The sequence below is a fragment of the Rhinoderma darwinii genome, chromosome 10 (assembly GCF_050947455.1).
Source record: "Rhinoderma darwinii isolate aRhiDar2 chromosome 10, aRhiDar2.hap1, whole genome shotgun sequence".
NCBI lineage: Eukaryota > Metazoa > Chordata > Amphibia > Anura > Rhinodermatidae > Rhinoderma > Rhinoderma darwinii.
In genome coordinates this window covers 84,284,776-84,356,864 of record NC_134696.1, presented here as the reverse complement: position 1 = coordinate 84,356,864, position 72,089 = coordinate 84,284,776, and the positions used below count along the sequence as shown (strand labels likewise).

Sequence of the window (72,089 nt, the reverse complement as noted above, 5' to 3'; positions counted from 1 at the left end):
GAAAAATGTATTGGTTAATAAACTTCAAATTATTTGTTTTGTCCCACGAGGGAGCTTTAATTTATGACTAACATTTGACAAATAATGCAGTGGAATACCTGCCATACTTAACTGTCACCACCCACGATCAAATTGTGGGGGTTCGGAGAGGGGAGGACAAAGGGAGCCCCTTCCCTTTGTTTTGATCGCTTGAATGCCATGTTGCCTTTAGACCGTGGCATCTATGGGGGTTACCTTCAACTTTGGAAGTTGCCACGGAAGGCCAGCTATCAATTACAGCAGTTTTTGAGCAGGTAGTGTGGGCACAGCTTTTGTGCTAGTGTCATCACTGTGGATACATTTACGATGCTGGTCCTTAAAGTGTAGCTAAACGTTTGACAAACTTCTGACATGACATAGTGACATGTCAGAAGTTTGGATTGGTGGGGGGTCCGAGCACTGAGACCCCCACCAATCCCTAAAATGAAGCAGCTGAAGCGCTCGAGTGATCGCTCTGCTGCTTCGTGTCCGTTCGGCTTTTTCCGGAAATAAATGTATCGGTGTACAGACTCTATAGAACGTCTATGAGCCCGTACTCCGATACATCAACTTTCCGGAAAAACCCGAACAGACACGAAGCGGCTGAGCGCTCACACGAGTGCTCCAGCTGCTTCGTTCTAGCGATTGGTGGGGGTCTCAGTTCTCGGACCCCCACCAATCCAAACTTCTGACATATCACTATGACATGTCAGAAGTTTGTCAAACGTTTAGCTACACTTTAAAGGGTAACTAAACTTTCAGAAAACTTCTGACATGTCATAGTAATATTTCAGAAGTTTTGATCGGTGGGAGTCCGAGCACGGAGACCCCCAACGATCAATAAAACGAAGCAGCAGAAGCACTTGGATGAGCGCTGTGTCGCTTAGTTTGTGAATGCCTATTTTCTGAAAGCCGAGCAGTTTGTGTCTGGGCATATAGACTTTCTATTGAGTCCATACACCAACTGTTTGGCTTTCAGAGAAAAGCCAATCAAAAACCAAGCGGCTTAGCGCTCACTCAAGCGCTTCTACCGCTACGTTTTAGCGATCAGTGGGAGTCTCAGTGCTCGGACTCCCACCGATCAAAACTTCTGACATGTCACTATAATATGTCAGAAGTTTTCTGAAAGTTTAGTAACCCTTTAACTGTAGGCTTCTTGTGCCATAAATGTACAGAGCGTTGGGTAGCCACCTGGCTGATAGACCACCAGTCCAGCTGATGTTTACACATGGCGGTAAAAGTAAAATATTTTTACTGTCAATAGCAAATGCCGGTCATTTTCTGCATAATAGGACAATGACTGCGCAATTAGGTTAGTTCCAATTCGGATTGGACACTACCCCTTTGCCAGGCTTCCTAGCCATAGGAATGTCAGCAGCATTAGCACAAGGTGAGACTGGCGCCAGAGGAAGATTACAACGGGCAAGGAGAAGAGACCCTCTCATTCAACAGCCAGACATGTGCAAACTGCCTGCAGAGCCCCGAGAGTCAAGAGCGGAGGTCGGAGGTTATTCAGAGTTCCAGGAAGTCATTGTCTGTCCGACTCCCAGATCTGTGGAAAATTCTGTGGCGATTTTTGTTGCGGTTTGCAACAGTAGTTTAGAGACAATTATTGTGTCCAGTAGGTGGCAGCATTTACACAGTGATGCTGCCTCATGCTGGATTTAAAGGCTAAGTTCACCTTCACAACCATTATTTTTCTTTTATCGTCCTAATGAAAAATAAAGCAACTTTTCAATAGGTCTAAATAAAAATTTTCTGGGTCTCGAGTTTCTATTCAGACCTATGTGTCCTCCAATGTGTGCGTCCGGTGTCTATGTGTTTAGCATGTGTGGGGAGGTGTACCATACGTGTAAGTGCTGTGTGTGCGGCATGCGCCCTATATGTGTGATTGGCGTTTGCGGCATTAGTCTTGTGTGTAAGTGGGGTGGGCAGGATTAGTCTTGTGTGTGAGTGGGGTGTGCAGCATTAGTCTTAGGTGTGAGTGGGGTGTGCGGCATTAGTCTTGTGTGTGAGTGGGGTGTGCGGCATCAGTCTTGTGTGTGAGTGGGGTGTGCAGGATTAGTATTGTGTGTGAGTGGGGTGTGTGCGGCATTAGTCTTGTGTGTGAGTGGGGTGTGCGGCATTAGTCTTGTGTGTGAGTGGGGTGTGCGGCATTAGTCTTGTGTGTGAGTGGGGTGTGCGGCATTAGTCTTATGTGTGAGTGGGGTGTGCAGGATTAGTATTGTGTGTGAGTGGGGTGTGCAGCATTAGTCTTATGTGTGAGTCGGGTGTGCAGGATTAGTATTGTGTGTGAGTGGGGTGTGCGGCATTAGTCTTATGTGTGAGTGGGGTGTGCGGCACCAGTCTTGTGTGTGAGTGGGGTGTGCAGGATTAGTATTGTGTGTGAGTGGGGTGTGCGGCATTAGTCTTACGTGTGAGTGGGGTGTGCAGGATTAGTATTGTGTGAGTGGGGTGTGCGGCATCAGTCTTGTGTGTGAGTGGGGTGTGCGGCATCAGTCTTGTGTGTGAGTGGAGTGTGCAGGATTAGTATTGTGCGTGAGTGGGGTGTGCGGCATTAGTCTTACGTGTGAGTGGGGTGTGCGGCATCAGTCTTGTGTGTGAGTGGGGTGTGCAGGATTAGTCTTGTGTGTGAGTGGGGTGTGCAGGATTAGTCTTGTGTGTGAGGGGTGTGCAGGATTAGTCTTGTGTGTGAGTGGGGTGTGCGGCATTAGTCTTATGTGTGAGTGGGGTGTGCGGCATTAGTCTTGTGTGTGAGTGGGGTGTGCGGCATCAGTCTTGTGTGTGAGTGGGGTGTGCAGGATTAGTATTGTGCGTGAGTGGGGTGTGCGGCATCAATCTTGTGTGTGAGTGGGGTGTGCAGGATTAGTCTTGTGTGTGAGTGGGGTGTGCGGCATCAATCTTGTGTGTGAGTGGGGTGTGCAGGATTAGTCTTGTGTGTGAGTGGGGTGTGCGGCATCAGTCTTGTGTGTGAGTGGGGTGTGCAGGATTAGTATTGTGCGTGAGTGGGGTGTGCGGCATTAGTCTTATGTGTGAGTGGGGTGTGCGGCATCAGTCTTATGTGTGAGTGGGGTTTGCGCTGCATTTGTCCTATGTGTGAGTGGCAGGTATACAACATGTGTCTGATGTTGGAGTCGCTTGTGTGCAGCATAAGTCCTATGTGTGAATGGTTTGTGTGTGTGGCATGCATCCTATGTGTAAATGTTGTGTACACAGCATCTGCCCTATGTGTGAGTGGCATCTATGTGGCATGAATTCTACGTGAAAGTGGCATGTGTCCTATGTGTGAGCGGCTTGTCTACACTATGTTCCAATGTGTGCGGCTTGTGTGCACATTGTGTGATACATTTGTGTATCTTAGTTTTGCTTTGCTGCCATTGAAGGAATGGGCACAGACACAATTTTTGCACAGTGGCCCTTTGCTGTCAGTGCTTGCCCCTATAGGATCTTTAAGAGTAGACCAAGACTTCTGTACTTACATTGGCTGGTTTGATTATACGTTATAGTGATACAGTATTTTCTTTGTGCGTTATCCATTTATGATCACTAGAATTTTGCTGTTCATGCCGATTGACAGATCTGCATCCCATTAATGGGAGACCAAAACATCAAAAGCAACGATCGATCAGTGATTTGTTGTTTTAACATAGCGCTGTCATCCAAATGACAACCTTCACAGACTAACCATGAACAAGTAAAAAAACAGCGGTCTGAAGTCCCTAATGTATGGCCTTATGTTTGCCCCTATTGAACCAAAGGAAAGCTATAACAACCCATAAGACAAAACTGCTCTAAGGGTATGTTCACACGAGGGCGTCCGTAACGGCTGAAATTACGGGGATGTTTCAGCCTGAAAACATCCCCGTAATTTCAGCCGTAACGGCATGTGCAGGCGCTTGAACGCCGCGTCCATTATGGACGTAATTGGCGCTGCTATTCATTGGAGTCAATGAATAACGGCTCCAATTACAGCCAAAGAAGTGACAGGTCACTTCTTTGACGCGGGCGTCTATTTATGCGCCGTCATTTGACAGCGGTGTGTAAATTACGACTCGTGTGAATAGACAAACGTCTGCCCATTGCTTTCAATGGGCAGATGTTTGTCAGCGCTATTGAGGCGCTATTTTCGGACGTAATTCGGGGCAAAAACGCCCGAATTACGTCCGTAATTAGTGCGTGTGAACATACCCTTAAAGGAAATAATATCCTTCCCTCAAAAACAGTCTTTACTATCTTTACAGATTTACGGTCTTAATTTAGGAGTTTTATAACCGAACCACAAAATAGTTAAGTATTAAAAAAAAAAAAAAGAAAAAAAAAAAGCTAAATGATAAAAAAGAAATATGGAATGTTTTTGCAGGACAAAACAATTATCTCAATTTAAAGTTGCTAAAAGATAAATTATGAAAATTCTAGAAATTATAACAAAATCTATTTTCATCTAAAGTCGTTTTTTAGAGAAATATAAAAGGTAATGACATCTTGCGTGATACAATAGATTTTTTTAATATCATTTTCTTGATGTTTTTGCAAAACATTGTACGCATAGAAGACTTATCCGCACAAAGCTGTGCTGCTATGGCGACAAACATGAGATTTTCCTTTCTATCATTGTGTCACCTACTTACAATGTTGACTTAATCTTGACCAATGTGAAAAACAAAATACAAAAAGACTCAACAACCCCAAACAATACCATTGTACTGAAGGAAGAAAAGTGAATTGACCTTTACAATCCACCATGGGCACCCAGTGAGATGCCAAAGGGAAGCGTAGGAAAAAAAATCTGTTGAGGCGGGGACCTTAAACATAAACAGACAGCCATAAATAACGGGAAAGACGACACCGGAGTCCACAGCCTGAGCCGGGAAGAACGATTGACAGATTGTACAACTAGGGTTATCAACAACTTATTATATATTGGTTATAAACATGCAGGCAGCGACATTGTTATCTAGTTGTATGTTGGGTTTTATATATGGTTTTTTATTACTGCATGCAAAACAATATATTAAACAGTTTTAATAGATTGTCAAGTTGTTCAAAATTCTACTGAAATTACTGAATTTTTAACAATTTGACAGAAGGCGAAAACTCAGCATTGAAGGAAGGGAGATTTTTATTTTATTTAAAGAAGTTGTGCAGGATTAGAAAAGGAAGCTTACATTCAAAAACAGTGCCACACCTGTCCACAGGTTGTTTGTGGTATAGCAACTCAGCTCGATTCACCTGAATGGAGATGAGCTGCAATACCACACACAAACTGTAGACAGGTGTGGCACTGTTTTTTTTTTGTTTTTTTTAAGTAAGCAGCCATGTTTTTTTTAATCCTGCACAACCCCTTTAAGGGCGAACTATCATAGAGTGTTATACATAAAGGCACACTGGGCTTAAAGGAGTTGTCGGGATTCGAAAAACGAGGTCTGAAAATTTTCAGAAAAAGCTCCATTCTAGTCCATGAGCTGTGTCGGGTATTGCAGCTCGGCCCCGTTCCCCATTTTAACCAGAAAAATAGATAGAAACCTGATGGATCCCATTATACTGTAGGTCAGGGGGATTGGTCAGATGATACACACCACATTCAGGAATTACATTGGGCACTACATGCATGCAATACAATACCAAAAATTCTGATTAGTGGATGCATAGGCAAACCTCAACTAACCATGTTAAATACCCTATAGCTCCATGTGGGTACGAGAACCTCACGCGTATCGCCGTGTTAACTGATTTATCAGTGTTTTTTTTCTAACCTAATTGATAGGTCATGAAAGTAAAATGAACAGGGTTGTTCTGGGACAACACCTTTAAATTGGCAGAGGCAGTTCTAGCAGGGAAAAACTTGGGCAGACTGACGTCCTGGAAAGGTGACTTCTTACGAAAGCGCAATATCGAAACTCACTGATCTCTTCAGTATGACCAACTCTACTGCTAATTTGTGTATGGAAATTATATGACTGTATGATTAATTTTATGTACCGTCAGCAACGACTAAACTCAATCATTTGAAGGGGTGTCAGGACTTTTGGAAATGAAATGTATATATTAGAAAGGAACGCTGCAAGAAAACGAATGCACTGTATTATACCTAGTGCAAGACCTAAAGGGTCAGATTGAATCCTGTTACATCAGGAAATCATTGCTCAATGCTTATTTTGGTAAGGGTATGTTCACACGCACTAATTACGGAGGTAATTCGGGTGTTTTTGCCCCTAATTACGTCCGAAAATAGCGCCTCAATAGCGCTGACAAACATCTGCCCATTGAAAGCAATGGGCAGACGTTTGTCTGTTCACACGAGGCGTAATTTACGCGCCGCTGTCAAATGACGGCACGTAAATAGACGCCCGCGTCAAAGAAGTGACCTGTCACTTCTTTGGCCGTAATTGGAGCCGTTATTCATTGACTCCAATGAATAGCAGCGCCAATTACGTCCGTAATGGACGCGGCGTTCAAGCGCCTGCACATGCCGTTACGGCTGAAATTACGGGGATGTTTTCAGGCTGAAACATCCCCGTAATTTCAGCCGTTACGGACGCCCTCGTGTGAACATACCCTAAAAGCTTTCCTAATTCCATAGGATCGGATCTAATACCTTACTCGCTATTAGGCCCCCTGCACAAGGAGCGGATTTGTTGCCGACTTTTCATCCGAATTTGTGGGCAGAAAGTCTGCAGCGGAAGATTGTTGCAGGCACGTGGATGAGAGTAAAAAAATCTCATCCACATGCTGCTGAACACGGAAAACAGAGAATGCTGGGAATTTTCAAATCTGGACCATGCTCATTTTGTTCTGGATGTTTTCCGCGGATTTCACCCCTTCCAATGTAGAACGTGTGAAATCCGCAGCGTATTACAGTAGCAGCAAAGTCTCTCATCTACATGCCGCGGAAAATTTCCGTGCAGAAATTGACCTACAGCTCGCAATCTTAAATCGACAGCATGTCAAGTTAGGGCTTATTCACATGAACGTTGAATACATCCATGTGACGGCCGTTAAAACAACGGCCGTCACACGGACGCATGTATTTCAATGGGGCCGTTATTTCAACGGACCGTGTGAAGGGTCCGTTGAAAAATAGAACATGTCCTATTTTCATCAGTTTTCACGGATCTCTCCATAGACTCAAGTGTATGGGGATCTGTGAAAGCGGGTCCCACACGGGTGAAACTCGGATGCGAAAAACTGACGTGTTTCACGTCCGAGTTTCCTCACGTTCGTGTGAATAAGCCCTTATGCTGTGGAATGGTTGTGCATTTGTTGCAGATGTTCCCCATTTAGTTCAATAGGTATGTGAAAATCTGCAAACGGCAAATGTACTTTTTTTTTTTTATGCTGTGGCACAGCTCCATTTCCACAGCAAAAGTACGGTAGCTACTAGAAAAAAAAATACCATACTTATCTCCCCTGGCACATGTGACCACTGGAGCCAATGACAGGCTGCAGTGTCACATGGGAAATAAACTTCATCCCAGGAGTTCAGCTCTATAGAAACCAGCCAATGGGAGCAGGGACGCGTCGCTACAGCGGCGCCAGGGGAGAAGAGTACGGTGTTGATTTATTTATTCTCCTCTTCTCCGCAGGAGAAAATCTGTCAAAAAATCTGGACAAATTCAAACACGATTTGGTGGGGACTTTGACAGAATGTGATCAAGTCACATGTACTCCAAAATGGTACCAATAAAAACTACAAGACGTCCCATAAAAAAAACCTATATAAATTTAGTATCTCCGCGATCGTAACAACCCGCTGAATAAAGTTATTATGTTGCTTATACCACACTGTAAACTGTGTCAATTTAAGACGCTAAAAATAATGGGGACATTTCAGGCTTTTTTTTCCCACCAAAAAAGTTAATAAAAGTTAATCAATAAATTATATGTCCCTCAAAATGTTGCTAATAAAAAATACAACTTGTCCAGGGGAAAAAAAATCCTTAGGCTGGAGTTACACGAGCATGTTCGGTCCGTAAAGGACGGAACTTATTTCGGCCGCAAGTCCCGGACCGAACACACTGCAGGGAGCCGGGCTCCTAGCATCATAGTTATGTACGACGCAAGGAGACAAGGTTCCATCGTTTTGACGGAATCAATAGCGCAGTCGACTGCGCTATTGATTCCGTCAAGAACAACGGAACTGTCACAACGGTGACAGACGGAAACCAGTAGCTAGGTTTCCGTCACCATTGATATCAATGGTGAGGGAAACGGAAGATTAGGTCTCCATTTGCCTTTCTTTTTGAGGGGCTAACCCGATGGAAACCTCAGACGGAACCCCTCAAGAGAAGGGCACTGGTGATGTCAACAGGGCCTAAGAGATGGTTCACATGCAGCAGATTTTGTTGCAACTGAAAATCAGTTCCATTCAAACTTATAGCATTGATTTTCAGTGGCAGAAATTTTTGCACCAAAACCTGCATCGTTACATGCACTGAGCCATTATATGTTATTCAGTTTTAGGGTATGTTCACACACACTAATTACGGACGTAATTCGGGCGTTTTTGACCCGAATTACGTCAGAAAAATGCGCCTCGATAGCGTTGACAAACATCTGCCCATTGAAAGCAATGGGCAGACGTTTGTCTGTTCACACGAGGCGTATATTTACGCGCCGCTGTCAAATAACGGCGCGTAAATAGACGTCCGCGTCAAAGAAGTGACCTGTCACTTCTTTTGGCGTAATTGGAGCCGTTATTCATTGACTCCAATGAAAAGCAGCGCCAATTACGTCCGTAATGGACGCGGCGTTCAAGCGCCTGCACCTGCCGTTACGGCTGAAATTACAGTAATTTCAGCCGTTACGGACGCTGTCGTGTGAACATACCCTAAGATTTCCAAGAAACAAAAAACACACACAGGCACTTAAATGAGCTTATTACAAGTTAACAAAAAGGAACTCCTGCAATTATAGAAATTAAGGGATTTCTACAGAATTAAGTAATAGCATTCAGCTGATTTAGCATTGAAAGTGGAGACCTTGGCTTCAGTAGTAAGGCTGGGTTCACACGACCAAGTTACGTCCGTAATGTACGGAACGTATTTCGGCCGGAAGACCCGGACCGAACACAGTGCAGGGAGCCGGGCTCCTAGCATCATAGTGATGTACGACGCTAGGAGTCCCTGCCTCGCTGCAGGACAACTGTCCCGTACTGAAATCATGATTACAGTACGGGACAGTAGTTCCACGCAGAGGCAGGGACTCCGAGCGTCGTACATCACTATGATGCTAGGAGCCCGGCTCCCTGCACTGTGTTCGGTCCGGGTCTTCCGGCCGAAATACGTTCCGTACATTACGGACGTAACATGGTCGTGTGAACCCAGCCTTAGGGTATGTTCACACGCAGTGTTTTCAGACGTAATTAGGGCGTTTTATGCCTCGAATTACGCCTGAAAAAACGCCCCTAATATGCCTACAAACATCTGCCCGTTGCTTCAATGGGTTTTACGGTGTTCTGTTCCCACAAGCCTTAATTTTATGCATCGCTGTCAAAATACGGCACGTAAAAAGACACCCGCGAAAAAGAAGTGAATGTCACTTCTTGGGACGTTTTTGGAAGCGTTTTTCATTGACTCCATTGAAAAACAGCTCCAATATCGGCCATAAAATATGCAGTGAAAACCGCGAGTTGCTACAAAAACGTCTGAAAATCAGGAGCTGTTTTCACGCACACGCACCCATTGACTTCAATGGGTGCGTGATGCGCGAAAAACGCCCAAAGAACGGACATGTCGTGACTTTTTTTCAGCGGACTCACGCTGAGTAAAAATCACGCACAGATGTTTGTCAACGCTATCGAGGCGCATTTTTCGGACGTAATTCGGGGCAAAAATGCCCGAATTACGTCCGTAATTAGTGTGTGAACATACCCTAAGGCCTTACTGAGACAAATGGAAACCATGGGTTTCCGTTTGCATCACCATTGATTTCAATGGTGACGGATCCGATGCAAATGATTTCCGTTTGTATCAGTTGTGCAAGGGTTCTGTCATTTTGACAAAATTGACTACGCTTTTCATTCAGTCAAAACGACGGGACCCTTGCACAACTGACACAAACGGAAACCATTTGCACCGGATCCGTCACCATTGAAATCAATGGTGATGCAAACTGAAACCTATGGTTTCCGTTTGTCTCCGTCAGAGCTTCATTCTGACGGGAAGCTCCGACGGAATGTCTGAACGGAACCCTGACGCAGATGTAAACAAAGCCTTATTAGGACGTGTTGTGTTGGCATACATACATATATATATATATATAACAGTCTACTGAAATACTGCGTTCCACTATTCCACAAACTACAGCAACCAAACGGGTCTATTCATGCATCCCCTGACAACAGCGGAATGGTGAAACCAGTCGCCCTGTTCACACCTGCGTTGTCACATTCCGTTGTTCTGCTCCATCAGAGGAGCAGAACAAGGGAATGCCGGCCGCAACAATTCCGTTGCAACACGCACACCGCTGGCAGCCGACGGAACCTTTTCTGTTTCTGGTCATTTCTGCCGGTTCTGCGACGGAGGCCTCTAACAGAACCTAATGTGGAAAGGACACTGAGGAGTGTTTCTTTTCATATGCCATACAAATTTTGTTTTTACTTAAAGGGGTTGTCAAGGATAAGAAAAACATGACTGCGTTATTCTAGAAACAGCTCCACACCTGTACACAGAATGTGTCTGGTATTGCAGCTCAGCTGGCTTGAAGTGAATGGGACAGAGCTGTAATAGCATACACAACCTGTGGACAGGTGTGGCACTGAAAGACAACAGTCATGTTTTTCTAATCCTGAACAACCCCTTTACATTGGAGTTTGTCTTATAACCTAATAATTCTACATTCTAGTGTGTATTGCTTTTCCAGATTTGGAACTGTAGTGAGGGAATAGGCTGTATTTTATTTAAAACCGGGTCTGGAAATGGGAGTGTTATGCCAACTTAATGTAACTACTTAAGTTTGGGTCCATGCAGCTTCCGTAGTTTGTGAAATAGTTATATGGAGCATTTCAGTTGGGATGTCCGGTATGGAGATACTAAAACGTAACTAAAACTAGTCAGGCTGCCTGTGAACGCTTTAGCTTCAGATCCATAAATATTACAAAGAGTTAAATGTCAAATTTAGCGATCTATTTTGCTACATCCGAGATATAAAACTAGAAACGATAGAGATATATACATACACACAAATCATGTCTTATATACAACCTTCACTAGTCGTGTTAGAACATGCTGGCAACTCTGCATGTTTCAGCAAGCTTAATATTACATTTACCTTGCCAGAGCTTCATATGCTTCAAGATTACATAACTAGAAAGTACATATTGATCAGTTTGCCCAAGGTATATACCGTAGTTTCACCAGTTTAAATTTTTATATATACATATATATATATATAGCAACAAAGAAATGATCGCAGCACTCCAGAAGTAGTTGCAAAATGAATTGTGGTTTATTTAACCCATGTAAAAATTGCTACGTTTCAGTCCTCTGAGCAGGACCTTTCTCAAGAAATAGTGATATGTATCAACCAGGGTTTTATACCCTTCACTTGTGGTTACATCATCAGTGATAATTAGTACAAAGTAGAATAAAGTAAAACATCAAAGAAACACATACTATTGTAATTTAAATACAATAAAAATATGTTTATATATATATATATATATATATATATATATATATTATACATACATCAAATAAAGTGCACAGTGAAAATACACCATATAAACAGTTAAAAATAGTCAATTGCGAAAAAACCATGAATATTCATGAGGAGATGTGAGCCACTCCCCAATCCCATAGTTTTGGACACATATCGGGAATAATATCCCTGCTGTAATGTCTGTGGCTGCGGGCTGTCAGCACCAATCCCCTCCTGACAGCCGCGAGTCGGTAAGCGCTGGCCCCAGCCTCCTCCTCAGGAGACCCCAGCGCTCGCTTCTATTCACCTCAGCCGGATCCCGTAGGGTGCGCGCGCGCATGCCCGCCCTTAAAAGGGGCAGCGCGCGTACCGGACTTTTGATGAACTTTGACCCGTGAGTACCCTGGACTATAAGCGGGGTCCAGCCCGCTGCTTCTATGCCTGAGCGTTGTTGATGTTTCCTAGTTTGTCTCTGTGATGGCCTCCTAGGGTGTTTCCTGTTCCTGTACCTGTTCCAGTTCCTGTTCCTTGCATTCCATACCATCCTGGTCGAGCACTGTGCTGTGCCAAAGTCGTGTAATGCTGTATTCCACGTCTACCCGCTGCCTAGTCCTAGCCGAGCATGCCCTGCTGCTGTCTGAGCTGCCACAGGTACCTATACGAACTATAGACATTCACCTGCGCCCTGTTGGCCAGCTGCTTACCGCCAAGGCGGTACGGCCCAGTGGATGCACAGACCCTTCGTGGCTCAGGCCATGGACCCCAGTGGTCGATTCAAGACTATGACGACGTCTCAAGAGACGCGAGTGGATATGCTAGACCTCCGGTCTCGACAGGGCCAACTCATCCAGGCGTTGAACATTCTTAGGGTATGTTCACACGAGGGCGTCCGTTACGGCTGAAATTACGGGGATGTTTCAGCCTGAAAACATCCCCGTAATTTCAGCCGTAACGGCATGTGCAGGCGCTTGAACGCCGCGTCAATAACGGACGTAATTGGCGCTGCTATTCATTGGAGTCAATGAATAACGGCTCCAATTACGGCCAAAGAAGTGACAGGTCACTTCTTTGACGCGGGCGTCTATTTACGCGCCGTCATTTGACAGCGGCGCGTAAATTACGCCTCGTGTGAACAGACAAACGTTCAGAGCTCTTATGGAACAATGAGGCTCTGGTGGCTGCATTCTGGCATGGACTGGCTTCTAGAATTAAGGACAAACTTGCCGCTCGAGATCTGCCCTGGATGACCTCATCCTTCTGTGTGCCCGGATTGATATACGGATCCGAGAACGCCTCCAAGAGGTTAGACGGGAGGGAGTCCTTCCCAGTCTGGCTCCTACTTTGCAGCAACCCCTGCTGTCCTCAGATGTCGATCCTCCTAAGGAGTCGGTAATAATGGACCAGTGTAAGTTATCCACCCAGGAGAGACAACGTAGACGTACGTCTGGACTCTGTCTATATTGTGGCCTTGGTGGCCATCTCGTGTGCCTGTGTCCCCAAAGATCCCAAAACCTAGGGTTGCTAGGAGTGACAATCTTGGGTAAGAAAGAACTTCCGCCTAAATTGTCCATACCTGTGACCATAGTGTCCGGTGAGAGAACGCATCAGGTCTTTTGCGTATCTGGACTCTGGATGCGCTGCTAATTTCATCCGTAGAGACCTGGTGGACCTTCTGCAATTACCCACCACCCCTCTGGAGAACCCGTTGACAGTTGCTTCAGTGAATGGACTACCTCTGCCAGACCCAGTTATAGCTGTGACCAAGCCGCTGAGGCTCAAAGTGGGAGCCCTTCACTCTGAACTTCTGCTTTTCTATGTGCTATCCAAAGCTGTTAACCCTGTGTTGCTGGGCCTGCCTTGGCTCCGACTGCATACCCCAGTCCTGGACTGGAATTCTGGAGAGGTTCTCCAGTGGGGCCCTGAGTGTCAAGGTCATTGCCTGGTGCAGATTCGTTCAGCTCAGCCTTCGCTGCCTCGGTCATTGTCAGGATTGCCGAGTCATTATGCTGCATTTTCGGACGTTTTCAGCAAGAGGGAGGCGGAGACATTGCCTCTACATCGGGCGTATGACTGCCCTATTAAGCGGATTCCTGGTGCATCCTTTCCCCGTGGTAGGGTATATACTCTCTCCTTGCCAGAGACTCTGTTCATGTCCACCTATGTGAAAGAGAACTTGGAGAGGGGCTTCATACGAAAGTCTTCCTCCCGGGCAGGAGCCGGGTTCTTCTTTGTCAAAAAGAAAGACGGCTCTCTTCGTCCTTGTATCGACTACCGAGGTCTCAACCAGATCACGGTGAAGAATAAATATCTGTTGCCACTGATCTCTGAACTGTTTGATCGTATATGTGGTGCCAAGATTTTTTCTAAACTAGACCTGCGTGGGGCTTACAACCTAGTCCGGATTCGCCAGGGTGATGAATGGAAGACTGCATTTAACACCCGTGATGGACACTATGAGTATCTAGTAATGCCCTTCGACCTGTGTAATGCTCCCGTGGTCTTCCAGGAGTTGTGAATGACATTTTCCGTGACCTGCTCTATGTTTGTGTTGTGGTCTACCTTGATGACATCTTGATTTTTTCTCCAGATCCTATGATGCACCATAGACATGTCCGTCAAGTTCTGCTACGGTTAAGAGAGAGAATCGTCTGTACGCCAAGTTGGAGAAGTGCGTGTTTGACAGAGATGCTCTACCCTTCCTGGGCTACATCGTCTCGAATCGAGGTCTCGAGATGGATCCTAAGAAGGTAAGGTCTGTTCTGGAATGGCCACGTCCTCAAGGCTTGAGGGCCATACAGCGCTTCTTGGGATTCGCTAATTTTTACAGGCAGTTTATTAAAAACTTCTCCTTACTGACTTCTCCCATCTCTAACCTCACTAAGAAGGGTATGAACGCCAAGGTGTGGACTCCCGAGGCAGAGTCCGCATTCAATAGCCTGAAGAGTGCCTTCACGTCAGCCTCTATCCTCCATCATCCGGATGTCTCTCTGCAGTTCTCGTTGGAGGTGGACGCATCCTCTGTCGGTGCTGGTGCACTCCTGTTCCAGAGAGGTCCCAAGGGCAAGTCAAGGGTATGTGGTTATTTCTCTAAGCTCTTCTCTTCCGCAGAACGCAACTACTCAATTGGGGATCGGGAGTTACTGGCCATCAAATTGGCTCTGGAAGAGTGGAGACATCTACTAGAGGGCGCAGCTCATCGGTTCCTAATTTTTACAGACCACAAGAATCTGACCTACCTCCAGCCGGCCCAACGGCTGAATCCTCGGGCCAGGTGGTCACTGTTCTTTACAAGGTTCCAGTTTGAGCTCCATTATCGCACGGCCGACAAGAATGTGAGGGTCGATGCCTTGTCCAGGTCTTTCGAGACGGAAGACACCTTGGAGAGTCCACGGAATATTATTCATCCTTCTTGCATTATCTCTGTCAATCCCCTGCAAGTTGGGGACATTCCTCCAGGGAGGACTTTAGTGCGCCTGGCTGATCGTGGAAGAATCCTCCGCTGGGGACACTCCTCTAGACTGGCAGGTCACGCGGGGGTCCGTAAAACCCGAGATCTGATTGCTCGTCATTTCTGGTGGCCCACGCTGCCCAAGGACATTATGGGCTTAGTTTCTTCCTGTTCTGTATGTGCAGCCAACAAGGCTGCTCACTCCAGACCTGCTTGACTGCTCCAGCCATGCCTGTGCCCAATGCTCCCTGGCAGCATATAGCTATGGACTTTATTACGGATCTGCCTCTCTCTGCTGGATGCAGTGCTGTCTGGGTGATGGTGGATCGATTTTCGAAGATGGCCCACTTCGTTCCTCTGACCGGTCTTCCTTCTGCTCCTCAGCTGGCCAAGCTGTTCATCCAACACATCTTTCGCCTGCACGGCTTGCCGCAGCATATTGTGTCTGATCGAGCGGTTCAGTTTACCTCGAAGTTCTGGAGAGCCCTCTTCGGACTCCTCGGTGTGAAGTTGGACTTTTCATCAGCCTACCATCCTCAGTCCAATGGTCAGGTCAAGAGGATCAATCAGATTTTGGAGAACTACCTACGCCACTTTATTTCCAAGCAGCATGATGACTGGGTGCAGTTGCTCCCATGGGCTGAATTCTCCTACAATAATCACACCAGCGAGTCCACAAGGAATAGACCGTTCATTGTCTACGGCCAACACCCACGAATTCCTCTCCTGGTGCACGATACTTCCGAGGTTCTAGCGGCTGACTCCGCTTTTAGACATTTCCTACAGACCTGGCAGCAGACTCGATCCTCCATCCTAATGGCAGTCGACCGCATGAAACGGTAGAGAAGAGAACCTCCTCAGTTTCTTCCCGGCACGAGGGTCTGGATGTCTACCAGGAATATCCGACTAAGGGTGCCATCATGCAAATTTGCTCACAGGTTCCTCAGACCCTTCGAGATCCTACAGCAGATCAACCCTGTCGCCTATAGGCTTCGGCTGCCTCCTAGCCTCAAGATCCCCAACTCCTTCCATGTCTCCCTCCTGAAGCCGGGACGACATATACATTATTAACACATAACCCAAAGTGGGATATAGAAAAGAAGATAGCTAAGTTCTTGGAGGAAAGGTTTAATAATGGGCTGATTGATTTAAAAAAAAAAACAAGGATTTATTGATTTTAGTCTCCTGTCACTCCAATATAGTATTTATTGCCCAAGATACATAAATCGTTAGTGGATCCCCCTGGCCGACCTATCGTATCTAGCAGGGATTCGATTTTCAGCAATATCTCTATAGACAAAGTGCTTAGACAATTCACGATAGGGGCAAGATCATATATTCCGGATACGTCCGATTTTCTGGAGAAAAATTCAGGGGGTAGATTTTCCATCAGGCGCTATATTGGCCTCTTTTGACATCATTCGTTTGTACACCTCAATAGACCACAGTAGAGGCATAGGAGCGGTCAAACAAAATGTCTGAATCTAACTTTACTACTGACAGCAGAGAATTTACTGTAGAATTGCTTACATTGAGATTGACAAATAACTACTTTTGGTTTCTGGACTCATTTTACATACAGAAGGTCGGAACCGCTATGGGATCCAATGTTGCACCTACTTATGCAAATACTTTTTTTGCCAATATGGAGGAGGTGTCAGTCTATGTATCCCACCACTTCAGTCGGGTGCTGAGGTGGTGGAGATACATCGACGACATCTTCCTCATTTGGCTGGGTACAGAAACCCAATTATTGGATTTCCATCGCTTTCTCGATAATATAGATCATGGGAATTAAATTCACTGTAGTTTTTTCTAGGGAAAGTATACAATTATTGGACACTAGGGTCATAGTCCAAGAGAATAGACTGCATATAGAACTTTTTACAAAATCCACTGATCGCAATACGTTGTTTAGAGATCATAGACTCTTTTCCTTTTAGCCAAATGTTACGCATAAGACGAATTGTTGATCAGGATGAGAAGTTAGATCCTGCTTTAAACATCACGATCAACAATTTTTTATCTAGAGGCTATTTACAAAATGTTGTAAATAAACATAGGTTTAGGATCCAAAAATATTCAAGACAAGATGCATTATTTAGCAAACGTGAGAAAAAGAATTTGGATAGAATGCCGTTTGTATCGACATACAAAGATTTAAGTTATAAGATAGGTAATATCATTAGGAAGCATTGGTCGGTAGTCAGGGATAGCCATAGAGGGTTTGGGGTATTTAAAGATTGCCGCACCCTCATGTCATGTAGACGTCCCACTAATGTTAAAGATCGATTGGTAAAAATAGACATTAGATCAACAGCTGCTAGATCGCGACAAACATTTGTAAAGCCCCCTAAGATGGGAAGTTTCCCATGTCTGGGATGCATCAATTGCTCTTTGATGAAGAAGGGCGATGTGTTCATACATACTCATACCAACCAAACTTTTAAGTTAAGGCATTTTCTAATGTGTAATACGGATTGGGTAATATAAGTCATCTGGTGCCCATGCAATTTATTATACGTGGGCGAAACCATGTGTGATATGAAAACACGTCTTAATAACCACAGGTATACAATTCGAAAAGGCAGACAGGATTTGCTGGTTTCAAAGCATTTTTGCGATGAAGGTCACAGCGAGCGAGATTTAAGTTTTACGATTTTGGACCATGTCCCAATGCCCAAACGAGGTGGTCATAGACTTAGTGCTTTGAAAAAGCGCGAGCTACAATGGATCTTTAATTTGGATACATTGAGACCCAAGGGACTCAATGTAGACTTCTAAATTTCTAGACATATGTTCAAATAACACTTTATAGGCTATATACATTCATACTTGGAGAGCTTGCCCCTGTATCCCCCTTACAGTTCTGCCGCTTCCCTTTCTTGTATAAGACGTGATATGATTGATAATCATTTTTATATTTTGTAATTTTCTCGATATGGACTGTGGATATGAAGGAAAAAAAAGAATGAGCCACACACCACTCAAGATATATGGACCACAAATGTATTTTCTAAAAAACTGTTTTGCATGGAACTTTTGGTGTCTACCGTTGACAGCAGTTGTTTGCTTTTGAGTATAATAGTACTAGTACTGCATGTTTGTGCTAACTCCTATATTAACATCCCACTTTGTTTAAAACGGACATAAGCCCTGTATACGATATGTAGTAGACAGTTATGTTTGCTAATGGTTACTTCCATACGGAGGTGGGGATTGTATACCTGAAGTTTCATAGAGCTTGCTTGATATACCACGATATAAGTGGACAACATAGCAATGACCCGGTCTCAAATATATTGTTGGGCATTGATAAGAAATATATGTTCCATACTCTGAAAAACTGTGGGCGCTTGTCTCTATCTGAAGTCTGCACACACTTCATGTATAATATGAGATGTGCCGCTACGAAGTTACAGAGTTGCCTAGATACCGGCCTATGTTAGGCTGTGATTGGCCGATAAGTGCAAGTACCGTGACAACGGATGACGCTTCAGCTGGATTGGCGCTTTGAGATCTATTGTATAATATGTAATTACGCGTGCGCTGCTGACTCTGGTAGACGCCGTCAGATTAGTTTATCAGCAGGGATATTATTCCCAATATGTGTCGAAAGCTATGGGATTGGGGAGTGGCTCGTATTTCCTGCTCCTTATGAATCATACAGATGGCATTGTACAATGCGTACGTGCTACGTCGATGTGCAGGCCAGACGGGAACTTTCCTGAAATTTCAAGAGGTGGTTATCAATAAACTAATTTTTAGGGACCAAGAAGGGGGGGCACCCAGTACTTCTGGAAGCGGGGCCACACGCATCGTACCAGAACGGCAACACTTTCCTGGAGAAGTTCCCCAAACTGGCAAGAAGGGAAAAAGTCAAAAGAGGTACAAAGTCTGCTATAAGAGACAATATATATATCAATGTGACACGTGTCCCAAAAAACTAAGGCTCCCGTATGAATGAGTGCTTCAAAATGTATCATACATCCCTTGATTTTTAATCTATCCCAGTTTTACTTACCCTAATGCACTCCACACATCTTATCCCCCTCATCTTTCCCTTCTGAGCCCTGCCGTGTGCCCAGGCAGCTGATAACAGCCACATTGAGGGTATTGCCGTACCCAGGAGAAACCACATTACAGTTTATGGGGTGTATGTCTCCGGTAAAAATGCTCACTACACCTCTAGATGAATGCCTTAAGGGGTGTAGTTTTTAAAACGGGGTCACTTCTTGGGGGTTTCAACTGTACTGGTACCTCAGGGGCTTCTGCATACATTACTTCACACCAAAAAATCCCCAGCCCAATTCAAATAAGTTATGTGAAAAAACTATGGGGTCAAAATGGTCACAACACCAATAAATGAATTCTTTGAGGTGTGTAGTTTCCAAAATGCGGTCACTTCTGGTGGGTTTCCATTGCTTTGATACCTCTGGGGCTCTGCAAATGCGACATGGCACCCGAAAACCAATCCAGCAAAGTCTGCACTCTAAAGAACAAATAGCGCTCCTTTCCTTCGGAGCCCTTCCATGGGCCCAAATGGCAGTTTATCACCACAAATGGGGTATTGCTGCACTCAGGACAAATTGGGCAACAAAATGGGGTATTTTGTTCCCTGTGAAAATAAGAAATTTTTATCAAAAATAACACCTTATTGGAAAAAAAATGTAATTTTTTTTAATTTCACAGCCCAATTCAAATACGTGCTGTGTAAAAACTGTGGGGTCAAAATGGTAACAACAACCATAAATGAATTCCTTGAGGGGTGTAGTTTCCAAAATGGGGTCACTATTGGGGGATTCCTACTGTTTTGACACCTCAACACCTCTTCAAACCTGGCATGCTGCCTAAAATATATTCTAATAAAAAAAGAGGCCTCAAAATGCACTAGCTGCTTCTTTGCTTCTGGGGCTTGTGTTTTATTCCACAAGCGCACTAGAGCCACATGTGGGACATTTCTAAAAACTGCAGAATCTGGACAATACATATTTAGTAGTGTTTCTCTGGTAAAACCTTCTGTGTTACAGAAAAAAAAAATGAATAAAATTGAAATTCAGCAAGAAAAATTACATTTGCAAATTTCACCTCCACTTTGCTTTAATTCCTGTGAAATGCGTGAAGGGTTAAATAAACTTTCTAAATGCGGTTTTGAATACTTTGAGGGGTCTAGTTTTCAAAATGGGGTGTTTTATGGTGGTTTCTGATAAATAGGCCCCTCAAAGCCACTTCAGAACTCAAGAGGTACCTTAAATAAAAGGCTTTTGAAATTTTCTTAAAACAGCAATTTCTCATATTTTTATGTTCTAAGCCTTGTAACGTCCAAGAAAAATAAAAGAATGTTCAAAAAACAATGCCAATCTAAAGTAGACATATGGGAAATGTGAACTAGTAACTATTTTGGGTGGTATAACCGTCTGTTTTACAAGCAGATGCATTTAAATTCTAAAAAATGCTATTTTTTATAAATTTTCTCTAAATTTTGCAATTTTTCACCAATCAACACTGAATATATCGTCCAAATTTTACCACGAACATGAAGCCCAAAGTGTCACGAGAAAACAATCTCAGAATCGCTTGGATAGGTTTAAGCATTCCGACATTATTACCACATAAAGTGAAATATGTCAGATTTGAAAAATGGGCTCTGAGCCTTTAGGCCCTGTTCACACTGAGTTTTTTGACGAGTTTTTTGGGGCAGAAACCGCGCCAAAAAACTCCTCAAAAACCGCCCGAAAATGCCTCCCATTGATTTCAATGGGAGGCAGACGAGTTTTTTTTTACCACGAGTAAAAAAAACTCGTCGTGGTAAAAAGAAGCAACATGACCCATCTTGAGGCGGTTTCCGCCTCCAAAACCCCATTTCAATGAGTCAGAAAGAGGGAAACCACTGTGCAAAAACCTACTGGAGCAGTTTTTGCAGGAGGAATTTTCCTCCTGCAAAAAACTCCGTGTGAACACAGCAGGCCAAAACTAGGCTGCGTCCTTAAAGGGTTAAGCCAGCACAAGCTGCAACGTTTCCGTCCTGCTATAGGACCTTTATCAAGCATGCTTGATAAAGGTCCTATAGCAGGACGGAAACGTTGCAGCTTGTGCTGGCTTAATAAGCCACCATTTTTTTCACTAACACGGAGTGCTGTGGGACTTTCTTCAATATATATATATATATATATATATATATATATATATATATATAACCTCCAAAATACGAGACAGCACTCCGGTATTTGTGAAAAATAGGATCACTTTAATGCGACGTTTCAGCCCTGCTCCATGGGGCCTTTCTCAAGCATGCTTGAGAAAGGCCCCATGGAGCAGGGCTGAAACGTCGCATTAAAGTGATCCTATTTTTCACAAATACCGGAGTGCTGTCTCGTATTTTGGAGGTTATATATGAGAAAGGCCCCATGGAGCAGGGCTGAAACGTCGCATTAAAGTGATCCTATTTTTCACAAATACCGGAGTGCTGTCTCGTATTTTGGAGGTTATTGATTACTGAGACACTGGTCAAGTGTCCGAACGGGAATCTTTTTTCCACCCCCCACGGAAGGAACGGTGCTGTTTTCTCTCTTTTTTCTATATCTATCTATCTATATATATATATATATATATATATATATATATATATATATATATATATGAATATTGCGATTTAAAGAATGTTATATTTTCTTGCATGAGAAATGTATGTTTTATGTTGTTTTTAACATCAACGTATTGTTTTCACTATTTGTATCGATTGATGTCGCTTCGATACTCTTTCTTTGCTGTATCACGTTATTTTGAGATGTATATATCAACCTCATTATTCTAATGAGATTGATGACACTGATTGTATACACACTATATAAATCACTGAACTTGTATGTATCACTATGCTTGAGAAAGGTCCCAAGGTGGGACGGAAACGTTGCATTGCCATGTTGGCTCAATAAATTTCACCTTTTTTTCACCTTGATCATTGGAGTGCTGCTGAATTTTCTTTTTGGATATACGTATGGTCTTTGGATCGGGACGATCAGCTGGCACCCTTCATTACTGGAACCTATATACTGAATTAGAGTGCTGCCGTTTTTTCTACTGGTGTGTATTGGATCCTATCAGCTGGCACCTATTATTGGAATTTACTAAATTGTTTTCACGATGGAACGAAATGATGTTAATAATGAAATATCGTCTGCCAACACTGCTGTTGTTTTTACGGAGGAGGATATCGCCAGGATTCTGAACGGAGCAGAAGGTGACGTGTCCTTTTTGAGTACACCTTCATTACCGGATGTTAAGCGGAATTTGGAGTTTGAGTCCAAGAAACTGATCAATGTCGATTTACATTTATTAACACTTGGTCAGTATTATAAGAATAAAATGGTTCCACGTGGGATGCGCCCACAGATGAAACCTACTATGCATGTACAACATGAAGAATTTAGATCTAAATACGAGCAACTGTCAAATAATTACGCTCTTGACACGATATTGTTAAACATGGATTTCCTACATCGAGACCAAATTAATTTAAAGAAAAAAGTTCAAGAATTGAGTGACATATTACGCACCCTTATGTCTATTGAGGAATTTGGATTGCACATGGAAAAACTACAGGTCACTCTCTCTAAAACACGAGCCGAAACAGAGGAAGTCAAAAAACGCAAATGGTACAGAGATCAACTTGATTATAAAACAGGTCAAATATTTACATGGGACCGTGCTTATGATCGAGTGATGGATCCATCAAGGAGGGAACAAAGAGGACGTGGACTTAAGAATTATTTCAGTGGAGAAAATCGATATCAGGAACATCGACTAAAGGAAAATGGTAATTACCGATATGAAAATCAGGCCAATGATTTTTTAGGAGGAACAAGTATGGAGCACAGAAATCAAAACCCACCAGGAGGGCAGGACATAAAAGAAACCGAGGAAGGAAGAACCCGCTCACAAAGGCAACAGCGTCAAGTGAATCAGAGGACTGTGTACAACAACCAAAAAAGGAATGTAGTGAAACCGTGGTAAATATCTCTTCCCATATATTGTCTGATGCACAATTGCAATTGTTAGCCAGGGGCTTGTCTTTCTGTCCGAGTCAACGTCTAGATTGGTTTCAATTAGAACTTGATTTATATAATTTTATTAGATCAATTAAACTGAAAGTGTGGTTTGACTCTAAGCCCCACGACAATATAGTGGAGACTGAATCTAAACCAATTTGTCTTAAAGACTTTGGTTTATTTAATAAGAGTGGCTTTCAGCCGCCTGTGATATCGAATTCTATTGAAACATATGTGGAGTTAGTCAAGAAAGATCTGTCTAAATTACGTGTACTGAACAATGATTGTCTTAATCATCCTAATGTCACTACTGCAGAAATGACGGCTATGCATGAGTTGATCCATAACCACGACCTCACCATCAAACCCGCTGACAAAGGGGGTGCGGTCGTGGTTATGGATACCGCAACATATATGTTGGAAGCTCATAGACAGTTGAGTGATACAGATATTTACAAATTATTAAGAACTGACCCTAGGTGTGATATTGAGAAGAAGATAAGCAATTTTCTGACATCAGCAGTTGATGAGGGTATTATCGACTCTGCGTTATATACCTTCTTGCTTATAGATCATCCAAACACTCCTTGTCTTTATTTACTTCCCAAGATTCACAAGGGATTAGTGAATCCGCCAGGTCGCCCGATTGTATCTGGTAGGGGTTCCCTTTTAAACAATATTTCGATTTTTGTAGACAAGGCATTGAGACAATTTGCAACAGACACTAGATCCTATATTAGGGACACCACAGATTTCCTTCAGAAGTTAAAACAGATAAGACCTCCAGCAGGAGCCCTGCTTGTGTCTTTTGATGTTGTCTCCCTCTATACCTCTATAGGACATGATAGAGCTATGGAGGCAGTGAGACGGAGACTAATGGATTCTGACTATGATATCCCGTGTAGGGAATTCATCATGTCTCTCCTAGAACTTATTTTGACTAATAATTACTTCATGTTCAACGACAAATTTTACATTCAATTGAAGGGGACGGCGATGGGGTCCAATATGGCCCCCACCTACGCTAATATTTTCATGGACATGATGGAGGAGACATGCGTCTATGTGTCCCACCACTTCACCCATGTACTGGGGTGGTGGAGATACATAGACGATGTCTTCCTCATCTGGACGGATACTGTAGCAAACTTGGAGTCTTTCCACCAGTTTCTGAATCAGATTGATCAAAATATCCAATTTACTATGACCTATTCTAATGAAATGGTACAGTTTTTGGATGTCAATGTAATACTGAGGGACAATGTCCTAACTACTAGGTTATATACGAAAGATACAGATCGTAATACCCTTTTACAGTTTGAGAGCTGTCACCCTAAGAACATGATACGATCTTTGCCATTGAGTCAGATGATGAGAGCAAAACGGATTGTAGATGATCCGAATGATTTAGATACGTCCCTAGACCTCATGATCGCTAATTTTGCACAAAGGGGATACCCTAAACATTTATTATATACTCACAAAATGAAGATTAAGAGTATTCCGAGGGAAACATTGACTAAACCGTATAAACACATTAAAAGCAAAAGATTACCATTTATATCTACATATAATGTGTTGAGTGGCAGTATATCCAGCATTTTGAATAGACATTGGCCTATTATCAAAAATAGCTATAACCATATTTGTGAACTAAACAATCCACCCTTAATGTCTTACCGTAGATCTAAGAATCTACGGGACAATCTTGTTAGAACCAGAGTTGGTGAACAACAGCTAAAAGGGACACAAGTGTTATTAAAGTCTTTAAGACCAGGTAATTTCCCATGCCATAGATGCATCAATTGCAATCTTATGCAGAGGGGTAATACTTTTGATCATCCTGTGACACATAAGTTATTTAAGATTAAACACCATGTAACTTGTGATACAGACTGGGTTATTTATGTACTTTGGTGCCCCTGCCATTTATTGTATGTAGGGGAAACTACATGTGATTTTAAAACAAGGTTGAATAACCATCGGTACTCAATAAGAAAAAAGAAATGTGACTTACCTGTTGCAAAACATTTTACTGATCATGGCCATACTGAAAAGGATCTAAAATTTATGATCCTTGACCATATCCCTGTATCCTATAAGGGTGGTGATCGACATAGGGCACTACATAAATGTGAACTTCAATGGATTTTCCAATTGAATACCTTGCGACCTAATGGTCTTAACGTTGAATTTAATGTAGCCAGAGTTGCTTCCTGAGACCGTTACCTCCTGTTGTGTCTGGACTTCTGGTGATGTTCTCCTCTTTAAAAAGAAAAAATGTGTGATACATAAATTTTTGACATGTTTTTAATAAAATAATTTTTCTATTATAGATAAACATGGGACTGCAGGACCACTTCAGATCAACTTTATTGATATTACGATAACCAATATTAGCTATATCTGTGATGGAAAGGTGGTTGAAATGTTCTCTTGCTCAATGTGTCTGTTTCTCAGCATATTTGATTTTTTATTAATTTCTTCCTTTCCCATGGCTGGGTGATATTTACGGCACATCTTTTCCCTCTTTTTTATATTTATGTTTATTATTTTAAATATAGTGAGTCTGTTACACGGGTTATAGGTGATATGGTTGGGACCGCGTACACGATGTTGTGTGCGTTTCTTTCCACGAACCTGATTGACGGAGACCGCCGCCCACGGAATGTGGTCGGGATCCCGTCTTCCTCGTGTGGATTCTACTTGTTTATTTATATATTACTATGAATGAGCTTCGGTCACCCTAATTATGATGTGCGGTAAACTGCCTATTCCCATGCAGGTATAATACTTGGGTATATTTACCCTGTTGGTGCTGTGTAAAGACAAGATGAGCAAAAGATCTTTTTAGTTAATTCATATTTTCTATCTGTACTGTATGTAATGGCCTTTTTGGAGGATCGATATGTCTAAATTCTTGAAGCGATGTGTCATTTCCGGGTTATACGGATCGACCACATATAATTGAATATTATGAGGACTTTGTTTACTAACGATCGGTATCCTAGTTACTATAGCGAGACGTCATGTCCGGTCCGGACTGATCCGACGCATGCGCAGTGGAGCTGGACAGATACTGGCTGTGAATGACAAGTGTTATACGTCTAACAACAATACCTGCATTCTGATTGGTTAAGTGGTCGTGCAGTCTCTGAATCTCACCCAGCTGACGAATATTGCGATTTAAAGAATGTTATATTTTCTTGCATGAGAAATGTATGTTTTATGTTGTTTTTAACATCAACGTATTGTTTTCACTATTTGTATCGATTGATGTCGCTTCGATACTCTTTCTTTGCTGTATCACGTTATTTTGAGATGTATATATCAACCTCATTATTCTAATGAGATTGATGACACTGATTGTATACACACTATATAAATCACTGAACTTGTATGTATCACTATGCTTGAGAAAGGTCCCAAGGTGGGACGGAAACGTTGCATTGCCATGTTGGCTCAATAAATTTCACCTTTTTTTCACCTTGATCATTGGAGTGCTGCTGAATTTTCTTTTTGGATATACGTATGGTCTTTGGATCGGGACTATCAGCGGGCACCCTTCATTACTGGAACCTATATACTGAATTAGAGTGCTGCCGTTTTTTCTACTGGTATATATATATATATATATATATATATATATATATATATATATATTTAGATTTATTTAATTGTGAACCCTTGAACAGCGTTGTGATCTAAATAGGTTTAACATTCTTATTAGTTTCTGAATATATCTTTATGTTCGTTGGAGTTTTGTTTTTTTGATTCAGAACTCCAAGTTCTGGCTTCCTGCAACCACCACTAGAGGGAGCTTAGGGTGGTCTCACACGGCCTAACATGTGGGCAGTGTAAACTAGCACGGACTCTTGAGACAGCTCGTTGATCTCGGCTCGTTTGCTTTTTTCACAAGGAGTCAGTATGGGTAGAGTACTCGTTACTCCGATCGCTCGTCCCCATACATTTCTATCATTTCAGCAGCATGTCTCCCCGTTTACATAGGGAGATGTGCTGCAGACAACGATAATATTTTCGGCATTTAAAACTATACAATCAGCCTGTGAACGCTCGTTTGTGCGATAATTGGCCGGTGTAAAAGGTCCTTACTGCAGACTGCTTACACATTGAACTCAACAATACAACAGTATGCAGCAAGCTCCCTCTACTGGTGGCTGCAGGAAGCTAGATTATTATATATTTTATGCCATGCAGGGGATTTGGAGTTTTGATCAGAAAAATTGATAATTGACTGCTCTAAAGATAGAATTAAGAAATTAAAATCAGCTCACAATATTGAATCTAGAAACTAAATGGAATGAAAAGGAGGACATTTACTTTAAAGGTGAAATACCGAATACTCAATTGGTTTGAAATGTGAGGTCAATGCTGTGACGGATTCAAACGCCAATCATATTCTATGTCCAAAATGATGAGAGTTTACAGTTTAAGGAAATTAGTTTATTATAAAAAAAAAAACTTAATCTATGAAGCAATAAAAACGGATTTATAATATATTGCAGAATCTCACTTTATATACATTACAGCAGCAGAAACAAGTTCAATAAAATTATTAATTGGATCAAAACGACACTTTTTGTACAATGTAAATAAAAGGTACAATATAATAGATTAGTGCAACGTAGGCTCTGATCCATATAAAGGGGTTGCCCAGGATTAGAAAAAAGGGTGTTTTTTTTCCAGAAACAGCGACCTTCTTGTCCACAGGCTGTATCTGGTATTGCAGCTCAGTAGCTTGCCCGTGGGGGTAAGCTGCAATACCAAACAAAGCCCATAGATAACAGTGGTTATGTTCCTGGGGGGGGGGGGGGGGGGGGAACGCTTTTTCCCAACCCTGGACAACCCTTTAACGGATAACCTTTCTTCATATGCCACCTAGGGCATGCTGAACAAATACCATCCACAGCTGCCCTGGATTTATTATCTTCAGGAGCTACCCAAGTCACAGATCAAAGGTAGAGACCAATCTGTGCATTGTCTGTGATTTTAAATGTGAAGTATGGAGTCAGGGCAATGGAGACGGCATAAGAATGCAGATCTTGTGTCTTTTGACGCCTCCATAGCTCCATCACAATAGATTAAATGATTTCCCAATATTAGAGCGTCAAGTGACAAAAGACAAAATGGGCCAGCCCAAGAATACTTTCGGTTTCTAACAATGTTTGGGTATTACTATAAGGCCGGATACAGACGACTATAGTATACGTCCGTGTGACAGACGTTAAAACAACGGACGTATGTATCTTAATGGGGCCGTTTATATGGCCGTTGTTTCAATGGACCGTGTGAAGGGTCCGTTGAAAAATAGAACATGTCCTATTTTCTTCCGTTTAAACGGATCCCTCAAGACTCAAGTCTATGGGGATCTGTGAAAACGGGACCCGCACAGGGGCAACTTGAAAAATGTCAGTTTTCCACATCCGAGTTTGCCCTCATTCGTGTGAACCTGGCCTAGACCTGGTAACTTCATGGTACGCCAACATTAAAATACTTTGGAAAATCCTTCCGATCTTGTAAATTATACTTTAAAATTCATTGCATATGAAATAATCCATACTGCACAATCGCATTAAAAGACACTTAAAATTCAGGATAGCACCAAGTCCACATAGCCCAATACATTTCGTAACCTCCTTCATATTACTCAATTTTGGATGTCATCTTTAGGTTTCATCCAGGTGTCCATTCACAGAAGACTCTTCGTGTCTCCTCTGTAATCATCATCATAATCCTGAAAACGAAGTTATACAAGAATAAGTTCAGCAGCAGAAATGTCTGGTGGGGTCTCAGAAAAATAAGTGGAATTGTAAAGAAATAACACGGCTTTATTAAAATACCATGCGGATATTAAAGTAGAGAGACTAAATTCATGTTGTGTCATATGAATCAGGTACTCCTATATTTTTTAATAGGATTATGAGCACTCTGCCTGTTTACTAAAAGTGTTACCCGGACTATTCCTAGAATAGGCCATCAATATTAGGTCAGACTCTGCACCCTGCCGATCAGCCGTTTGAATGGGAGAGCGGTGCGATGCATTACACAGTCGATACCAATGGAACGGCGGGTGCAAGTACGAGCGCCGCAGGGCCATCAAACAGCTGATCAACAGGGGTGCCGAAAGTCAGGGAGTCTTCACATCAGCGTTGGCTTTCCGTTCCGGGGTTCCGTCGAAGGTTTCCGTTGGGTGAACCCCGCAACGGAAAGTCAAACTGAAACCACAGCTTCCGTTTCCGTCACCATTGATATCAATGGTGACTGAAACATTGCTAATGGTTTCCGTTCGTCACCATTCCGGCAGGTTTCCGTTTGCATGACAGAATCAATAGCGCAGTCGACTGCGCTAATGGTGACGGAAATGGAAGCTGTGGTTTGTTGTACTTTCCGTTGCAGGGTTAGAAACGGAGGAGGATGAACGGTTATAGTAACGAGCGCTCGTACCCACACATAGCTCCTTGTGAAAAAAAGCAACCGCGTGCCGATCAACGAGCTGTGTCATTGATTGGCGCTCGTTTACACGCCCCACGTTGGGCCGTGTAATAGGACCATTACCCTCACAGAGGATAAACTGGATTAAATTCTAGCAAATGTTCAGCTGTGAGAAAGTATTAGGACTGAGGGTTTTCAGCCTCTGGATGTAAACCAAGAATGCTTATATATACACTGACAGCAAACAGATAGTGATGCTAAGACCATGAAAGAAAGTTGCAGAACTTTTTATTGTACAATGATTACGTTTTCATACAAATCCCCTTTTAATAAACGCCTACTAAACATAATGAACAAAAACACAAAAAAAAAAATGTACCTACATCTGCACAACGCATGCAGAGTCGCATCAGACAGCCTCGGGGCTTTTCTATAGATGAACTACGATGAAGCGGAGCCGTCACATTTTCATCATACACACAACTAGGAGAGAGACAAGATATCCTTTGTTAACTTAGCATTAATAGAGCAGAATTTAAAGACAAGCAAACATAAAATAAAAAATACTGTACATAGAAACCAGCAGCGTATATATGGACTAAACGCAACTAAGGCCTTATTTACACGAACGTGTTAAACGTCCGTGGGACGGCCGTTGAAACAGTGGCCATCCCATGGACCTATGTAATTCAATGTGGCCGTTCACACAGCCGTTGTTTCCACGGACCGTGTGAAGGATCAGTGCGAAAATAGGACCCGCACGGATGCAACTTGAACATGAAAAATGTCCGTTTTCCACGTCCAGGTTTGCACTCGTTTGTGTAAACCTGGTAACTTCATGGTACGCCAACATTAAAATACTTTGGAAAATCTGTCTGCGTGCGTTGCATTTTTGCATCAGTGTGCTTTGCGTGTGGCATGTGTTTTTCACGCACTCGCAAGCACTTTTTTTTCAATGTATTTGCGGTGTGAAACACGGACTGTAAACGAATGTGCGTCCGTGTTTTTCCCGCACCCATTGACTTCAATAAGCGGCTAGGTGCGTGAAAACGCACCAATATAGGACATGCAGTGAGTTTCACGCGACAGACCCTCACTCTGTGAAAACTCACACGTGTGAATAGCCCCATTGAAATCAATGGGGCCGTGTGCTGTGCGTTGTTTCAATGCACAGCACAAGGACGAGAATCGCGCACGTCTGAATGAGCCCTTAGTGAGAGATAGTGGGAGTGATTTTAGATCACATTTATTAAAATGGGCACCCCTCTTGCGCTATGCATTCAGCAGGTGTAGATTTTGACAAAATTTGTGCCATTTTCAGGCATTCTACGTCCCATTTGCGACCACTTTTTACTTTTCCACTCGCTATCCAAGAAAAGTTGCAGATTGTACCGCAAACGTGTCGCATGTCTAAGGCTGTATTCAGACAAGTATTGTATAACTCATCTGTGTTTCAACAGGGGAAAAAAACAGACGATTTTACATCAGAATTAATTTTTAACTTCCATGTGACATCAGTGATCATCAGGTTTTGACGTCCTTTAAAAATAACCCTCTGCTTTCTTTTCAGCATCTCCTAGCAACCCATCTATTAAAAACGGACCGCACTTGGATGGCATCTGTGTGCTGTCTGATTTTTTTCTAGGACCCATTGACTTGAATGGGTGAGTCTAGTATGAGAATCGGAGCAAAGTAGTACATGCTGCAATTTTCTCTGATTGGACCAACAGTCAGTGCAAAATCTCAGGCATGTGAATGAGCCCATTGACTTTAATGGGTCAGTGTTCAGTCCGTGTTCTGTCTGTTCCACACTCGGACAACGCTCATCTGAATAAGCCCTTAGTCTGGCGTAAACTACATGACAAATGTGGGCCAACGACTCTAAATAGATGGGCATTAAAAAGCTTTACTCACTCTTGGGATTCTTCAATAGGAGACTTTTCCCATTTCTGGCTCCTGACTCGTTCTCGATGTATCGCCTTTTTCATCCTTATCAGCAAAATAATGGAGACCAAAGCAGAGGGGATGAACACCAGAGAAGACAGCAAAATGACCGTGTTGAATTTAAAGCTGAGACCTAAAGAAAAAAAAATTGTCGATAAGATTAAAGATTGTTCCCTAACAATAATTATGTAGTAACAGCAACTGCCACCATTATTAGTTCTCTTTTGATAGGTCAGAGATCTGGAGCTTTCAGTCCTAAAAGACAAAGGCCGGATTCAGACGAGCGTGTGCGTTTCAGCTCCGTGTGCCCTGTTCATAGGATGCGCGGCTGCGTGCTTTTCGAGCAGCCGACATCTTTATGACACTCCATTTGCACGTGGTGCTTTTCTGTTTACATTCATTCTTTTACTGTTGTTGCGCGAATAAAGCGCGTCCCACGGAAGGGCTTCCGTGGGGAGCGCGTGATTTTCACGCACCCATTGACTTCAATGGGTGCGTGAAGCGCGAAAAACGCCTAAATATAGAACATGTCGTGAGTTTTACGTAGCGGACTAACGCTGCACAAAACTCACAGACTGTCTGAACTGGCCCATAGACTTGTATAGGTCCGTGCGAGCCGCGTGAAAACCACGCGGACTGCACAGACGCTAAACACGTTAGACTGAATCCGGCCAAAGAAGCAAAACAGTCGGAAAAGCGCAAAGATCCCGGTAATTCTAGTGATTATGCGGGTCCCGGCTCACAGCCCGCCACGGACGCCGCCTCCTTACATAGTTACACGCAGAGGGTTCCTTTAAACAGATTAATAAAGATACATTTCATTTTATCTGAATACAGAAGCTCGTTATGTGTAGACATTACCGGCAGCTTTTATAACAATTCACCACTCTAAAAACCACAAAACTCTAATTAAGACGACCACAGAACAAATTCATTGTGACAAATAAAAAATCCCATGTTTCTTTGGTCAGTTTATAATCCTTTTAAACTAACCTGCCAAAAAAAAAAAGCAAAAAATATTTGCAATACTGAAAGCAATTTCATACATACTTGATTGTCTATAGCAGAGGTGCGCAACCTGCGACCCACAAAGCCGATCTTTGCGGCCCCAGCACCACTGTATGCCTTGCACTTATAGCACCTTTGCGGCTAGTGATGTTTCGGGGCCACAGTGCGGCTGGCGTTGTTACGAGGGGGCACTGTGCGGCTGGCGCTGTTACGAGGGGGCACTGTGCGGCTGGCGCTGTTATGAGGGGGCAATGTGCGGATGGCGCGGTTACGAGGGGGCACTGTGCGGCTGGCGCGGTTACGAGGGGGCACTGTGCGGCTGCCGCTGTTACGAGGGGGCACTGTGCGGCTGCCGCTGTTACGAGGGGGCACTGTGCGGCTGGCGCTGTTACGAGGGGGCACTGTGCGGCTGGCGCTGTTACGAGGGGGCACTGTGCGGCTGGCGCTGTTACGAGGGGGCACTGTGCGGCTGGCGCTGTTACGAGGGGGCACTGTGCGGCTGGCGCTGTTACGAGGGGGCACTGTGCGGCTGGCGCTGTTACGAGGGGGCACTGTGCGGCTGGCGCTGTTACGAGGGGGCACTGTGCGGCTGGCGCTGTTACGAGGGGGCACTGTGCGGCTGGCGCTGTTACGAGGGGGCACTGTGCGGCTGGCGCTGTTACGAGGGGGCACTGTGCGGCTGGCGCTGTTACGAGGGGGCACTGTGCGGCTGGCGCTGTTACGAGGGGGCACTGTGCGGCTGGCGCTGTTACGAGGGGGCACTGTGCGGCTGGCGCTGTTACGAGGGGGCACTGTGCGGCTGGCGCTGTTACGAGGGGGCACTGTGCGGCTGGCGCTGTTACGAGGGGGCACTGTGCGGCTGGCGCTGTTACGAGGGGGCACTGTGCGGCTGGCGCTGTTACGAGGGGGCACTGTGCGGCTGGCGCTGTTACGAGGGGGCACTGTGCGGCTGGCGCTGTTACGAGGGGGCAATGTGCGGCTGGCGCTGTTACGAGGGGGCAATGTGCGGCTGGCGCTGTTACGAGGGGGCACTGTGCGGCTGGCGCTGTTACGAGGGGGCACTGTGCGGCTGGCGCTGTTACGAGGGGGCAATGTGCGGCTGGCGCTGTTACGAGGGGGCAATGCGCGGCGGCATGGCCAGTGCTCCCTTTTTCAACCCCTCTGTTATTCACTGCCCCCTCAGACCCTGTACTAGGCATAATGCAGAGTGATTCTTTAAAGGGGTATTGCAATCTGAGATATTTATGGCAGATTACCCAATCAGCACTCCAGAGAGAATGAGATGAGGTGGAGATGTGGTCACGCATGCGTGCGGTTCTCTCAAATGCAGTTTATGGGAGTTGCAAAACACCCCCGAAAGTGTAACCCCACCTGCCAGACATTTGTGGAATACATGGTCGATACGCCATAAATGTCCCAGATGGGGATACTTCTATGTTTTGTTCTGCCTTTAGGAGCAGTACAATCTGGCAATGAGGCCCTCAGTCCCTGGCATATAAGAAACCAAAACCCTCTATGTTGATTATGTCTCACGGGGGAATTGGTCATCCAAGACTCAGATTGCAAAACGTGTAAGGGCTCATTCAGACCAGCGTGATTCTCGTCCATGTTCTGTGCGTTGAAACAATTCGCAGCACACGGACCCATTGGTTTCAATGGGGCTTTTCACACATGCGCGAGTTTTCACGTAACGAGTGTCCGTTGCGAGTGAGTGAAAAACAAATGCCACACACAAAGCACACTGATGCAAAAACGCAACGCACATGGACAGATTTACGCAGGTAAATCTGTCATGCTCGTGTGAATGTAGCCTTACTAAATTCCACAAATCTGATAAATATTTTAACACTTTCCCAACAACTCCCATCATCATAAATCAGTAATTTTTTATTAGATATATTGTAATCAGGGTTTGTTCTTGGTCATATTGTAGGAAAAATTGCTACATCTATGACTGAATAAAGTAATGGTTAAGCGAGTGATAATGGGGTGGACAAGGCTGTTGAGTTCAGGAGCCAGTTAGACCACCCAGGAGCCAACTTAAAGAACGTTCTCAGACAGTCATAGAAAAAAAGCCCAAAAACTTAAGCCCCAGTGAGAATTTTTTTTGCGCGTAGACTACATGAATCCTTGGATATGTTTTCAGGGGTCTTTTGTTCTGATCCACCATTCCTTAGTGATACCAACATTGAATTAATTTCCTCTCCAGTCTGTGGGCGGTCTGCACCCATATAAAGTACAGGACACTACTGGCCCCAGCACCCCACATTTCTATAGGCTGGTACAGAGGGTCTGCAATCTCAAAAATAACTAGCAACTATACTTAAGAGGCTCTGTCACCAGATTATAAGTGCCCTGTCTCCTACATAATGTGTTCGGCGCTGTAATGTAGATAACAACAGTGGTTTTTATTTTGAAAAACGATCATTTTTGAGGAAGTTATGAGCTAGTTTAGATTTATGCTAATTAGTTTCTGAATAGACAACTGGGCGTGTTTTTACTTTTTACCAACTGGGCGTTGTACAGAGAAATGTATGAGGCTGACCAATCAGTGACCAATCAGCGTCATACACTTCTCATTGCTCCATTCCATTGTCACAGTGTGATTGTGCAGTGAAGAAGCTGGGCTGGAACAATGAGAAGTGCAGGACACTGATTGGTCACTGATTGGTCAGCCTCATACACTCCTCTGTACAACGCCCAGTTGGTAAAAAGTAAAAACACGCCCAGTTGTCTATTAAGAAACGAATTAGCATAAATCTAAAATGATTGTTTTTCAAAATAAAAACCACTGCTGTTATTTACATTACAGCACCGATCAGATTATGTAGGAGATAGGGCACTTATAATCTGGTGACAGAGCCTCTTTAACATAGGAAAACATATAAGTCAGCTACAATGCAATAAAAACTATGAACAGGAGGACTAATAAATATGTATAGGGGATAACGGCAAGCATTCTTCCACAGATTTCCCATAACCAGGGGTGTAACTAGGAAAGACTGGGCCCCGTAGCAAACTTTTGACTGGGCCCTCCTCCTCTGGGTGCCACACAAAGCTCCCCCTTGTAGATAGTGCCCCCCTGTAGATTGTGCCATACAGCCCCAAGTAGATTCTGACATACAGCCCCCAAGTAGATTCTGACATACAGCCCCCAAGTAGATTCTGACATACAGCCCCCAAGTAGATTCTGACATACAGCCCCCTGTAGATATATTGCAATACAGCCCCCCCTGTAGATAGTGCCATATAGCCCCCATCTCGTAGATTGTGCCATAGAGCCCCCCCCTTGTAGATGGTGCCATACAGCCTGATTTAGAAAGTGCTCACGACATCCCCATTGTAGATAGTGCCATACAGCCCCCCTGTAGATAGTGCCCCCACCCCCTCTTGTAAAGTGCCATACAGCGCCCCCCAAACAAATAAAATTATACGCACCTATACTTCCCGCGACGAACAGAGCTAAAACCATAGCATCCGCAATGCCAACGGGATTCTTGCGTAGGCCTGCGGGAACCAGTGACGTCATCACGCCGGCCTGCGCAGGGATCCTGAATGTGGCCTGTAGTCTAGTAATTGGCAGAGCAGGTGGATACCTCCCTGCTCTGCCATAGTGTTCAATATTACCTGCATCCTAAGGACGCAGAAACTATTAAATGTGGCGTAGCTACCTCTGTAGCAGCCACTGCGGCTGCTAGTGGCGCCACAGGGCAAGGGAGGCCACATGCCAGCGGCCGGAAGGGGCCCCTTCAAACAGCGGGCCCCGTAGCAGCCGCTATGGTTGCTGCAGCAGTAGTTCGGCCACTGGCCATTACCCTATCCCGTACAGCGTTCAGAAGACCACTTCTCTCTTACTTTGCAAGGTTACTGTGAGTTTCATCTGCGGCAATTTCCCATGGACGTCTGGTGGATTTCTGACCACACAAGAGAACGTGCCATTGTCTGTGAGTTTCAGATCCTCCAACAAAATGGAGGCATCTCCACGTCCAACATTCCCTTCCCACTTTACACGGTCCTTGAAAGGTCCACTTAATATGGGGTATGGTTTTGACTGGTAGTGCATGATCTAGGAAAGAAGACGACATTCAATTATTGGCTATGCATGTAAAATGGCATAATGAAAGTATAAACCAGAAGTAATAGAACAATAAAGTAACAACATTACGTATCGTAGAAGCCGTCAAATAGAGATTTAATTGGTCTAGAAGTTGATTTTTGGTTCATCAATAGCAGCTTGTGATGGACAAATGACCCATACCGTACAATCTGCTCACTGTAGCTTGCAATGATCAGATATTAAGAGATTATAAACTGCTATGGGTAACGATCGCAATACAGCAGTCACTGATATCCGATCGACATATGATCCAAAACCAAGATCCGCTCTGAGGAAGAAAATCCAGGAACAGAATAGAACATGTAAAACTGACCAAGAGGTGAGTCCAAACACTGACCGCAGCGGAGGCCTTATTCACACGAGGGTGTTTCTCATCAGTGCGGTCAACAAGGGACAGTACAATGAGCCATGCAATTCAATGGGGCTATTCACATATGTGTGTTTTTTAAAAGGAGTGCGTGTCCGCTGTGAGAAACTTACCGCATGTCCTATTCTGGTCCGTTTTTGCGGACCAGACTTGCACATCATAGACTATGGGTAAATGAAACAACGGACAGCACATGGACGACTTCTTGTGCCGTCTGAAGAGCAAAAAGGAAAACCAGGAAGCGCTCGCAGAGAAACACGGACGAAAAAAACGGATGACACCGCACTGATGCAACACAGAGTAATAGGAGTGTAAAACAGCACGTTTTGTGTTTTTTTTTTACACAATTCGGACCTGCTCGTGTGAATGAGGCCTAAATGAGGGTTAGGGCAGATACAGACGGACGTTGCGTTTTTGCGCGCGCAAACAACGCGGTGTTTTGCGCGCGCAAAAAACATTTGACAGCTGCGTGTGTCATCCGTGTATGATGCGCGGCTGCGTGATTTTCGCGCAGCCGCCATCATAGAGATGAGGCTAGTCGACGCCCGTCACTGTCCAAGGTGCTGAAAGAGCTAACTGATCGGCAGTAACTCTTTCAGCACCCTCGACAGTGAATGCCGAACACAATATCGAAAAACCTGTTGGAAAAAAAAGAAAAAGTTCGTACTTACCGAGAACTTCCCGGCCGTTGCCTTGGTGACGCGTCTCTCGACATCGGGCCTCACCTCCCTGGATGACGCGCCAGTCCATGTGACCGCTGCAGCCTGTGCTTGGCTTCTGATTGGCTGGAGCTGTCACTTGGACTGAATTGTCATCCCGGGAGGTCAGACTGGAGGAAGAAGCCGGGAGTTATCGGTAAGTCAGAACTTCGTTTTTTTTTCTACAGGTTCATGTATATTGGGATCGGAAGTCACTGTCCATGGTGCTGAAACAGTTTAACTCTTTCAGCACCCTGGACAGTGACTATCTCCTGACGTCGCGTACCGATAATTTTTTTGCCGGGTTCGGCCAAAACGAGTTCGGCCGAACCCGGTGAAGTTCGGTTCGCTTGTCCGGCTTCGCTCATCGCAAAGACACTCCGTTTGGATGTTCGGAAACAGAAAAGCACGTGGTGCTTTTCTGTTTACATTCATCCTTTTGACAGCTGGTGCGCTGTTTCAGTCGGTTCGCACGGAAGTGCTTCCGTGCAACCTGCGTGGTTTTCACGCACCCATTGACTTCAATGGGTGCGTGATGCGCGAAATACGCAGAGTTATTGAACCTGTCGCGCTTTTTGAGCAGCAAACGCTGCGCAAAAAGCACGGACTGTCTGTACTGCCCCATAGACTTGTATTGGTCCATGCGTGCCGCGTGAAAACCACGCGGCCCGCACGGACCAAATACACGCTCGTGTGAATCCCCCCTTATGGTGAGTATCCAAAACCTGGTGTAAAATACAAAGAAAAAAAAGGAAGATGTCTGAAATCTATTATTGCCAGAAGATGGTGTTTCCTGGTCAGTGAAAAAATCTGCGGCGCTCGTTTGGAGCGTTTTCCATTAGCTGCAACGGCTTAAAAAAAACGAACTCAAAAAACGACCAAAAACAAAGTGTCAATCAACGCCAGCAATTCAAAATCTGCCTCGAAATTCAGATTTTTTCTGCCTGTCAAAAAACGGTGTAAACTCGGCCTTAAAAGGGTTGTCTCATGAAAACGATCAGATATTAAGTTGTGTCTGCCCACTCATTTTCTGTAGCAGAGAGGCACTTTGTTCTGGTTTATCGAGGGCCCCTTCCTTCTATGACATCCATATGCCCTAAAAAAAAAAAAAAGGCTAATGGATAGTGGTTGTCTTCATGACACAGCCCCTGTTCACATGTGCAGGTAGTGGGTTCGTACCGTGCGGTGCCGTCAAAAATCCCCCCGCAGATTTTTCATGCAGTTTTTTGGCATTGCGTTTTCTACAGCTGCAACATGTTAATAGAAATATATATACGGTTTTGCTGTGTACTTTTTGACCGCACAGAACACGTGAATACACCCCAAGGCATGTAACAATTATTGGCCCGATTTAACGGGATTCCGATAACGTTTAGTAAAAATAAAGTACAAAGTAATCAAGAATAAAATGATTGAACTATTGAAATGTCCATTGCCCGACTTCTCCTAAACAAGCACAATCGAATTTACATTTGAAAATGGTGTAAGGCCTTATTCACATGACCGGGTTAATCGGCCGGACGACGGCTGTTTGTTTTATAACAAATGTCACACGGCTACATTAAAATCAATGCATGGCTATGGGGCTATTCACACGGCCACTTTTTTTTACGGACCGTGTGAACTGCCCGGAAAAAAATAGGACATGTCAGGCTACATGCACACGTTACGTAACTTGATGCTGAAAATCTGCATCAAAACCGCATGTAAACACAGGTAATTCCGCACGTAAAATCCGAACTTAATACTCTTGATTTTTTCCACTTTTTTAGGTGCAGTTTTTACATTTTACGGTTTTTATGCTGCGGGTTTTGGTGCGTGTTTTATAAACTTGTCAGATACAAATTTAAAACCGAAACGCAAGATAAATGACATGCTGCGGATTCTCAAAGCCGCACCGCCAGTCATTTTACGTACAGAAAAATCCTGCAACGTGTAGCGGAGATTAATTGTAAACTCATGGTACTGTATTAAAGGGAACCTGTCACCAGCATTTTAGCTATAAAGCCAGCAATACCTGGTGAAAGTGGGTGAAAAATCAGTCCTCTAAGCTATAAATATGTTCTGAGTAAGCTCTGTAACTTTAGTATTCCGTTTTTCAGTGGTCCCACGCCGTATGCAAATGAGCAGAAAAGAGTCAAATCTTCATCTGAAAAGAGTCAGGTTTTAATTCCTCCATCGTCTCAGAGTGGACTCCACCTCCTTCTTTTTGATGGACAACTCCTTAGCCAGTCAGGGCCGGACAGGTGGTGGCAGTGGGCGTGGTTAAGAAGCTGCATCCCAGAGGGAAAAATAATTACCATAAAAGGCGGGAAGAGTTTAAACGACGATATTTACTGACAGAGGAGGACTTCAGGAAAGAAGAGAACAGGAACAAACTCTGGACAGCTGCGGCCATTGAGGGGTCAGGCGAGTTTTAGGGTATGTGCACAAACACTAATTACGTCCGTAATTGACGGACGTATTTCGGCCGCAAGTCCCGGACCGAACACAGTGCAGGGAGCCGGGCTCCTAGCATCATAGTTATATACGATGCTAGGAGTCCCTGCCTCGCTGCAGGACAACTGTCCCATACTGTAATCATGTTTTCATTACGGACAGTTGTCCTGCAGCGAGGCAGGGACTCCTAGCATCGTACATAACTATGATGCTAGGAGCCCGGCTCCCTGCACTGTGTTCGGTCCGGGACTTGCGGCCGACATACGTCCGTCAATTACGGACGTAATTAGTGTGTGTGCACATACCCTAACAGGTAAGATGTTGATGACAGGATCCCTTTAAATTGTAGATTTGCCGCAAGAAAATCCATGCAGCAAATCAGCACATAATACACATCGTGTGCGGACATTCATTTGCCATAGTTTTCCCCAGAATCTACTGACAGTGGGAAGACGGTCCGCTGTATCTTTTCATCTTAACCAGTTTCCTATGGTCTTTCACCTCATAAAGTAATTGGGGGGATAGGGTAAAGTTTGACAATGGGAGCAGTTAATATTAGATGGTCAAAGTGAACAAAAAAAAAAAAAAAGTTACCAGTTTTTAGTGCTCACAAACACCGCTCTATTAGATGAAACATTTACATAGGACTGCTATCTATTTATGTGTACACCACGTGTGATAGGAGAACAATGCCTCTAGTACACCGTGCACATACAACACATGGAAACGCAACAAAAGCTGCTAAAGTGATTACTTATACAATGACAAGATGTTTACATGGTTTTACTTTAGTTACCTAAAGAGGTAAAAAAAAAAAAAGGGATAAAAGAATGGACAAGAGCAGCGCTGTTTCTAATAATAAAAAATGGAGATCTGATTAATAAAACTCTTTTTATTACACTGGCAATAGATCTCAAAAGTTGGCCAGACGTATTGTTTTTAGTTCTTTTTCTTAACAATTTCCCAACATCTGACACACTCTTGTACGCTAATAAAAGTTTTAAAAAAATGGGGGGGGGGGGGGGATATTTAAGTAAAAAGACAAAAAGAAACTCCTTCTTTACTTTACAAAATCACTTCTTGTTAGAAAAAATTAAGACAATGAAAAAACTAAAATAATAGGTATCGTCGCATCCGTAAGGAGCCGTACTATAAAACATTATGGCATTATGTATTCTAAATGGCGAACACCATTTAAAAAAATAATAATAAAAAGTGATCAAAGCGTATGTACCACAAAATGGTACCAATAAAAACTACAAGTCGTACTTAAAAAAAAAAAAAAAAAAAAACAACAAAAAAACTAGCTGGCACACAGCTGTGTTGACAGAAAAATAAAAATCTGCAAAAAACAATGGCTCATATGGCTACAGTTATGGCTCTCGGAAGGATGGGATGGATGAAAAAAAAAAAAAAAGGATAAAAAAGAGGGGAAGGAGTTAAATCAGAATGCCCCTAGGAAAGTTTTATACACAAAAAAATATATGTCCCCAAATACGAATTTCTCTCATGAGCCATAAATGATAACGACCGATGAAGCAGATTTCCATTGGACGGATCGTCTTCAGTACCGTGGACATAGGGATTATTGTTAATAGTAAAAAACTTGTTGGGGGTAAAAAAGATCAGTCATTACATTTACGGCCAGCATTGGCCATTGTTACTACTCCGTTACATTCATTTGCTATGTACTCACAGTGATAGTGGGACCTCCTGCGAGAGGACGGTAGCTCCAGTCCACCATTACTAGTTCAGAAATAGGGTCACGTGAAGAGAAGCCACACCATAATCTAGCGGACTCGCCCACCACACCATACACCTCTGAGTCCATTCGGATGTCGATACCGCCCACACTGATGAATCCTAAAGAAAACCACAGAAGTCCTTGTAAGATGATGAAGGCCATTGTATACTGTACATCATACAAAAATGGAAACCTGACCCACCCATCATAAGTCACTGGCATCAAAACGGAACAGAGCAAATCCATCATTGCTAGTAAAACCGTAAGCCAGTGTGCGCCGAGAGTCAGTGGCGTAGCTATAAGGGTCGCAGAGGACGCAATTGCGACAAGGCCCCCGAAGTCCGCGGGACCCCTGCACCACGCCTATTAAAAGTTACTATAGTAACTGGGGCCTATGTAATAAAATACATGGGCCCGTTACTATAGTAACTCACGGTATACTTACCCTCCTCGTTCCGGAGCGCAGTGGAGGTCCTGACCGCTCTTCGCGTCATGATGTCACAATGCTGGACGGGTCAGGACCTCTGATGCGGCCAGAGCTGAAGAGGAGGGGGAAGTATAACATTACTGTCTGCTGGGGGCCTGGGACCCTGTGTTTAAGCATAACTTGGTGTAGGCTTAGATACAAGGCCTCAGCAAACAGTAATCTTATACTGTATTACATTACTCTCTGCTGGGGCCCCGTATCTAAGCCTACCATGTGGTAGGCTTAGATACAGGGCCCTTCAAACAGAATCACACATGGTGTGATCCTGTCTGCTAGGCCCTGTATCTAAACCTACCACATGGCAGGCTTAGATACTAGATTCCAGCAGACAGTAATCCTAAACTGTATAAGATTACGGTCTGCTGGGTCCTGTATCTAAGCCTATCTTGCAGTAGGCTTAGATACAGGGCCCATCAGACAGGATCACACATGGGCCATGCCTGTACCCATTCTATTTTTATTTATCTGGTGCTGTGATACCCCTTTGTTTAGCCATAGCGCTCCATTAGTCCGGAGGAGGGCAAAAGAGTTTGATATACGGGCCATTGGCCACCACGTGGTTTTGGACGCTGCTACGTGGGATTGTACCCTTAAATCGGTTTATGAGGATTTTGAATTTTTCTGAAACTGAACTCATAATGGCAAAAAAACAAAACGCAGGATATATTCAGACGAGCGATCATTATGTTTTCTTGCTGCAAATACCATTTTGCCACGCTTTGACCGCAATATCATTAAAAAAACGCAGCGTTTTTATGTTATTTTGCGGAAGTCACGATAAAAAATCACGACACGTCTGAATACACACTTAGCTTACGTATTCGGCTCTGTCACGACTCCTCCAGCACCGACATGCCGTCAATAGTGACAACATGAACACTTTGAGCCAAAAATTATAATCTTGTGAGACCCCATTATATGACCTTGAGCGCACACTTTCCACGGAGGACACAGGAACAATCACTCGTGTATCTCATACATCTGTGGGTTGAGCAATGTGCAAAATCTCCATCAACAAACAAGCGTCAGAAGAAACAGTCATCATTTATTATTACACATTGTGCCCAACAAAATAGCAAAGGAGTGAACACCAACAACTCGTCTAATTACCTGCACTCTTTAAGAGTTTCCTTCATCCTTTCGAGTTGTATTCCGGTTCCAAAAAATAATTGTGATTTTCGCGTATTACAAAAAGTTATACAATTTCCTAATATACTTTCTGCATCAATTCCTACGTATTCACATTGTTTACTCCCAGTGGGAGTCCTGTGATGGTCGCACAGGGGCATGGCTTGTTACAGTTAAGCTTGTCACACATTTTAGATAGCGGTCAGCTGATTGCTTGATCGGCCGAGTGGCCGACAACTATTTCTCCCAACTCCCGCATTCACGTATGTACGCTCGTCTCAGCCGGTGTTCTCAGGGAAACAGTCAGACTCGTCTGTCGGCCGCTTATGTAATAGTGAACAAGAGGTGACGATCCACATGCCAGACCCTTCCCTCCCTTGACATCTGCAGTTGGGGGGGGAAAGAGTTGGGACGCCACCATATAGATTAGATTTTCCCAACCTTGAGGCTCGATGCACCCCTGGGAAAAAAAAAAATCCTCAGATAACCCCTACCAAATTTTTTTACAAAAAAGCAAAAAACCGGCTAAAAACCAAAGCACTACACTCTTCAGCCCCATGCACACGACCGTAAAAAAAACTCCGGAATTACGGACCGCAATACGGTCATGCCCGGTTCTATTAGCCGCGGACACCTTTCCGTGTCGCTATGGAAGGGTGTCCGTGCCATAGAACCGTGCCAGGAAATATGGAGCATTTCCTACTTTTCGTTTTTTGCGGGCCGTGCTCCAATACTTTGTATGGAAGCATGGCACGAAAATGCGGCCCGCAGCCTGCGGGTGTCGGCGGCCGGCCGTGCCCACAATCGCGGGCCGTGATTACAGGCACGGCCGTGTGCATGAGGACTAAGGGCATGTTCGCACAGCGTTTTTTGTAAGGCAGAAAAAAAAAAAATCTGCCTCAAGAGTTCTTCAGGAATTTTGAATTAACATAATTATTTGTCGCTTTTTTTTTCCGCTGTTTTTTGCCCACATTTTTTTTTAAGTCGTTGGCGCTAATGCAAAAACAGCAGGCAAAAAAGCACTCCAAACGAGCGCCGCAGGTATTCTCTGCCTCCTATTAATTTCAAAGGGAGGTCAGAGGCGAAAAACACTCAAAAGACCATCAGTCCCCCCCGAGTAAAACGACCATCAGCCCCCCCCGTAAAGTGACCATCAGCCCCCCCCCCCAGTAAAGTGACCATCAGCCCCCCCCCCAGTAAAGTGACCATCAGCCCCCCCCCTAGTAAAGTGACCATGAGCCCCCCCCCCCCCCCCAGTAAAGTGGCCATCAGCGCCCCCCAGTAAAGTGACCATCACAGACAAAAAGTGTGCTTACTCCTGGGGAAGGAATAAATGAGGTGGTATAAGGAGAGAACTACAACTCCCAGCACTTCCAGGCGGTTATTAAGGGATATCAGAGGACATTACAGGGAGGAGTATAAGAGGAGAGAACTACAACTCCCAGCATTCCCCTGGCTCCAGCTCTCACACAATTGCTAAAAAACTATATAAGAAATACTTACCCTGCCCAGCGTGAATTGCTCCTCTCCCTCCGTCAGGCTCTTCTAGTGGGAAGTCGTGGGCGGTACTTGTAGCTGACAGGCGCGCGTCACGTCTGCTACCAGCATAGTTAGAGTAAGCGTCGGGGGTGGAGCTTATAGCAGAAAAAAAATTATATTTTTTTTTTGCAGTGGATGAGCGGAGTATTGCAGCACCCCAGTTGGGAACCACTGCATTAGATGGTTGGCCGGTCCCACCGAAATCAGCGGGTTCAGCCGACATACATCTTATGAGTAAGGCCAGCTTTAGACTCCATTCGCATGTTACGGTTGAGGTACGGTTAGAACCGCCTCGAAAAACCACATCCGATTTAGTGTGTTTTTCGATGTGTTTGCGGTAAAAAGAAAAAAACAAAACTAACAACCTCATCGCGTTCACACAGTTTTTTGCAGGCAGAAAAATCTGCCTCAAAATTCTGTCTGGAACTTTGAGTCAGATTTTGACCTGCCTGTATGCCATTTTTCCGCGTCTTTCGCTGCATTTTTCAGTCACGGCCATTGAGCACCACGGGCAAAAAACGCAGCGAAAAAAAGCTCTCTCTGCCTCCCATTGATGTCAATGGAAGGTCAGAAACGGAAACGCCTGAAGAAATCGCATGTCGCTTTTTCTCGCGAGTGGTTTTTTCTGCTTACGGGAAAAAAACCGCCTCTGCCTCCTTTCAATGGGATACGATTTCCGCCGTTTATTGACGCGGTTTCTGCAGCAAAGATCGCGGCAAAAAAAAACTGTGTGAACAGGGCTTTGCAGTACAGTTATCAAACCTGCGTTATGTGAGGAACGAAAAGCATTAGCAGTGCAATTATTGCGGCATGAGAGTAACTCGCTAACATACATTTCTAATTTGCTGAAACTAATACCCCTGGAACCACAGGCAGATAAAAGATTCGGCGAAGGCTTCCCGTACATGGCCGATCACCACTCTGTGCAGGAACTGCATCGAATCCCGACCCATGTGGTTTTTCTGTAATTGCGGTCGCATTTTTAAATACAACAGGAACCGCGTCTACTGGAAACCACAACTGCAGGAAAAAGAGCTGATCCGTCAGCGGTCGCACCAGAAATAATTTACTGTCATTTGAAGGATAAATGTGGCGTCTACGTCACTAAGGCGTCATGAACACGACCGCAGTTTTGCAGCCGTATACTATCCGCAATTGCTAACCTATGGGCCAATGCGCACGACCGTGGTTTACACCGTCTGTGCTTTGCCTTGAGTCCGGACTGCAAAAGAAAAAAATAGGACGTCATGATATGGTCCGTAATTGCGGTCTGGGCTCATTGAAATGAATCTTGTGTGCGCACAGTCCGTGATCGCAGACAGCCCGCGGATGACACTTGTTCATGCCGTAATTACGGATCGTGCACACAGCTACGGCCGGAGTTCGCACGGCGGGTCCCACCAGAAAATCCGCTGTGTAATTATTCCGGTCGTCAGCAGAAAGATTCCTCCCATTGACTTCCGAAGACGGAGCAGGACGCCGCTTCTTCCTGCTAGCTGAAAAAAAAAAATCAGCTAGCGGGAAAAAGAAGCACCCGAATCCTGATGAAATTAATACTTAAAAATCCCGCTGTGTGAACAGGGCCTTAGGCATCCGCCACAGCTTACGCTTAACGTACAGGTCTGAGCTTTTCCAGGCGTATACATCAAACTTAGGGAAATTAATGAGACGTGAAACGAGACTTATAGCCAAATCCATCCATTTCTGTTGTGGTTGAGTGAATGGGGCAGATCTGATGTAACCTTTGACAGGGACTCCAAACGAATGTGAACACTAGAAGTTTGGACATCGCTACTGTAAAACGTACGCTGTAATACACACATGACCGCCGCGTGAAAGCGAACGGAAAAAACTAAAACCGTACATATGATGTGAAATATATGTTCCTTTCCTGGGGAGCGCTCCAATCAGAAAAAAAATCCTACAAAATAATCCCAGGAACTTCACATCAGAAAACGTCAACAATAATAAATAAAGAAGTAAACACTAGTGGACTAGGACCAGTGCCGTGTATACCGCGAGTATATAATGATGTATGTGACGTATATACTATGATAAGGAGAGGGCGACCACTCACCCATCAGCAGCAGCAGCAGGAGGACCCCTCTCCATGCCCCCGGCCTCCCCCGCCGCTCCATGTCTTCTCCTTCCTCAGATCTAGTCCAGCAGGTGAAACTAGTGAGTAACCGGAAGTGATGAGGCGGCCAATCCGGGCGGCGGGCGCGGGTGTACAGGTGATTCACACCCGGCCGCCCTCTGCTGTCACACACGTCCTGCCCTCCGCACTGCCCGGACGGTGTCAAAAGTGGTTTTCCCTCTTCTGAGAAGTGATAGATAGACGTGCGACATGTTCCTCAGAGATCACGTTATCAGATATACGATGCTGGTTGTCCTGCGTCTTCTGTGCGACATTTTTTTGTTTGCACATTTGACTTGAATGTCCATAATTGTATGTTGTGTTTGTGGAATGTCATTTTCTCATCATGTCCTGTCATCCAGGTGATAAATTGTGCGCGATTATCCTACCAGTGCGATATTCGGATCGCATGTTTGTTTTTGTTTTTTTTTACCTCATAGTCTCTATAAATACTGCATGTAATATCAGAGGGCAATTTTAATATTTTTACCCCCAAAAAGAAGACTCCTCCTCTAACACGGAACATATCATGTGAAATCACACACAGTCATAATATAATGATTGCCAAGGAGCCCACAGCCTAAACCCTCATGCACACGACCGTTGTGCCACTCGGGCCGTTTTTGACGGCATCCGAGTGGCACCCGATAGTCTTCACGGACCCATTCACTTTAGTGGGTGTCTCCGATACGAGGAAAGGTAGAACATGTCCTATCTTTCCTCGGGTCACTGACGGGACTCGGACGGCACACACGGTCGCGTGCATGAGGCGTAAGGCTCAGTTCACACGTGTAAATACTGCGTATTTTCCGCAACTGAATTTGTTGTGGAGAATCTGCAGCAAACCCAGTATCAGCAAAGTGGTGAGATAAAATAAATCTGATCCACACACTGCGGAAAATTGGCCTGCGGTGCGGAATTTTATTCTGCAGCATGTCCATTGTATTTGCGTAAACGCTGCTTAATTGTTGCAGGTTTTCCCCGTTTAATTCAATGGGAGGTAAAACCCGTAACAGATAGCAGTTGTTGCATTTTTTGCGGCGGGTTCGCAGCAATCCCACCGCAAAAAAACGCAACCCAGAAATCACAGGCTGTAGCGGCGGTCACATGGGATGAAACGTCATCCCGAGAGGCCGGCCTGGATTACGTCAGAGGGCCGGTCTCCTGGGATGACGCTTCATGTGATTGGCTGCAGCGGTCTCCTGGGATGAAAAGGGCTAAGTGCTGCAGTTTCCCGCAGCGGACATTCCGGGGCGAAAAACTGCACCACACTTTGGTGCGGTTTTTCGCCCGGAATTACATGCGGTGCACAGGATGGATACGCCGCTTGCTTTTACGCCGTGTATCCGCTCCGTGTGAACTCAGCCTAAGGCTTCATTCACACGAACGTGTCTGTTTTGCACACGTAAAAAACAGCGTATTTCATGGGTTGCAGTTCTGTGTGGCGTCTGCGTTTTTACGCGCGTATGTCATGCGTTTTTTACGTCTGCAAGAAAATCCTGAAGGATGTGTTTTGTTTTTTTCTAATTTCTTTAGGAAGTGATGCGTGAAAAACACTGACAGCACACGAATGACGTCCATGGGCTGCGTGGTGCATAAAAATAGGATCTGCAGTAAGTTTCACACAGCGGACACACGCTACGTGAAAAACAACGCCTGCCTGAATAGCCTTATTGAATTAGATAGGTCCGTGTGACGGCCATTGTTTTAACCCCTTCCCGCTTTGGCCACTTTTGACCTTCCTGACAGAGCCTCATTTTTCAAATCTGACATGTTTCCCTTTATGTGGTAATAACGTCGGAATGCTTTCACCTATCCAAGCGATTCTGAGTTTGTTTTCTCGTGACACATTGGACTTTATGTTACTGGCAAAATTTGCTCAATACATTCAGTATTTAATTGTGAAAAACACCAAAATTTTGCGAAAAATTGCTAAAATTAGTATTTTTCTAAATTTAAATGTATCTGCTTGTAAGACAGGCAGTTATACCACACAAAATAGTTGCTAACTAACATCCCCCACATGTCTACTTTAGATTGGCATTGTTATTTGAACATTCTTTTATTTTTCTAGGACGTTACAAGGCTTAGAACTTTAGCAGCAATTTCTCATATTTTCAAGAAAATTTCAAAAGGTGATTTTTACAGGGGCCAGTTCAGTTGTGGCTTTGAGGGCCTTATATATTAGAAATCCCCAATAAGTCACCCCATTTTAAAAACTTCACCCCTCAAAGTATTCTAAACAGCATTTAGACATTTCACAGGAATTAAAGCAAAGTAGAGGTGAAATTTACCAATTTCATTTTGTTTTGTAGAAATTCATTTTTAATAAAAAAAAATTGTAACACAAAGTTTTACCAGAGAAATGCAACTCAATATTTATTACCCAGATTCTGCAGATTTAGGAAATATCCCACAGGCCTCAGAAGCAATGAATCCTAGAGGATTTTGGGCCCTTCTTATTATTCGAATATATTTTAGGCACCTTGTCAGGTTTGAAGGGCTCTTGCGGTGCCAAAACAGTGGAAATCCTCCAAAAGTGACCCCATTTGGGAAACTACACACCTCAAGGAAATTATCTAGGGGTGTAGTGAGCATTTTGACCCCACAGGTCTATTGCAGAAATGATTGGAGGTAGGACGTAAAAATTCAAATCTACATTTTTTTCAAAGAAAATGTAGGTTTAGCTATTTTTTTTTTCATTTCCACATAGACTAAAGGGGAAAAGCACCGCAAAATTTGTAAAACAATTTCTCTCGAGTAAAACAATACCCCACATGTGGTCATAAACGGCTGTTTGGACACACGGCAGGGCTTAGAAGGGAAGGAGCGCCATTTGACTTTTGGAGATCACATTTAGCAGGAATGGTTTGCGGAGGCCATGTCGCATTTGCAAAGCCCCTGAGGGAACAAAACAGTGAAAACGCCCAAAAAGTGACTCCATTTAGGAAACTACACCCCTTGAGGAAATAATCTACGGGTGTAGTGAGCATTTCGACCCCACGTTTTTCGTAGAATTTAAGAATTTATTAGAATTGGGCAGTGAAAATAAAAACAATCCTTTTTCTTCAATAAGACGTAGATTTAGCTCAAAATATTTAATTTTCTCAACAAATAAAGGGAAAAAAAGAACCCCAAAATTTGTAAAGCTATTTCTCCCGAGTACGGCAATACCCCATATGTGGTCATAAATTACTGTTTGGGCACACGGCAGGGATCAGAAGAGAAGGAGCGCCATTTGGCTTTTGGAGTTCAGCTTTTACTGGATAGGTTTCTGGTCGCTATGTCGCATTTGCAAAGCCCCTGTGGGACCAAAACAGTGGAAACCCCCCAGAAGTAACTACACCCTCAAGGTATTCACCTAGGAGTGTAGTGGGCATGTTAACCCCGCAGGTGTTTTGCAGCAATTAGTGTGCACTCGATGTTGCAGAGTGAAGATTTGAATTTTTCCATAGATATGTGGTGCCCAGCTTGTGCCACCATAACAAGACAGCTCTCTAATTATTATGCAGTGTTTCCCGGTTTTAGAAACACCCTACATGGTACACTGATCTTTTGCATGGACAATCGACCAGGCTCAGGAGTGAAAGAGTTTCTAATACATTGCACTACCTATGTATTAGATCTGTCAGTCATTCACTGACAGCAAGCCGATTAGGCTTCCCATCCGGGCGGGGCCTAATCGGCTTCCGTAATGGCAGAGCAGGAGGCCATTGTATCGCGGCGATACCAAAAATTTATGGTTTATCTTTTTCCAATAATAAAGGACTTGTTAAAGGAAAAAGGGCGATTGTGTTTTATTTTATTTCTTGAAACTTTTATTATATGTAAAAAATGTTATACTTTTTTTTACACTTTTCTTTAGTCCCAATGTATTAGATTTGTCAGTCATTCACTAACAACAAGCCGATTAGGCTTTGCCTACCGGCGGGGCCTAATTGGCTTCCGCAATGGCAGAGCAGGAGGCCATTGTTAGGTCTCCTGTTGCCATAGCAACAGTCGCCAGCCCTGATTTCATGGCAGGGCTGATCGCTGCATCTAAGGGGTTAATGGCAGGAATCGTAGCTAATTCCGGTTCCTGCCGTTACAGGTGGATGTCAGCTGTAACATACAGCCGACATCCACCACATCTTGCCGTCGTCTACGAAAGCCTTTCAGGCTCTACCGCCGGGCGCGTCCTGGAAAGCTTCCGTTCCAGGCATACCGGGAGGCTAGTATTAGGCCTCCGGTTACCATTGCAGCCACCAGAACCCCTGCAATTTCATTGCTGGGTTTCCGGTGAGCTGCAAACAACTTAAATGTAGCGATCGCTTTTGTCCGCTGCATTTAAGGGGTTAATGGCGGGGATCGAGGGTATTTTCGGTCCCCGCCATTACAGCCGGTTGTCAGCAGTAATACACCGCTGACATCCGGCGATGATGGCACCGGCTCACCTTCTGAGCCGGTCTCCACCATTTGTCGTATGGATACGGGAAAATGCGAGAAGCACTAGCTTTCCATGACATATCCATACAGCAAATGTCGGGAAGGCGTCAACGTCCATAACACGGGCGTAAAATACACTCGTGTGAATCAGGTCTAAGGCGGGTTTCATATACAGCATGTTTGTGTATTTTTCGAGGTGTTTTTAATGATTTTTTTTGTGGCGTTTTTAGTGCGCCCAGATTTTACAATAAAGTCTATAGTAAAATATAAGAACTGCGTTTTTGTCAGCGGCGGTTTTTGCCAAATGCAGCATGCTCCGGGTATGTCTTTTTTTTAGACGTATTTCCCATAGTCTTCGCCATAGAACCTAAAAAATGGCAGGAATAAAAACATGTACAAAATGACACCAAATGAAAAATGCCTGAAATTTCTTTTTTAATAAAACTCGCGTTTTTAGAAGCGGTTTTTGATGCAGTTTAAATTGGCAGAACATTTTGCAGTGTTATTCTCAAACATTGCAGACTGCTCATTCCTGTTCAGTGTAAAATCGGTCATTGGCGCTCCCTGATGGCTCGCTCTCCAGCCTCCTGAACACTCATCTTATCGTTAGTGATCTTTGATTTGAACAGGATACCAGGGGTCTCAAACTCGGCCGGGTAAGTGGGCCGCATATAGAAAATATGGGAAGTTCACGGACCGGATTACTTTCAAATTTGATACAATGCAAAATTATTGTTAATCAATTAGTTATTTGAACTGCTATAACACTATATTACTATAATAATAATACTACATTACTATAATAATACCGGTAGGTTTAAAATTTTAGATATTTCTCCACGTGCTTATTTCAACAATCCAGCTGCCGCAGTGCCCTCCGTGGATGCTGCCGCAGTGCCCTCCGTGGATGCTGCCGCAGTGCCCTCCGTGGATGCTGCCGCAGTGCCCTCCGTGGATGCTGCCGCAGTGCCCTCCGTGGATGCTGCCGCAGTGCCCTCCGTATATGCTGCCGCAGTGCCCTATGCAGATGCTACCACAGTGATATCAGGGGCTTGACCAGAGCTGGAGTCCCGGAGCAGAGCCGTTTCTGGCACTCTGCCTGGGATTCTAGCTCTGCTCCTGACATCACTGTCCATATATGGACAGATGTCAGGGGCAACCCCAGAGCTGGAGTCCCGGGCAGAGTGCCAGAAGGCTCTTCCTGGGACTCCAGCTGTGCTCCTGACATCACTGGGACTCCTGCTCTGGGGAAGCCCCTGACATCATTGTCGATGTATGGACAGTGATGTCAGAGGCTTCCCCAGAGTAGAGCCGATAATAGCGCTCTGCCCGGGACTCCGCTCTGGGGAAGACCCTGACATCATTGTCGATGTATGGACAGTGATGTCAGAGGCTTCCTCATAGTCCCGGAGCAGAGCCGATAATAGCGCTCTGCCCGGGACTCCGCTCTGGGGAAGACCCTGACACACTGTCCATATATGGGCAGCGTTGTCAGGGAATTCCACAGAGTCCCGGAGCAGAGCCTGTACTAGCGCTCTGCCCGGGACTCCGCTCTGGGGAAGACCCTGACACACTGTCCATATATGGGCAGTGATGTCAGGGAATTCCACAAAGTCCCGGAGCAGAGCCTGTACTAGCGCTCTACCCAGGACTTCGGCTCTGGGGAAGCCCCAGACATCGCTGTTCATATGTGGACAGCGATTTTAGGGAATTCCACAGAGTCCCGGAGCAGAGCCGATACTAGCGCTCTGCTGGGACTCCGCTCTGGGGGAAGACCCTGACACACTGTCCATATATGGGCAGCTATGTCAGGGAATTCCGCAGCGTCCCGGAGCAGAGCCGATACTAGCGCTCTGCCCGGGTCTCCGCTCTGGGGAAGACCCTGACACACTGTCCATATATGGGCAGCGATGTCAGGGAATTCCACAGAGTCCCGGAGCAGAGCCCGTACTAGCTCACTGCACGAGACTCCAGCTCTGGGGAAGCCCCAGACATCGCTGTTCATATGTGGACAGCGATGTCAGGGAATTCCAGTCTCGGAGCAGAGCCGATACTAGCGGCTCTGTGTCCCGCGGGCCGCAGATGACAGCCCCAGGGGCTGAGACCCCTGAGTTAACCCCTACCCGCCACAGCCATTTTTCGGATTTTAATTTTTTCCAAGCCATAACATGTTTTTTTCTTTCAACATAGTTGGATGAGGGCTTGATTTTTGCGCGACGAGTTGTCGTTTGTCATGTAACCATTGTACAATATAATTTACTAGGAAACAAATTAATTTGTGGGGTGGAATATGAAAAAAAATCTGTGATTCCTCCATTGTATTTTACACTTAGTTTTTGTTTTTTTAGTTGTAGGAACTCCTTTAGGCCCTATGCTCTTCACTAGAAGTAATTCTTCTTCTTAATACATTCAAGCTTCCTTAAATCCTTTTTTTGGGGAAATCACCTTCAAGTCTCTTTCATCTGGTCAAGACAACTACCATAACCATGGCGGATGCAGCCTCCTTGCCATGTGCTCCTTTGAAGCTACTGGCTCTACCCACAGACCGATTTTTGCATCTGTCTGATTTAGCAAGGCCTCCACCGAGTGCACCCGCCACAGGAGGACTCCAGGAGTAATTGGTGTAACTTGGCCATCAGCTCTCCTATGCTGGCAGGTACCTGTACAAGTCCTCCCTAAATGCAGGAAGACTTATCTCTCGTGCTTCCTTGGTAGCTATCAGCAGGATGGCTTGGCTCAAATTGCTGGTCTGTTGAGACAGCCTCGAAGAACTCTTTGACTGCCCTCCCCTTTGCAGTTTCCCATCTTTCCAGGGCTCATCTGCACGAGAATTTTTTTTCTAGGCCACAGGTGGCAAGAGTTCCCACTTGCCCAATACTAGGCCCCGCTGCTCTGGCCATCCAAGAAAAATAGGTCCCTTCAAAACAAAGATTTCGGACTTCTTTACAAATCTCATAACCAAAAAAGACGAAACGGTTCATCCCATCCTGGACCATCCTGTCCAGCGCTTCCGCATAGAGTCCCTGAGGTCGGCGATCACCTCTATAGAGCAAGAAGAATTCCTCTTCTCAGTGGACCTAAAGGATGCAAACTTATATTGATCAGCTCAACTCACCAGTGTTTCCTGAGTACTCTCCTCCGTCTTCTAGTTTGTGGCTCTACCATTTGGACTGGTGACAGCCCCACGGATATTCACTTTGTGGTGATGGACCTGCTCCGTTTCCAGGGGACTTGCAGTCATCCCCTACTTGGATGATATTTTAGTAAAGGCCCTGTCTAAAGCAGAGAACCAGTCAAGCCTTCAAATTACTCTGGACAACCTGTCTCACTTCTGTTGGATAGTCAACCACCCCAAGGCTTACCTTTCTAGGCATGTCTTTTGATAGAGTTTTAGCAAACTTTTGAAACTGTCCTCATTAAGGCAATAGATCAAGATTCTTTGGAAGTGCTCTCCGTCCTTGCTTCGTTTTTGCATGCGGCTTCTGGGCACCATAAAGGCAGTTCCATACATCCAGTTTCACACCCTGCCTCTTTAGAAGACTATCCTCTCTCATTTGATTCTTCTTCCCTTGGCTGTTCACTGCTTCCTACACTGGCGGCTGTCCTCCCCAGCAACCCACCAAGGTAGTTTTTTTTTCTTCCTCTTCACTGGCTGGTACTCTATTTGTTGCCCCAGAGGGTCCACTGAAAGGCCTGCTAGCATCATGTATTGGATTCGGTTGGTCATTGGTGAGGCAAACCGCGTCAAGGGCAGAAAGCGGTTTGCTTTTCAAGTGTGTTAAGCTATGTCCACACGGAGGAATTTTTGCGGCGGATTCCGCCACAAAATTCCGCCTTCCATTCATTTCAATGGGAGGCGGACGCTTCTTTTTCCCGCTAGCTAATTTTTTTTTCAGCTATAGGACAAAAGAAGCATCCTGCCCGGTCTTTGGGCAGATTCCGCCCAAACCTCCCAGTGAATGGGAGTAGAAATCTTCCTGCTGACGGCAGGAAACATTTTGTGGCAGGACACGCCAAGCAAAATCCGCCGTGTGAGTATAGCAAAAGGCAACCTCCTTGTCTTCCCTTCACACTTTCACCATGATTTACAGGCTGCACACATTTACATTCACGGATGCTTGGTTGAAAGGTTCTGTAGACAGCTGTGGATTAGGTGGCCTAACGTGTTTACTCTGTTGTCGTTCCCTCCACTAGGGACTGCTTTGGAACTGCCCACGGCATCTGAGTCCCCCAAGTCAGAGTTCATCCGGGGACACAGCTCCCACCCATAAAGTCGACTACGCTATTGCTTCCGGCAAAACGACTGGTCTGGTGAACAACAGAGACAAACGGTATCCATAGGCACTTTGAATAAATGGTGATGGAAAGGGAAACCTCTGGTTTCCGTTTGTGTCAGTTTGTGTCTGTTCAGGGTCCCGTTCTGACGGAAACCTCTGACAGAACGTCAGAACGCGACCCAAACGCAGATATGAACGAAGCCTTAGAGGATCTTTAGATCTTCTTTGCCTATGCAAATCCGTGTGCCGGCACGAGGACCCATGCGCCAACCACTATACCTGTGACTAGGGGAGCTGGAGGTACCCTCCCATTTTGTTCTAGGATCTTTAGTGCTTACTGTCAGCCTCCTAGTGGTAACAGCTTTTATCCACGGTATCTGTGTCTTACAATGGACTCGAAGAAAAAAGGGATTTTACAGTAAGTAATCCAAAAAATCCCCTTTTTCCCACACGGAATAGAATAATGACAGAACAGCAGATACTGATGACCCTTTCTAATGACAAAAAAGAAAACCATTTTAACTGTTGGAAGGTGTCACAGAAAATAGAGTAAGTAGGCACATTTGAGGCACCAGTTTTAACAATGTATTTACGCCATTTCATGGAGTGTGTCATGCTGGCACGTATGTCCAATTACATCGTTTTACTTAGTATGAGCGTCTTAAAATCATTAGGTGTTGCATAATGCGGTGACTTCCGCAATAATCTTCCGCTCCACCCCATAGCAAACAGGTCTTTCAAGTTTCCGACATAATAGAGAATGAAATGGTGTTATTAACATAAAATATGAGAATGATATTAGAGGTAAGACTATAGGTGTTTTTTCCTTGTACCTTTATACTTAAAGGGGTTTTCCCATGAGAGACATTTATGACACATCCATAGGATATGTGAAACGTCAGATAGATGCGGGTCCCACCTCTGGGGCCCGCACCTATCTGCCTCCACAGCCACTTCCTGACTGCGCTATGGTTTCCGCCAAAACAACGGAAACCTTACAGAACGGAGAAAACCGGAAACCATTAGCAACAGAAGCATTACCATTTAAATCAATGGTAATTCAAACGAAAGCTATTGTTTCCGTTTGCCTTTCCGTTGATGGGTTCCTCCGACGTAAAGGTCTGACGGAACCCATGAACAGAAGCTGAACGCTGATGTGAACACACCCCGAGTTATCTCTGCAGAGAAAAATGTGAATCAATCTATATTGCAAATGTGCTTATTTTTACAGGTTTTGTCAATTTCTAAACAATATTTTTTGTGGGCTTATCCCTTTAAGGGGTTATAATAAAAAATTAAACAACCAAGTATTCTTAATTAAAATATTCTATTGTTTTGTGTGTGCAGATCCCATGCAGAACTTTGTGTCTTCATGAGTAGTCCAATCCCACAGTCAGTCATACTCCCTTCCATCTATCCTCTACTTCTTGGTAAAAAAAAAACACTCAGGTCAGCAAGAAGTGGGGGACAGATGGAAGGAAATCTGACTGCAGGGTCAGACTACATAGGGTTTGTTTGTGGTCTGTTACCATAGAGACACACAGGTCTGAATAGGATCTGTAGACAAATCAGAAGGATACTTTTAATAATACTTTTAACCGCTTCTCGTTCCTTGACGTACTATTAGGATATGGTAAGTGCATCGTATGCGCTCCATGACCTTATAGTACGTCACGGGAGGATCTGCCATTTCGGCCATCCTCCCGGCACGTACAGGAGCTGTGACCACTGCTATCTTGTTCAGCAGTTGCCGCAGCTCCTTCAGCACGGACCGATCGTGGTGTCCCCACTGATTAACCCCTTAGAAGCCTCGTTCAATAGCGATCGCGGCCTCTTAGGGGTTAAAGCACCATCGTCTGTCGGCTACATGATGCTATGGCAACCGTAGGCCTAACAATGGCCTCCGGCTATGCCATCTACGGAAGCCTGGTGGGTCCTGACAAAGTCAGGACCCACTATGCTTGCAGTCAGCGAGTAGCTGACAGTTCTAATACACTGCACTACGCATGTAGTGCAGTGCATTAGAATTGCAATCAGGGCCTCCTGCCTTGAAGTCCCCTAGTGGGACAAAGTAAAAAAGTTGTGTAAAAATAAAAAGTTTGAAAGTAATAAGAGTAAAAATCCCCCTTTCCCTGATCAGTCCTTTATTATTAAAAAAAATAAAAACTATACATAATTAGTATTGCCGCGTCCGTAATGTCCTGAACTACTAAAGTATTTCATTATTTATCCAGCGCGGTGAACACCATAAAATAAAATAATAAACCATACTAGCATTACAATTTTTTGGTCACTTCACCTCCCAAAAAATGGAATAAAAAAAGAGATAAAAAAGTCGCATGTACCTAAAAATGGTACTGATCGAAACTACAGTTTGTTACGCAAAAAACAAGTCCTCGCACGGCTTTATTAATGGAAAAATAAAAAAGTTCTGGCTACTAGAATAAGGCAATACAAAAAGTAAATTATTTTTTTTTTAAATATTTTATTGTGCAAATGCCATAAGACGTAAAAAAAACATCTGGTATCGCCGTAATCGTATCGCCCCGCAGAATAAAGTGAATGTCATTTATAGCGCACGGTGAATGCTGTAAAAAAACAATATTAAAATTGCTGTTTTTTACTCACCACGCCTCTTAAAAAATAGAATAAAAACTGATCAAAAAGTCGCATGCACCCCATGAAAACTATAATGAATTCCTCAAGGGGTCTAGTTTCCAAAATGGGGTCACTTTTAAGGGGTTTCCCCTGTACTGGTAGCTCCGAAGCTCTTCAAATGCGACATGGCTCACAGAAACCAATCCAGCAAAATCTACATGCCAAATAGCGCTCCTTCCTTTCTGAGCTCAGCAGTTTGTCCAACCAGCAGTTTATGACCACATCTGGGGTATTGCCGTAATCAAGAGAAATTGCTTTACAAATGTTGGGGTGCTTTTTCTCCTTTTTTCCTTGTCAAAATTAAAAATTTGTACCTTTTAATCGGAAAAATGTGATTTTAAATTGCACAGCCAAATTCCACAAAATGCAGCAAAAAACCTGTAGGGTCTAAATGGCCACTATACCCCTCAATAAGTTCCTTGAAGGGTGGAGTTTGCCAAACAGGGTCACTTTTGGGGGGTTTCCACAGTTTTGGCACCACAAGACCTCTTCAAACCGGACAAGGTGCCTAATAAAAAGGAGGCCTCAAAATCCACTAGTCGTTCCTTTGCTTCGGAGGCCGGTGCTTCAGTCCATTACCGCACTAGGGCCACATGAGGGATATTTCTAAAAAAAAAAAATCAGAATCTGGGCAATACGTATGAAGTTGCGTTTCTCTGGTAAAAAATATTGAGTAACAAGGATTTTCTGACAAAAAAAAAAAAGTAAATTTCACCTCTACTTTGCTTTACATTCCTGTGAAACACCTAAAGGGTTAATAAACTTTCAAAATGCTGTTTTAAATACTTTGAGGTGTCTAGTTTCTCAAATGGGTTGTTTTATGGGGGTTTCTAATATATAGGCCCCTCAAAGCAACTGGTACCTAAAAAAATAAAAAAGAGGCTTTTGAAATTTTATTCAAAATGTGAGAAATTGCTGCTTATGTTCTAAGCCTTGTAACGTCCTAGAAAAATCAGAGAATGTTCAAAAAAAATTATGCCAACATATAGTAATCGAAAGAAGTGTATTTGATTTATTTGCTTGATAAAGACCCATTCATGGGTTGAAACGTTGCAAGTGTTTCTATTCTTGGTGAATAAATCAAATACACTTCTTTGGATTATCTTGAGTGCTGCAGTTCCTTTCTTCGATTGCATATTGATTGTCTCCCTTGGACCTGGGATTCTTTGCTTGTTTGGGGAGTTGTCCTTTTAGGGTATGTTCACACGATGAGAGGCATTTACGTGTGAAAAGACAGACTGTTAACAGCTGCCTCGTTTCACACGTAAATGCTCCTCCTCGCATTTTGCGAGCCGTCTGAGACGCTCGTAAATCTTGAGCTGTGCTTCATTGAGTTCAATGAAGAACAGCTCAAATTACGTGGCAAAGAAGTGCCCTGCACTTCTTTGCCGAGGCAGTCCATTTACGCGTCGTCGTTTGACAGCTGTCAAACGACGACGCGTAAATTACAGGGTGTCTGCACAGTACGTCGGCAAACCCATTCAAATGAATGGGCAGATGTTTGCCGACGTATTGTAGCCCTATTTTCAGACGTAAAACGAGGCATAATACGCCTCGTTTACGTCTGAAAATAGGTTGTGTGAACCCAGCCTCACACTGAAGAATTTTTTGTGGCTGTGCTGCGGTTTTCCTGAATATATGCCAACATATAGTAGACACATGGGAAATGTGATCTAGTAACTATTTTGGGTGGTATAACCATCTGTCTTACAAGCAGATACATTTAAATTCTGAACATTTTTATTTTTTCAAAATTTTCTCTACATTTTGCTATTTTTCACAGATAAACACTGAATATATCGACCAAATTTGACCACTAACAAAGCCCAATGTCTCACGAGAAAACAATCTCAGAATCGCTTGGATAGGTTTAAGCATTCCGAAGTTATTGCCACATAAAGTGAAATATGCCAGATTTGAAAAATGGGCTCTGAGCCTTAAAGGGTCTCGGTCACCTATTCCAATAGGCGCTTTAATGTAGATAAGTAATGTGTTTTTGGTTTTTTTAAACACACGTTTATTTTTTACAAAGTAAGGGGGGATTCACACGAGCGTGTATTCGGTCCGTGCGGGCCGCGTAGTTTTCACGCGGCACGCATGGACCAATACAAGTCTATGGGGCAGTACAGACAGTCCGTGCTTTTTGCGCAGCGTTTGTCTGCTGCGCAAAAAGCGCGACAGGTTCAATAACTCTGCGTATTTCGCGCATCACGCACCCATTGAAGTCAATGGGTGCGTGAAAATCACGCGCACCACACGGAAGCACTTCCGTGGGACGAGCGTGATTCGCGCAACAGCAGTGAAAAGGATGAATGAAAACCGAAAAGCACCACGTGCTTTTCTGTTTCCGAACATCCAAACGGAGTGTCTTTGCGATGAGCGAAGCCGGACAAGCGTACCGAACTTCACCGGGTTTGGCCAAACTCGTTTTGGCCGATCCCGGCAAAAAAATTATCGGTACGCGACGTCAGGAGATAGTCACTGTCCATGGTGCTGAAAGAGTTAAACTGTTTCAGCACCATGGACCGTGACTTCCGATCCCAAAATACATGAACCTGTAGAAAAAAAAACGAAGTTCTGACTTACCGCTAACTCCCGGCTTCTTCCTCCAGTCTGACCTCCCGGGATGACAATTAAGTCCAAGTGACAGCTCCAGCCAATCACAGGCCAAGCACAGGCTGCAGCGGTCACATTTACTGGCGCGTCATCCAGGGAGGTGGGGCCCGATGTCGAGAGGCGCGTCACCAAGGACGCGTCACCAAGGCAACGGCCGGGAAGTTCTCGGTAAGTACGAACTTTTTCTTTTTTTTCTACAGGTTTTGCGATAGTGTTCGGCATTCACTGTCGATGGTGCTGAAAGAGTTAGCTCTTTCAGCACCTTGGACAGTGACGGCCGTTGACTAGCCTCATCTCTATGATGGCGGCTGCGCGAAAATCACGCAGCCGCGCATCAGACACGGATGACACACGCAGCTGTCAAATGGTTTTTGCGCGCGCAAAACGCTGCGTTGTTTGCGCGCGCAAAAACGCAACGCTCGTGTGAATCTGCCCTTATGAGCATTTTAAGTGTTATGCAAACTTATTCTTAATGCCCAAGTGGGCGTTTTTTTACTCTTGACCAAGTGGGTGTAGTAAAGAGAAGTGTATGACGCTGACCAATCAGCGTCATACACTTCTCTTCATGCATATCCAGCTTAATCCACAGCACAGTGTGATCTCGCGAGATCACACTGTGCTGTCACTCCCGTAGTTCCTTCACACAAGCGACGGGAGTATGACCGGACATCGCCTCCAAAACACATTACTTATCGACATTAAACCCTTCACGACCACCCCACGTAGATTAACGGGTTGCAAAGCTGGTCGTTGTGCCTGCAGCCCGTTAATCCACGTGTGCTCCTAACAGAGCGCACAGACGCTCCCCGCAGCCCGGCATCTCCCAGTACAGGCTGCTACTAGCAGCCTTAGTACTGGGGGAAAACATCGGGTCGGATCACAGCGGTGATCCGAACCGATTAACCCCTTAATTGCGGCAGTCAATAGTGACCGCCGCATTTAAGGTCCTTATAGCAACATCGGCACCCCGCTACGCGATTGCGGGGGGGCGATTGCTATGGCAAACGGAAGCCTAACAAAGGCTTCCTATCTGCCATTACGTTAGCCGATTAGGCCCCCGCCCGGAGGCGGAGCCTGATCGGCTTGCTGTCAGTGAACAACTGACAGTTCTAATACATTGCACTACATGGGTAGTGCAATGTATTAGAACATCAAACAAACAGTTGAACCTTCAAGTCCCCTAGTGGGACTAAAGAAAAGTGTAAAAAAAGTAAAAATAAAAGTTGTAAAAATACAATAAAAGTTTCAAATAATAACACAAAACACAATCGCCCTTTTTCCTTTATCAAGTCATTTATTGAAAAAAATAATAAAGCCATACATATTTGGTATCGCTGCGACCGTAACGACCTTAACTATAAAAATATTATGTTATTTATTCCGCACAGTGAACGCCGTAAAAAATAAATAAAAAAAATACTGACATAATTGCTATTTTTTGGTCACTTTGTCTTCCAAAAATTGAAATAAAAAGTGATCAAAACGTTGCATGTACCCAAAAATGGTACCTATAAAAACTATAACTCGTCTCGCTAAAAATAAGCCCTCATACACCTCCGTCAACGAAAAAATTAAAACCGTTATGGCTCTCACAACTTGGCGACAGAAAAAATCCATTCTCTTTACAAAGGTTATTTTATTGTGCAAAAAGTTGTAAAACATAAAAAAGTTCTATAAATTAGGTATCACCGGAATCGGACTGACCCGCAGAATAAAGGTAACGTGTAATTTATAACGCGTGGTGAACGCTGTATAAAAAGAATTAAAAAAATTATGTCAGAATTGCTGTTTTTTGGTCACCTTGCCTCCCAAAGAAAAAGGATAACGTGATCAAAAAGTTGCATGTACCCCAAAATGGTACCAATAAAAGGTACAGCTCGTCCCGCAAAAAAACCACTACGTCTATGAAAAAATAAAATTAGTTAAGGCTCCAATAAGCCAGGAAATAAAAATATGCAGTTGTGCCCGAGGGGAACGTTTCTTCTGTTTCAAGTGGCGAATTATCAAGGCCCCTAAAATTAGGGAACCAGGAAGGGGAGGGCCCAAACATATCTGCTGAAAGCGAGGGTGCCCGTATTATACCAGGACAACACTTCTCGGCAAAATTCCTCAAACTGCAAAGGTGCGGAGTGTGGACCAAAAGGGGGATAAGAAAGGACACCGTTTATCAGTGCGACACCGGCCTGTGCAGAAAGGATTGTGTCACAGCGTAACACACATCTATGGATCATTTTATTGTTTTTGTTTACCCCATTATTATACCACCTGACTATGCCCCTTATATACTCCGCCCAGCTTACATGTACCCCCACATTATAAACGGAAACACCAGTAAGACTCAATACAAGACTACTACAAGCAAAATCCACACTCCAAAAGCCAAATGGCGCTACCTCCCTTCTGAACCCTACAGTGTGCCCAAACAGCAGTTTACTTCCACATATATGGCATCGCCATACCCGGGAGAACCCTTTTAACAATTTTTGGGGTGTGTGTCTCCAGTGGCACAAGCTGGGCACCACATATTGGCATATCTATAGAAAAAAATCCCATTTTCACTCTGCAACATCGAGTGCACACCAATTTCTGCCAATCACCTGTGGTGTTAATATGCTCACTACACCCCTAAGTGAATACCTTGAGGGGTGTAGTTTCCAAAATGGGGTCACTTCTGGGGGGATCCACTGTTTTGGTCCCACAGGGACTTTGCAAATGCGACATAGCGCCCAGAAACCAATCCAGCAAAATCTGTACTCCAAAAGCCAAATGGCGCTCCTTCCATTCTGAGCCCTACTGTGTGCCCAAACAGCAGTTTATGACCACATATGTGGTATTGCCGTACACAGGAGAAGTTGCTTTACAAGTGTTGTGGTGCTTTTTTTCATTTATTTGTTGAGAAAATGAAACATTTTCAGCTAAAACTACGTCTTATTGAAGAAAAAGGATTTTTTTTAATTTTTCACTGCCCAATTCTAATAAAATCTATGAAACACCTGTGGGGTCAAAATGCTCACTACACCCCTAGATGAATTCCTCAAGGGGTGTAGTTTTGTGAATGGAATCACTTTTGGAGAGTTTCCACTGTACTGACACCTTAGGAGCTTTGCAATAGTGACATGGTGTCAAGAAACCAATCCAGCAAAATCTGTGCTCCAAATGGCGCTCCTTCTCTTCAGATCCTTGCCGTGTGCCCAAACAGCAGTTTATGACCACAAATGGGGTATTGCCGTACTGCAGAGAAGTTGCTTTACAAATGTTGTTTTTTTTATTCCTTTATTTGTTGAGAAAATGAAAAATTTTGAGCTAAAGCTACGTCTTATTGGAAAAAAAGTATTTTTTTTATCTTCACTGCCCAATTCTAATAAAATCTATGAAACCCCTGTGGGTTCAAAATGCTCACTACACCCCTAGATGGATTCTTCAAGGGGTGTAGTTTCCTAAATGGAGTCACTTTTTTGGTGTTTTCACTGTTTTGGTCCCTTAGGGGCTTTGCAAATGCGACGTGGACTCCGCAAACCATTCCTGCTAAATTTGAGCTGCAAAAACCAAATGTCGCTCTTTCCCTTCTAAGCCCTGCCGTGTGTCCAAACAACCGTTTATTACCACATGTGGGGTATTTTTTTACTCGGGAGAAATTGCTTTACAAATGTAGTGGTGCATTTTCTCCTTTTAGCCCTTGTGGAAATTAGAAAAAAATTAGCTAAAGCAACATTTTCTTTGAAAGAATGTAGATTTTCATTTTCACGGCCTACTTCCAATAATTTCTCCAAAAAAACCTGCGGGGTCAAAATGCTCACTATACCCCTAGATAATTTCCTCAAGGGGTATAGTTTCCGAAATGGGGTCACTTTTGGGGGATTTCCACTGTTTTGGCGCCACAAGAGCCTTTCAGACCCGACATGGTGCCTAAAATATTTTCTAATAAAAAAGGAGGCCCCAAAATCCTCTAGGTGTTCCTTTGTTTCTGAGGCCTGTGCTGCAGTCAATAAGTGCACTAGGGCCACATGTGGGGTATTTATAAAAACTGCAGAATCTGGGCAATAGATATTGAGTTGTGTTTCTCTGGTAAAACTTTGTGTTACAAAAAAAATAGATGAAAAATTAATTTCTGCAAAAAAAAAATAATTTGAAAAGGTCACATCTAATTTGCCTTAATTCCTGTGAAACATCTAAAGGGTTAAGAAACTTTCTAAATGCTGTTTTGAATACTTTGAGGGGTGAAGTTTTTAAAATGGGGTGACTTATCGAGGGTTTCTAATATATAAGGCCCTAAAATCCACTTCACAACTGAACTGGCCCCTGTAAAAATAGCCTTTTGAAATTTTCTTGAAAATGTGAGAAATTGCTGCTAAAGTTCTAAGCCTTGTGATGTCATAGAAAAATAAAAGGATGTTCAAAAAACAATGCCAATCTAAAGTAGACATGTGGGGGATGTTAATTAGCAACAATTTTGTGTGGTATTACCATCTGTCTTACAAGCAGATACATATAAATTTAGAAAAATGCAAATTTTTGCAATTTTTCGCTAAATTTTGGTGTTTTTCACAATTAAATACTTAATGTATCGAGCAAATTTTGCCAGTAACATAAAGTCCAATGTGTCACGAGAAAACAATCTCATAATCGCTTGGATAGGTATAAGCATTCCGAAGTTATTACCACATAAAGTGAAACATGTCAGATTTGAAAAAATTGGCTGCGTCCTGAAGGCCAAAACAGGCTTTGTCCTGAAGGGGTTAAAGCACCTATTAGATAAGGTAGAAGATAGGGCAGTTATAAACTGGTGACAGAGCCGAAGGCCAAAACTAGGCTGCGTCCTTAAGGGTTTAATTTCTGACATTCAGGAATTGTAATAAAGGAATTTTCCATTGCTGTTTCCATATAGCTATAGAGAGGACCATGTATGTCACTCAGTCAAATCTTTCACTAACTGAGCATTATGTAAATGCACGTTATGCTCTAGGAAGCATAAACACCTATATGTACAAGAAACACGATTTCATAAAATACTGTATATCTTTCTATGCACAAAAATACAGTATACAATGCATTCGGAAAGTCTTCAGAAACTTTAAACCTCAACATAACAAAATGTGAAAAAAGTGAAAGGATCTGAAGACTTTCCGAATGCACTTATATATATATATATATATATAGGAAATGGATTATATAAATCAGTGTTCGAGTACCGCTCACTCAAATAAATGACATTAAATTCCCCTCAAGGCTATGGTCATACATTGTGATGCCTAATAAAACCACAGAAGTAGCATAGGAGTACCCCAGAGAGACATGGCATGTACCCATGGGGTACACGTATCATAGGTTGAGAACTTGGTATCTAAATGACCTGAAGGAGTTTGTTTTCTCTAGTATGAGTAACCCTGGTACGCACATTTCTGGTTTTATTTCTCATCTTTCATCACACTAGTGGTCAGAATTTATCTAGTCTGCATTGCTGAATGATACCTTCCATTTTTGGGACAAATTGAACTTCTTTAGGTAGATGCGTATATTATTTATGTTCCATATAACACCTCCAGTGGATAGATAAATGTTTTAGGCTGGAATACCCCTTTTCTTGCACAGCGCCACTCCCCACCAGATCGTTAAACTGGTATTCCAGTTTCAGCAAAACCAAAATATTTATTACCAAATTAAAGTTTAAAAAAAAAAAATCGAATCTACTTTCCGCATCAATTCTTCCCGGTTTTCTTTATATCTGCTTGCAGTCATTCAAGGGAATCCTTTTGTAAAGGATCTACCAGGCACAGCTTCTGTATCAACGCCCATAGGTAATCAGTCTGCACCTGAGTCTATGTCTGTGAGACGGACTCCATCTTCCACCACTCAGGATGGCAGGCTTAGGAGTGGGAGAGCCTATCACAGCCTGGCCAGACGGAGCTAGCTCCCGCCCTCTGTCTATGTACACCTGCCTTTCCTGTTCCTCCTTGCTTGTGATTCTTCTCTGTTGGTTTCCTGGCCCTGCTGCAGCTTCTCGAACTATTTGTCCCTGCTTCGTATTGACCCTGGCTTGCTGACTACTCTCCTGCTCTGCGTTTGGTACCTCGTGCTCTCCTGGTTTGACTCGGCTTGTTCACTACTCTCCTGCTCTGCGTTTGACACCTCGTACTCTCCTGGTTTGACTCGGCTCGTTTACTACTCTTGTTGCTCACGGTGTTGCCGTGGGCAACTGCCCCGTTTCCCTTTGGTTCGGTGTTCCCTTGTCTGGTTGTCTGTCGTGCACTTGAGTGTAGGGACCGTCGCCCAGTTGTACCCCATCGCCTAGGGCGGGTCGTTGCAAGTAGGCAGGGACTGAGTGGCGTGTAGATTAGGGCTCACTTGTCTGTTTGCCAATCCCTGTCATTACACCTTTATTCTTTAATGCCAGGGGTTAAATACGCTGGCATGTGATGGAAACAATACAGTAGTTATCAGAGCTGTGTCACTTGTTTCCATCACATGACCAGGACAGACTTTTATTCTCTGGAAGAAGTCGAACTGCAAGCAGAGATCTTGAAAACCATGAGGGATTCATACAGAAAGTGTTCAAACATTATTATTTTTTAATAAACAAAGAATGGTCTTTATTGACAAACTGTAATACCCCTTTAAGTCTACACAGTTCTCAATAACTACCACCCATTCCATCAGAGAATAACCCTTCACATGCGGCCTGCTCTCGCCAACTGGGACCTCAACCCAATCAGGGTTTTATGGCGTTTCCTATTGACATTTCCTAAAACACAATTGATAGAAAACTGCATGTTATTTCAGTGGAGGAAGGCTGGGTGACTTCATAGTTGTTAGAACCGTCCAGATCTCCAAGCGAATATTGATAGGGCTGACATAAGAACGGATGCGACTGTAAGGGCATGTTCACACCGCTTATTTTCAGGCGTATTTTGGAGCTTAATATGCTTGGATTACACTGAAATACGCCTGAAAACAAACAGGAAATTAGCATCGTTTTTTGCAAGAAAAATAAATAGACATGCAGCTACATTTCTGCACTTTTTTCTTCCGATTTTTTTACAGCGGCGTGTGGATGTGATTTGTTCAGATCTCATTCACTTTGCTACTACTGTAATACACTGCGGAATTTCCACACGGAAAATCTGGTCGGAAATGCAGTATTTAATCTAGATGTGAACATGCCCTTACTCCTTCGCAGTTCGCTAACTTGATGGCTTATGCTATTATTGTTTAATGGTGTTTTTTTCTTGTTGCATGCCATGAATAAGGACACAGACGTGTCAGAAACGCGTAGGCACATTTGAACAGGGCTTACTGCTATCCTTCACCTAACATTCATTCCTGTACTCTGACACAGAACTACTCCATATAGTTCTATCATTTTTATCTTTGTTATACCAATAAAATTGGAACAGGAGTTCCTTTTTAACGCACACCCAGCGCTGGGTCTTGGTTCTGTTGTTTTTTTTTGACCCCCATATAAGTAACTGAGTGGATGACTATACAGACACTTTGAAGGGGTTGCCCAGGCACAGGGCATTTATTCATACTGATGACCTATCCACAGGATAGGCCAGCAGTATGATATCGGTGGGGGTCCAACACCCTATCCTAATATTCCGCTTTTAATTCATAGCATATAACGGTGTATCCTTGATCCGGAGATTCTTGATGTAGAAGGGTGCAGTCACACGTGGCGGATTTACAATGTAATCCAATGGGAAATATATTCCACAACGAGACAGAATGCCACATGTGACCACACTCTAATTGTTACCTTTTCCCTTTCCCATTTTGTAATTCCCTTATTATTTAATAAAAATTTAGAATAAAAAATAAATTAATTAATTCCCCCAAGACCGGTCTGCAGTCCATTTTTTATTGACTTGACACAAATCATAAATTAACAAACCATTATTTTTTTTAGTAGTAAATCAGTTTATAAAAAGTAGTGGAAAACACTACATATACACAGATAGAAAGCACATATAGAAATACACAGAACACGTGCAAGACTCCTAGAAAGCAACTGAAATCCAATTCTGGAACTATGACATTTTCTAGTGGTCTTTAATGTAACAAGTTGTTCCAATGTGGAAAGGCATCTTAAATAAAATGACAAATATAGGGCCTATCAGAATACAGGCCGTTAACCCTTAGGGCCTGTTCACACCAGTGCTGGCTTCCGTTTGGATTTCCGTTCATCTTTTCCGTCAGAGGAACGAATGAACGGAAGGACGAACGGAAAGCATCTCTTTCAGTTTGCAATACTATTAATTTCAAATGGTATATTTTTGCTTGTTTGCCTCCATTCCGCTAGATTACGTTTTTTTTTTTTCACAGAAACAATAACTTAGTGTGCTGCGCTATTGTTTCAGTGAAGAAAAACGGTGGCAAACTGAAAACACAAAATAGCATTGAAATCAATGGTATTGCAAGCCGAAATGATACTCTGACGGAACAGATGAACCGAAAGCCAAACTGAAAGCCAGTGCTGATGTGAACAGGCCCTTACATACAGTATACTCCTTTTGCCTTTTGTGTTATTTTAGTATTACATGCATAATTTGACATCAAAACAGCATCATGTCAGATTAAAAACATTTTAAAGTGTGCTTTCAGCTTTTGAAATTAGTTTCCCACCTTTAAGTGAAAGTAGGAGGAAAAAAATGCAGTTTAATTTCTTTTTTACCAGCCATGAATCGTTGTGTTGGATTTTTGGTAAACCGTCGACTGTAACCTGAAGTTTATGGTATGATTAGTCCGACATTATCAGGAATGCATCTAGCGATTTTAGACGGTCAGTCTTCTATGATCTGCTTTAGTATCAATCCTTTATTAAGACCTCCATTACATGTAACAATTATCGTTACAATCTGTTCTAATCTGCATTATTGTAATGATATTTCCACAGTCTACATGGAAGAAACAAAATTAAAAAAGTTTATAATTAATGAAAATTGCTTATTTATATATAAAAATTATTATTAGTTAAATTATTCAATATAAATGGTATTGCTCTGACTTTCTGTTGAACTGCATTGCTAATATGATCACATTTTTGTTTGGCTTAACAGCAGGGCTCACATTGTTCACTAGATGAAAGTGGCAGTGCTAGGAATGTGGTGTGCCAATTAGGATCCTTTTACACCAATATGGGACGTAAAAATGAGCGCCGATCAACGAGACAGCTCGTTGATCGGTGCTCGTTTGCTCAGAAGGAGCAATGATCAGTAATGAATGGGGACCAGCGATCGTCACTGATTGCTACAATCGCTCGTCCCCACGCATTTTCATGTCGGCAGCACGTCTCCCTTTTTACACAGGGAGATGTGCTGCTGCCAGCGATAGTATTTTGTGCTGCATAAACGATACGATCAGCCGATGAACAACCATTTGCTCATTCATCAGCTGATCATTGCCCTTGTTTGCACAGGGCAATGATCGGGAACGATTGTTTATATGAACGCTTGTTTGCCCGACCATTTGCCTGTATAAAAGGACCTTTAGTCTACACACAGCTTTTTCCAAGGGGGACAAAAAAACTGATGTCACTTCTTTCTAGTGATTAGCTATATGAGGAGATGACCCCTATAGAAAAAGTGAAATGTGTAAATAGGTCCAAGGTACTATTAAAGGGAAAGTCACCTATATTTTTTTCTTTTCATAATTAAAACCAGATAGTGAAACAATTTTTTCTGATCTGTATTATTTTTTTAATAGTATATAATTTTATTCTGTTTTCTGTACATGGATATGGGGGTAACAGTCTTGTCTGAGCTGCAGTTAACAGCATTTAGAGATCTGCTTTACAGCAGCCACATGGACCATAGGAACCTGTGAACAGGAGGGGACCCATTGACTTCTGTGACCTGTGCAGAGGTCATTGGGCAGGGAGGGGAGCGGTGTCCATCATATATTGTCAATAGTGGACCCTGTTTTATCTATATATAGATTTGACCTGTTATTGTACTCCTGCCTGTGATAATAATGTGATGACTGCTGAGAAGTGATCTCTACAGAACAGGAAGGATCAGTCCATTATGAATGGTGGATCCTGTGTTATCTATATATAGGTGTTATCGGTAAGTGTAATCCTGCCTGTGACTATAATGAGATGATGCTGAGAAATAATATAGTCTATTGTGAGGCTCAGTGGCCAGAGTGAAAATTGCAAGATTTGAGGATATTTTTTTAAATATAGATAATGACAAAGAAAATTTAAAACAGAAAACACAAAATTCTTAAAATATATGTTGAAAACAAACATTTGATTTCAACAATAGGTCATTTTTTGATGACATTACCTGTAAGCAAAGATCAAGTTAAATTCTCTTTGCCAACTTACTACCTAGAAAGGTGCCATTTGATCTGCTAGGTATAACATTCAGCAGAGAAACACCTTTTTCTAGAAAAGTGGCATAACAGGATAACATTCCCCAGACATGTAGGTTGTCCTGATCTAGAGGAAGCAAGCAGAGAATCCTGGAGATCTCCACAAATGGAAACCGCAAGATTTCCAGGAATTAAAGATGGACTTTTTTTTCGTTTTTGCCTAGTGTAATACTTTATCTAAAATTCTGACTCCTATCAATATCAGGCACAAATACTAAAATCATATTTTTTTTAATTTACATTTAAAAAAATAAAAATAAAAAAACTTCAAGGGGTTTTCCCATCAGACACATTTATGACATATCCACAGGATATTTAATAAAAGTCAGCTAGATGCGGGTCCCACCTCTGGGACCTGCACCTATCTCTAGAACAGGGCCCCCTTAAACCCTGTTCCACTGCTCTGTGTTGTGGCAGAAGAGTGTGATTTCCAACCATGAATTATGGAAACAGCGTAGCTTGTTGTGCTAAGCTGTTTTTGGAACTTCCATATTAGTGAATGGCAGTTATGAAAGCAGAGTAACATGCAA

General features: G+C 43.6%; 2 protein-coding genes across 2 annotated transcripts in view; both read right to left on the bottom strand.

The window, feature by feature from the left end:
• Window positions 1-27,600: 27,600 nt before the first annotated feature.
• MPZL3 (myelin protein zero like 3) lies at window positions 27,601-47,457 on the bottom strand. The gene is made up of 6 exons (XM_075838933.1): window positions 47,153-47,457; window positions 41,874-42,040; window positions 36,412-36,622; window positions 31,519-31,681; window positions 29,988-30,087; window positions 27,601-28,906 (listed from the first exon to the last, which is right to left on the bottom strand). Exons 1-6 carry the CDS (start codon window positions 47,211-47,213, stop codon window positions 28,862-28,864), a joined length of 747 nt encoding a protein of 248 aa, XP_075695048.1. The 5' UTR covers window positions 47,214-47,457; the 3' UTR covers window positions 27,601-28,861.
• A 24,518-nt stretch (window positions 47,458-71,975) lies between these two features.
• Window positions 71,976-72,089, bottom strand: part of MPZL2 (myelin protein zero like 2) — a 23,294-nt gene continuing 23,180 nt past the window's right edge. The window contains exon 6 of the mRNA XM_075838932.1: window positions 71,976-72,089. This exon is cut by the window's right edge and continues 1,806 nt beyond it. The gene's annotated coding sequence lies outside the window, so the exon portion shown is untranslated.

Coding starts and splice junctions, on each gene's coding strand:
- MPZL3 (XM_075838933.1), bottom strand. CDS start 47,213: ATGGAGCGGCGGGGGAGGCCGGGGGCATGGAGAGGGGTCCTCCTGCTG. Junction 31,682..36,411: donor ACTCACAGTAACCTTGCAAA/GTAAGAGAGAAG, acceptor TTTTTTCTTTAG/GTCTCAGCTTTAAATTCAAC. Junction 28,907..29,987: donor TCTGCATGCGTTGTGCAGAT/GTAGGTACATTT, acceptor CTTCGTTTTCAG/GATTATGATGATGATTACAG.